The sequence below is a fragment of the Hyperoodon ampullatus genome (genome assembly GCF_949752795.1).
Source record: "Hyperoodon ampullatus genome assembly, chromosome: 10".
Classification (NCBI taxonomy): Eukaryota; Metazoa; Chordata; class Mammalia; order Artiodactyla; family Ziphiidae; genus Hyperoodon; species Hyperoodon ampullatus.
In genome coordinates, this window is record NC_136923.1 from 44,286,060 (window position 1) to 44,358,148 (window position 72,089).

At 43.9% G+C, this 72,089-nt stretch overlaps 1 protein-coding gene across 1 annotated transcript; it reads right to left on the minus strand.

Moving 5' to 3' along the window:
• Window positions 1–21,711: 21,711 nt before the first annotated feature.
• Window positions 21,712–31,739, minus strand: CX3CR1 (C-X3-C motif chemokine receptor 1; the record flags this gene model as incomplete). Its single annotated transcript, XM_079712167.1, has 2 exons — window positions 31,719–31,739; window positions 21,712–22,797 (listed from the first exon to the last, which is right to left on the minus strand). Exon 2 carries the CDS (start codon window positions 22,786–22,788, stop codon window positions 21,712–21,714), a length of 1,077 nt encoding a protein of 358 aa, XP_079568293.1. The 5' UTR covers window positions 22,789–22,797; window positions 31,719–31,739.
• Window positions 31,740–72,089: the final 40,350 nt, after the last annotated feature.

The following is a 72,089-nucleotide window of genomic DNA, read 5'->3' on the forward strand; positions in this document are numbered from 1 at the left end:
CCCTTCCAGATCTTTCTGTCCTGTCATCCTCTGTCATGATGTCCTTTTTGGTCCCCCTCCAAGTAACAGTCATCTGGAGACCATCAGGGAGCCAAGCTGAGCTGGACAATGACAGCATCCCAAGCAGGCAAAGGCCTTCTAGGGAATGTGCGTGTGCAGCTTGGACATAGGCCTTTGAGGCAGAGGTGGTGGGAAAGTCCTACTCTCAGGGTGAGATTACATCTCATGTCCTTCATTACCCAATTCTTTAGGTTGCAAGTGATGAAGATGCAAATCAAATTGAAGTAAATATAAAAGGGAATTTACTGGCTTATGTAATGAAAAGGCCAAAAGTTTGGGTGTGATGGGATCCAGGTTCCTAAGCTATGTCATCAGGAGTGTCTGTGTTTCATCATCTTTTGGTTCTATTTTTCTTTGTGTTGGCCTTATTGTCTAGCAGATTTTTCCCTAATGGTGGCAAGACAGTGATGAATATGTCCACATTTCCATCCCTCCAAGTGAGGCTCCCCAGCAGAGAGAGAGAGAGAGAGAGAACACCTGCCTCCCAGCAGTTCCACCATATCCTGAAATTGACTCTCACTGGGTCATCTTGGAACAGGTGCTCACTCAGGACCCATCTCTGGGGCCAGAGGTATGGAATATGATGTGTTCCCCACTGGGGTCAGTCTAAGCTCTGGACAGCCTAGAGTATATCAAAGTCCTTCCTGACTTTCTGACATAAAAGAATTCACAGAGGAAGTAATTAATAGATTTACCTAACTGAAAACTAAGAGTTTGGATGTCAACACTCATGATAAATGAAAGAAAAATGAAAACAGAAAATGGGACAAAAGTATTTGCCAAATTCATGGTTAATAATCTTAGTACGGTCTTAAAATATAAAGAGTACACACATTGATAGGAAAACATTGGCTCTATGACTTAGAAAAATGGACAATTGGCAGCACCACTTAGGCATCCCAAAGGCACCTCTCTCAATCTCTCTTCTCTATCTCTATAGAGATCAAACAAATGTGGCAGATGGTTAAAATTGGTGAATCCAGATAAAGGTTATATGATGTTTATTGTAGTACTCATTTAACTCCTTAGCTTTGAAATTTTTAAAAACAAGAAGTTGGGGGAAAAAATGAAAGAAACTTTCTTAATTTTAATTCTTAATCTAGTTAAATATTTCAGCAGTCAGTTTTTAGGCTGCTTAAAATGGTTCATTTGATTTTTTCAAAATCTGAAGATGGAAAAATTTGAAGTGAATTTCCCCAGAGTTCCTCTGACATTTCTTTTCCTATTTCCGTAGTCAGAACAATAATTCTTGTCTGACAGGGGGACAGCTGGGTACTTTCAGCCTGGATAAGGCCCAGGCAACACTAACCAGTGGGCTGAAAGGGAAGGCTACCATAACTTTAAAACATCCAGTTACATGTTAATAACACGAGAGAGGAGGTACCCTCTCTTTACTTTAAAGAATGGACGTTCCCAAATTAGAAACAGCTTCCTGGAAAGAGCATGACTGAGTAGTAACCTGGTACAGCATTCATTTCTCAGCCTGGCCACTTTATGCTCGTGAGACATATCCAATAATGATCACCACCACCACCACCATGAATATTCATGGAGCCCTGGCTATGCTGAAGGTCCAGGTCTAAGAACTTCACAGCTATGAATTCATATTAATTCCTTTAATTCAATTAATTCATGTAATTCAGTTAATTATGAGGTGAACTATTCTTGTCACTCTCACTTTATAGAGGAAGAAACTGAGTCCAAAAGTGTTGAGAGCTTCCCCAAATCTCACAGCTGGTGGGTGAAAGAGTTGGGATTTGCACCAGGCTGTGACCCTCTGGAGCTGCCCCTTGTCACTACTACACAGTATGTTCTTTCAGTCATGAACTTAGGGAAAAGAGTTACAATAAAAGGCAACTGGCTGGTGGTTTGGTTTTGAGGAGGGACTGGTCCACGTGCATGTGGACCTTTAATGCCCGCAGGCAGAGCGAACAGTAGGTTAACCACGGGGTTACCATTATGATTGGGTCGTTCCAGGGGAGGTGTCTGCAAGGGAACCAACCTCAATCCACAGAATGGAAGCTCCTGTATAAGGAATGAGATAAAATTCCATCCCAGGGGCTTCCCTGGTGGCACAGTGGTTGAGAGTCCACCTGCCGATGCAGGGGACATGGGTTCGTGCCCCGGTCTGGGAAGATCCCACATGCCGCGGAGTGGCTATGCCCGTGAGTCATGGTTGCTGAACCTGAGCGTCCGGAACCTGTGCTCCACAATGGGAGGGGCCACAGCAGTGAGAGGCCCGCATACAGCAAAAAAAACAAAAAACAACAACAACAACAAAAAAAATTCCATCCCAGTCAGTTCTGGGTGGCAGGTGGGTCAGCCACCAAGTTCCAGGGAGCCGGCTGTCTAGCTGAGGTTGTGTGTCTGAACTTCCTCTTCCTCGTGAAAACCTGGGGGCCTGCTTGTCTCTCTACTGCACACTCTCACCCTCCTCCAATGGTAGCGGAAGAGGCACCAGGATTTCATATCAGCTCAGCCAGAAAGCTTCCTTGGGAGCAGGAACCAGTCACAGATATGCTCAGGGAAGGAGGGACGTGAGCTCAGGGAAAGATCATGTACTTGACTTTGTCAGCCTGAAGTTGTACCCCAAACCCTCTAACACCTTTTGCAGGTAACAGCCGGCACAGTGGTGTGACTCTGACTTGTAAGGACACTGTGAATGATTTCTCAGACTTTGGGGGCTGCCTTGTGGTGAGTGCAGATCAGGCCAGCGGCGTGGAGGGCTGCGGACAGCTTTGCTGTGGTCACCTAGCTCAGTGCCTCTGTGCAGCAGACAAACACACAAGGGTAGTTCCTTTCTTTGAGTCAGTTTGTACTATGATGCTGGCATTTCCCTAGTTGGGAGGATGCCAGTTTTTGGGGTATGCATGTTCCCCAGACTGCTCCACCTCAGCTGGTTCCTTGAATCAGAAACACAAGGGAGGAAGTCAGCTTGTCCTCACGGCACATCTCTTGTCCCATCAAGCATAGAGGTACGCCTGCTGGAATAGCCCCTCTTAGCCTCTCCTCTGAGGGCCTTGGACTCTTTTCAGGATAAGTTGTGGCTTCTTTTGTCTAGTTTTAGAAGGTCACTCTTTGGATTTTGCTCATAGCTGTGAAAATAAAAACAGGATTTATAATGCTGGGGATTAAGGAAGGGTTTTGCAACTCATACCCCGAAGGAGAAGTATTGGCTTCCTCAGCTTCCCCCTAACAGTGGAGATTAATGTCACTCCACCACACTGGTGACTAACAGGCAGTGGGAACTAAAATAGATCTCCATCATGCTGGGAGGGGGGTGAGGGTACCGAGGGCGTCCAGCTCCCCGTCCTTCTTGGCTGACGGGCTGGCAGGTGAAGGCCGGGTGTTGACTGGCAAAGTCTCCCTGTGGGAAGTAAGCCAGGCACAAGTCCTGTGTGTGGGCACGTGGCCACAGTTCTGGGGGCAGCCTCCTGCATGGACCACACTGCGCCAAAGGTCCAGCCTGGGGAGGAAGGGACATGGGGGCAGATGGTCCAAGGCTTCCCTCCTCACATTAGGACCCTCCAAACCCTTCCTGTCATTCCTCTCCCCCTGTCCTTCTGCAGCCTTTCTGGCTGGGGATTGTGGCTGGAGGGCAGAAGTGGAAAGAGAAAAGGGAAAGGAAGAAGACGGAAAAAAAGAATAAAATCAGGAGGGCCATTGAAGATGGAGAGAGGGGAGAAGGAAAGTGGTCCCAGAGGTTGGGAAGTTGGGGACATTTGTGGAGGCTCAACCCAGCTCTATTTGAAACACTTCCACCAGAATTAAGCAAATTCTTAAATTCTTATGACAGCGGTGGTGGCATGAGAAGGTGCCCTCAAACCTCCGACTGTGCGGGGCTTCCCTGGTGGCGCAGTGGTTGAGAGTCCGCCTGCCGATGCAGGGGACATGGGTTCGTGCCCCCGTCCGGGAAGATGCCACGTGCCATGGAGCGGCTGGGCCCGTGAGCCATGGTCGCTGAGCCTGCGCGTCCAGAGCCTGTGCTCCGCAACGAGAGAGGCCCCAACAGTGAGAGGCCCGCATACTGCAAAAACAAAAAACCTCCGACTGTGCGGGAGTAGTTGACCACTGTGCTCTGAGGCGGTTCCCCCTCTGGTGATGAGTGTGGCAGGAATTCATCACCTGGGCGGGTCCACCCCTGGCAGAGGTGGGGCTCCTCTGGCAGTGACTTTGGCTCTATGACACCCCAGTGGCCTTGCCAAAACTGTCCTTCCCTCTCTCCAGCCCAGGGGACACACCTGCATTGTGGTCTGAAGGCTCTCCCAGCCCCCCATGCCTCGCCCACCTCCCTCACAGGTGTTTTCCCTAACACATCGCTCTCGTGTCTGATTCCCTTCCTGTCTTGGCATCTGCTTCTGTGACCCCCTGAACTAGCAGAAACCTTAACACTAAATACTAGTGTTATGTTTATATTACACCTGAGAAAACCAAGGCACAGAGAGATACAGTGAATTACTTCCAGTTTTGCAGCCAGTATGGGACAGAGCTGAGACTTGAACCCACCTGCTAAACTGCTCTGTTACCATTTCACTCATGGGGCAGCTGAATGTGAGACAAGTTCAGAGATGAACTCACGGTCACTTGGCTAGTGTGGCCTAGAGACCCTAGGGAACATACGAGACCTAGTGAACACCAACCCTCAGTTGTCTGGGGCCCCCGGCACCCCTGGGTGACGATGACATCTTCCTATGGCTTTCTGGAGTCACAGGGACAGCTGACAGGTGTCAGGGACAAGACTGTGCTCTCTCATGGCATCCCCCATGTTTGCCAGACATCATCCATCCCCTGCCAGGCATTCACGTCTCCTGGGGAGCTGTCAGGGGTACACTCGGAGACTCCAAACAGTGCAGCCTTGCAGGCTTCTGGATCTCGGGAAATGGTCTTGCTCCTCAGAGGGTTTGGCGGATTCCCAGGAAGCGCTGGGGCCCGATGCCTCCTGCTTTTCCTTCTCTGTGCCTTTCACACCGCAGGGCCCAGGAACCTCTACACAGGGGCAGCTCCCAGATACCTAATGCCTTCCTGCTTTACCATCCTGTAATTAGGGGAAAAAAGGTAGCAAATTATGGTTTTGATTTAAGAAATAAATTTAATTCATGCAAGTGATCCATCCTCAAAAAATGAGTCATAAATATAGATGTGCATTCTTCTTTAGATGTGTTTAAATATAGCTCACAAATATCACTACACCACTAACTATAGCTCCTTCTACAACTTCAAGGTGCCTCCTACTCAGCCAAATGTCAAGATTTTGTCAGAGGAAACTTAGTCACTATTTTTCTTTTTTTCCCCAGCTTTACTGAGATGTAATTTACATATAACATTATGTAAGTTTACAGTATAGAACATGATGATTTGATACCCGTATATATTGCAAAATGATTACAACAATAAGGTAAGTTGACACATCCATCACCTCACATAATTACCTTTTTGTGCGTGTGGTGAAAACATTTAAGGTCTATTCTCTCAGCAGCTTTCAAGTATACAGTACAGTACTGTTCACTATAGTCACTGTGCTGTACATTAGATCCTTAGAACTTATTCATCTTATAACCAGAAGCTTGTGCACTTTGACCAACATCTCCCCATTTTCCCCACCCAGCAGGCCCTGGCAACCACCATTCCACTCTCTGTTTCTATGAGGTCAGCTTTTTTAGATTCCACATATGAGTGAGATTATATAGTATTTGTCTTTCTCTGTCTGACTTATTTCACTTAGCATAATGCCCTCAAGATTCATCCATATTATTGCAAATGTCAGATTTTCTTCTTTTTTATGGTTGAATAATGTTCCATTGAATGCATATACCACATCTTCTTTATGCATTAGTCCACCGACGGTTACTAGGTTGTTTCCCTGTCTTGGCTAATACAGATACAGCTGCAGTGAACATGGAGGTACAGATATTTCTTCAAGATACTGATTTCTTTTCTTTTACATATATACCCAGAAGTGGAGTTGCTGATCATAGGGTAGTTCTATGTTTAATTTTTTGAGGAACCTCCATACTATTTTCTGTACTGATTGTTCCAAAGACCAACACTCTCAGGACAGAAGATGCGTCCCCAGTGAGCCTGGACTCGGAGGGTAGATCTTCATGGACAAGAGAGTAGCAAGATGGCCTTGGCATCCTTTTGGCCTCATTGGAGGCTCTGTGAAGTTGGAGATGCCAGGCCCTGTGGCTAGACACCTGTAATACTTGGAAAGAGGGGGAGTCTGTGAGGCAGGTGTTCTCTTAGCCTGGGAGTGACCAGGGTGAGTGGAATAGAACTTCCCGAAGGACCAAGCTTGATGACCTGGGCCCTTATGTCTCCTAAGTTGGCTCTGACCTCATATTTAGGGTCTGCGCAGTGTTTTCAGTTCTCCTCTTTTGCCAGTAAAGGCACAGGAGATTTCAGACACAATTTCAATTCTTCATTGCTGCCATTGTATCATCCCTGAACCAAGCATTTTCAAAAAACCCTTCCTTTGGGACTTCCCTGGTGGTCCAGTGGTTAAGACTCCGCACTCCCAATGCAGGGGACCTGGGTTCAATCCCTGGTCAGGGAACTAGATCCCGCATGTTGCAACTAAAAGATCCCATATCTGGCAACGAAGATCCCATGTGCCGCAACTAAGACCCGCGGCAAACAAACAAACAAACAAATAAATAAAATATTAAAAAGAAAAAACAACTTCCTTCTCTAAGGATCTGGTAGCATCTTACTGGTTCATGCCTCTTTGGGTAAGATACCTGGATGCCTTTAGGAAGTGGCCAAATCAAATGTGATAAATACTCCAAAGAATTGGCATTGGCATCAGCTGCCTATGATTTTCCCCAGCCTGTGAGTATCTGTCTGTGCTTTGAGTAATGATGGATTAACGCAGAGTCATTTCTGCTCCCTCTGAGCAATTTACATTAATGACCATGATAAATATGTTGTAGCTGAGTCATTTTCTTGATTTTAAGGTTTAAATGGCATCTGGCTTTGTACACTACTATATATAAAATAGATAAACAACAAGGACCTACTGTGTAGTACAGGGAACTGTATTCAATATCTTTTAATAACCTATAATGGAAAAGAATCTGAAAAAGAATATATATATAACTGAATCACTTTGCTGTACACCTGAAACATTGTTAGTCAACTATACTTCAGTTACATAAGTAAATAAATAGCATTTGGCTAGCAGCCTCTGGGTAACCCCTTCCAATATTTCATTAAAGTGCTAATGAGCACACAGGAAAATATGAAAATGCTCAGTAACGCCACCGACTAAGACCAAAAGCACCTCTGACTGAATCGGGGAGGAATCGGAATTTACTACAAGGTAGGGTCATTTTTAAAGAGAAACCACTGTGAGTTTTGTTTTATGAAACAAAAATAGAAAATGACAGCAGGAAAAAATACTTGTAGTATATGACAGACAAAAGATTACTATATTTCCTCTGGAATGAACTCTTAAAAGTCAATTTAAGGGCTTCCCTGGTGGCGCAGTGGTTAAGAGTCTGCCTGCCAATGCAGGGGACACGGGTTCGAGCTCTGGTCCGGGAAGATCCCACATGCCGCGGAGCAACTAAGCCCGTGCGCCACAACCACTGAGCCTGCGCTCTAGAGCCCGCGTGCCACAGCTACTGAGCCCGTGTGCCACAACTACTGAAGCCCACGTGCCTAGAGCCCATGCTCCCAACAAGAGAAGCCACCACAATGAAGCCTGCGCACCACAACGAAGAGTAGCCCCCGCTCGCCACAACTAGAGAAAAGCCAGTATGCAGCAACGAAGACCCAATGCAGCCAAAAATAAATAAATAAATAAATAATTTAATTTAAAAAAATCAATTTATAAATATCAAACATACCAACATGTGCAAAAGACACCAGGAGGCAATTCACACAAAAATACAAATTAATTACTCAGTAAATGTTGGAGTTCCTATTCTGTGTCAGACACATTTGAGGTACTGTTGGTCTGGTCATTACAAACCAACATGGAAGAGAAATAAGAAACAAATAAATATGTAGTATAGTGGCAAGTAGAGTTAAAGGGTAAGAAAACAAAGAGAGCCAGGAATAGGGGTAGGGAGTGAGATGGTGGTGAAATCTTTGTTTAGGTTGGGATGATTTGTGAAGGTTTATCTGCAGAGGTGACACTGAAGCAGAGGTTGAGTGAAGCTAGGGGGTGAGCCATGCACAGATCTGATAAAAGAGCTCCCCACTTCCCAAGAGAAAAGGACCCCAGGCAGAGAAAGGAGCAAGTGTAAACGGCCTGTGGTAGGGAAGAGCTCAGCCTGTTCCAGGAAGAGCTAAGAGGACTGTGTGGCTAAATGGAGTGTGGGAGGCCAGTCTTGGGATACGAGACTGGGAAAGGAGGCAAGGGTGGGATCATGTAGGGCCTTGTAGATCCTAGTACAGAGTTTGAGTTCATTATTTTTTCTTTTTGGCTGCGTCAGGTCTTTAGTTGCGGCACGCGGGATCTTTTGTTGCGGTGTGCCGGCTCTTCGCTGGGGTGCTTGGGCTTCTCTCTAGTGGCGTGCGGGTTTTCTCTTTCTAGTTGAGGAGCACAGGCTCAGTAGTTGTGGCGTGCGGGCTTATCTTCCCTGCAGCAATGTGGGATCTTAGTTCCCCGACCAGGGATCAAACCTGCATCCCCTGCATTGCAGGACGGATTCTTTACCACTGGACCAACAGGGAAGTCCCGAGTTTGGGTTCATTCTAAGGGAGGTGGGGATCCACTGGGTAGTCTCAAATGGAGAAGTGACATAATCTGATTGGATATTAGGAGGACTCCCAGGGGACAGTGCAGGGAATGGACCATGGAGTAGAAGCAGAGAGGGTGTGGAGTTGTCTGGGAGAAGGAAGGTGATATGTTGGATGGAGGACAGTGCAGAAAGTGGTGAGAAGCAATCTGGTGGAGAATTGGTTTTGAAAAAAGTGCTGGCTGGGGCTTGCTGGTGTGTTGGAAAGAGGACTTTTTGACCAGAGCAACTGGAGGAATGAAGTTGTCATTTACCGAGACAGTGAGGAGTGCAGGGCTTTGTGATAATGCTGGAAGATACTTATTGTCCAGGGAAAGTTGTTAGGGAATTGAATGTTCATGCCTGGCCTCTGGAGAAGTCTGGGCGGGAGAAAAATGTTTGGGCATTGTCAGTGTGGAGAGATGATGTTTAAAGCTTTGCAGTGAGCTGAGACCTCCAGGGGAGTGAGGGTAGACAGAGAGGAGAAGAGATACGGGGACCCAGCCCTGGGGGCCTCGATGTTTTTGTTTTTGTTTGAATTATTTATTTATTTATTTATTTATTTATCTATCTATCTATCTATCTATCTATTTATTTGGCTTCACTGGGTCTTAGTTGCGGAACGCAGAATCTTCATTGCTGCATACGGGATCTTTAGTTGCAATATGCAGGGTTTTTAGTTGCAGCATGCTGGATCTTTTAGTTGAGGCATGTGGGAACTTTAGTTGTGGCATGTGGACACTTAGTTGTGGCATGTGAACTCTTAGTTGTGGCATGTGGGATCTAGTTCCCTGTCCCGGGATCGAACCCGGGGCCATGCATTGAGAACGTGTAGCCTTAGCCACTGGACCACCAAGGAAGTCCTGACCTTGATGTTTTGAAGTCAAGGAGGCAGAAAGAACCAGTGAAGGAGACTGTGAAAGATCAGGCAGTGAGGTGGTCAGAGAACCGGGAGAGTGGTATCTCCAGCACCAAACAGAGGAGGAAGCGATACACTTTGTCAAATTCTCTGGTGGGTGGATAAGGTGGGCCTGACTGTCGACTATAGGATTGAGCCACATGGAGAGCATTGGTGACTTTGACAAGAGCATGTCTGAGGGGGTGGTAAGAAGACAGTTCAAGAGAGAATGGGGGCCAAGGAACAGGAGACAACTCTTCTAAGTATCTCTAAATGGAGAAGAGATATGAGACAAGAGCTGGAGGAGATACGGAATCAAGATGAGGGTTCTAAAAGTGAGAGGTATCTGGCCTCCTTGTATGTTTAACTGAGAATTATCCAGCAGAGAGGAGAAATTGATTGTGTGGGAGAGAAGAGGCAAATGCAGGAAGACAATCCTTGGGGAAGCAGGAGGGATGGGATCTCTTGCACAAGTGAAGAGTTTGGCTTTTTATTGATTGATTGATTGATCGGTTGGTTGATTTGGTTGTGCCAGGTCTTAGTTGTGGCTTGAGGGCTCCTTAGTTGCTGCTTGCTGGCTCCTTAGTTGCAGCATGCAAACTCTTAGTAGTGTTACTCATGTGGGATCTAGTTCCCTGGCCAGGGATCGAAACCGGGCCCCCTGCTTTGGGAGTGTGGAGTCTTAACCACTGTGCTACCAGGGAAGTCCCAAGAGTTTGGCTTTAGATAAGAGCAGGGACAATTCTTCCATCCTACCTGGAGGGAAGGAAGAGTGCACGGACACATCTGCAGGTAGGTGGGAAGATGTGGTGGTGGGAACCCGTGGAAATTCTTTTCTGGTTCCTTCTATTTCTCAGTGGAATAATGTGCTTTGAAATGGGCACTTATCCAGCACCAATGGATGTGTAAATTAGCCTTTTGTTATTAGGCTTCCCAGCTTGGCAGCTGGGCATCCTCTTGTCCCCAAACAGGGCTATCTGGATATGCCAAGGAGTTCTTAGAGTTGTACTAATTGAGTTCCTTGACTGCTTGGAGCACCACCTCTGCTAGCAAAAGCTCAAGATACAGGGTGTCTGTAAGTCATTGTGGGTTTGGATTTCTAATCAATTCAGTGCCATATAGGGTATAAACAATTTGTGAGATGCAACCCAGAGAGAATTCACTAGAGATTTAAATAAAGTTGCTTATGTTTGTTTTTTTTTTTTCATTTCTTTCATTTTGCAAGTACTGAGCTCTACATTATACTGAGATGGCTGTATCAAAAATGATGGTGGGTGCATTGCAAGTCGACCTTCCTGCAACCGTGTTAAACCTTGAATTAATTCTTTCTTTGTTGCCTTTTGCAGATTGTTTATATTTCATATAGAAGTGAATATTTTAAGCATTCAAACTGCAGAATGACTTCGTGGGTGCCCTGTTCATCTCTACTTCTTCCCCCTCTAAGACACCTCTCCCTTCCCAGAGCCAGTGTCAGCACCTTCTCTTCCTAGATTTTGTTGGGGGATTTTCCCTAAATTTTAAATTGTGGCAAAATAACCATAACACAAAATTTACTATCTTAACTTTTAAGTGTACAATTCAGAAGTATTAAGTACATTCATATTGTACAACCATCACCACTATCCATCTCCAGAACTCTTTTCATCTTGCAATGCTGAAACTCTCTACCTATTAAACAATAACTCCCTATGACCCCTTCCCCCAAATTTTGCATGGCTCAGATAGCCTCTCCTGCGTCTGCTTAACTCAAGTGCTAAGTCATCTCTGTTTCCTTAAAATAACTTATTTTGTGATGTTATTGGTCACTTTTGTTTATTTTTTTTAATTGAAGTATAGTTGATTTACAACGTTGTGTTAATTTCTGCTGTACAGCAAAGTGATTCAGTTATACATATATATACATTCTTTTTTTATTTATTTTTATTTTATTTTATTTTATTTTTTTGCGGTACGCGGGCCTCTCACTGTTGTGACCTCTCCCGTTGCGGAGCACAGGCTCCGGATGCGCGGACTCAGCGGCCATGGCTCACGGGCCCAACCACTCTGCGGCATGTGGGATCCTCCCGGACCGGGGCACGAACCTGTGTCCCCTGCATCAGCAGGCGGACTCTCAACCACTGCGCCACCAGGGAAGCCCCATTCTTTTTTTTAAAATATTCTTTTCCATTATGGTTTTTCATAGATATTGAATATAGTTGTCTGTGCTATACAGTAGGACCTTGCTGTTTATACGTTCTATATATAATAGCTTACATCTGCTAACCCCAGCCTCCTACTCCCTCCCTCTCCCAGTCTCCTCCCCCTTGGCAACCACTAGTCTGTTTTCTATGTCCGTGAGTCTGTTTCTGTCTCATAGGTAGGTTCATTTGTGTCATATTTTAGATTCTACATATAAGTGATATCATATGGTATTTGTCTTTCTCTGTCTGACTTACTTCACTTAATATGATCATCTCTAATTGTACCCATGTTTCTGCAAGCATGATTGCATCATTTTTATAGCTGAATAGTATTCCATTGTATATATATAACACATCTTCTTTATCCATTCATCTGTCAATGGACCTAGGTTGTTTCCATGACTTGGCTATTGTGAATAGTGCTGCTATGAACATACGGGTGCATGTATCTTTTGGATTAGAGTTTTGTCTGGATATATGCCCAGGAGTGGGATTGTTGGATCATATGGTAATTCCATTTTTAGTTTTCTGAGGAACCTCCACGCTGTTTTCTATAGTGGCTGTACCAACTGACATTCCTACCAACCATGTAAGAGGGTTCCCTTTTCTCCACACCCTCTCCAGCATTCGTTATTTGTAGCGTTGTTTTTTTTTTTTTTTTTTTGGCTGCGTTGGATCTTCATTGCTGTGCACAGGCCTTTTTTTTTTTCTAGTTGTGGTGAGCGGGGGCTACTCTTCGTTGTGATGCGTCGGTTTCTCATTGTGGTGGCTTCTCGTTGTGGAGCACGGGCTCTAGGCACGCGGGCTTCAGTAGTTGTGGCGCACGGGCTTAGTTGCTCCGCGGCATGTGGGATCTTCCCGGACCAAGGCTCGAACCCATGTCCCCTGAATTGGCAGGCAGATTCTTAACCACTTTGCCACCAGGGAAGTCCCATTTGTAGAGTTTTTAATGATGGCCATTCTGACCAGTGTGAGGTGGTACTTCATTGTAGTTTTGATTTGCTTTTCTCTGATAATTAGCGATGTTGAACATCTTTTCATTGCCTGTTAGCCATTTGTATTTCTTCTTTGGTGAACTGTCTATTTAGGTCTTCTGACTATTTTTGTTCTTCTTTCTTTCTTTTATTTTGGCCGCGCAGCATGTGGGATCTTAGTTCCCTGACCAAGGATCAAACCCGCGTCCCTTGCATTGGAAGCGCGGAGTCTTAACCACAGGACCACCAGGGAAGTCCCCCTTCTGACTATTTTTCTATTGGGTTGTTTGTTTTTTTGTTGTTGAATTGTGTGAGCTGTTTGTATATTTAGGAAATTAAGCCCTCGTTGATTGCATCGTTTGCAGATATTTTCTCCCATTCTGTAGGTTGTCTTTCTTTTTTTTATGGTTTCCTTTGCTGTGCAAAAGCTTATAAGTTTTATTAGGTCCCATTTGTTTATTTTTGTTTTTATTTTTATTGCCTTGGGAGACTGACTGGTCACTTTTAAAATCCACTTATTCCCCTTTTCTTTTGTCTCTGCCAAAGAGCAGCCTTACCACTTCCTCTCAAGAATGGACCTCTTTTTTCCTTCTCCGCCTTGCCTTCTCTGCCTCTTGAAATCAGTAGCTGGTATTTTCTAAAATAACTAAAGCCCATAATATCCTGGCCAAAAAGTCTGGGACGGTGATGGAGTGGGTGCTAAAGTCAGGGATTGGGGTTCTTGGAGTAGAAGCAACTCAGTGTCATTTTTCGAAAAAGCGATTTTGTGGTAGCTAGCAAGAGACACACAGATGCTCAAATCTATTCCTTCAGTAATTCCTATTATACAATCAAAGATATGACCAAGTTTTATGTTCAGCACAATGTTGTACATAATAGTAAAAAACTGGGAATTATATCCTGTGAGATAATAGGAAATATATATATATATTGATCTCTGACCCCCATTCCTGGCACAGAGTTCCTAAAACCCTTATAGTTTCCTAAATGATAAGAACACTAGGAGCATCTTTTATTCTAATGCAGACACTGAGTGGCTGCTGGATGCTTCTGGGTGAGGCTGGTCATCAAAGACCAAGCCTTGATTAGGTGGTTAGAATTTTCAGCTCTACCACCCATCCTCCACAGAGGGGAGGGGGACTGGAAATGGAGTTAATAACTGATGATGCGAAGTGAAGAAGCCTCCACAAAATCCCAGGAGTATGGGGTTCAGGGAGCTTCCGGGTTGGCAAGCACATCCATATATCGGGAGGGTGATGCACCCCAACTCCGCAGGAACAGAAGCTTCTGTACTAGGGACCCTCTCAGACCCTTGCCCTATGTATCTCTTCATCTGACCGTTCCTCTATATCCTTTATTATATCCTTTAATAAACTGGTAAACATAAGTGTTTTCTGAGTTCTGTGAGCTGCTCTAGCAAATTAATCCAACCCAAGGTGTGGTCATGGGAACCTCTGATTTGTAGTCAACTCAGACAGTACTTGTGGGTAAACTGGGGACCTACTACTTGTGATTGGCATCTGAAGGGGGGTGGGGCAGTCTTGTGGGACTGAGCCCTTAACCTGTGGGATCTGACACTATCTCCAGGTAGATAATGTCAGAATTGAGTTAAATTGTAGGACACCCAGCTGGTGTCACAGAGAATTGCTTGATGTGGAGAAAACTTCCCACACAGTTGGTGATCAGAAGTGTCAGAAATGAAGTGTTCTGTGTGAGTAGTAGAGGAGACACACAGGAGAGAAACATAGTGGGGAAGAACTGGATTTTTCCCTACATAGAAGGAGGAAAAAATCTGTGTTTTTCCTTTATACGTTCATGTCCATCAGTAGAGGTTTGGCTAGATAAAGTCTATATGGACTTCTGTGCAATCATTAAAATCATGCTTGCGTTTAATGTATGGGAAGATGTTTATGCTACAATGTTAAGTGAAAAAAAATATCTAAAACTGTATGTATGTTATGATCTCAAATCTTTTTATTTAAAAAATTATATCTGCAGAGAAAGATATGGTAGAAAACCACCTAAGTGTTAAACAATGTTTTATCTATAGGAGGTGGAATATTGTGTAATTTAAAGTTTTTATACACTTCTTTGTTTTTTGGATTTTCTATGACTGTGCTTCTCTTTGATAATCAGAAAAAGATATAAAGAATATAGAACAAGCACATTGAAAACTGAACAATCTTTTCTAGTAGTCAAAGAAGTGTGAATTAAAAATTTATTTTTGTTTCTACCTAAATAAATGAGGAAATATGGGGTAAAAGAGTAATTTTCCTGCTGAGTGTGTCTTATGGTTTCTAGAGCTGTCTAGGGTGTGTCTCTGGAGGAACTTTGGCTGTTGCCTAACAACATGCCTTATAGAGCAGAGCAGACATGGCACCATGTATCCTCAAGAAAACATCTTGGCCATCCTATGGATGGAGGGCATCTTGAAGAAAGACAGGGTATTTCCACGTTTGCAAAAACCTACTTCTCTTACTTGCTCTTGGATAATACTACTCTGGGGTAGCCCAGAATGTGGTCGCCAACTCAGCAAGTTAAGCAAACAATATTATAGGTCACGTTGAAACTGAAGTGGTCCCCCTGGGCCAGGAGAATGGGGTGCAGGCAGAAAAGAAAATTTGCTTCTGAGTTGGGACAGACTGCGCCAATTTTGAGGGCACTAATGAGACATTGTCTAGGAGCCAGGTGATACCCAAAGTGGACCTCTCAGAGTTGGGCTGCCAAGTTCCCAGGTATGGTTGTCGACCTTTTGAGGCCAGAGGAGAATTCTCCCCCCTGGGCTCTCAGGGACAGCGTCTCAGAGAGAGAGAGAGATTATGGAAAGCCCACCAGATACTATCCACATGCCCGATGCAGTGGATTATAAGGGGTGATGGCTCTTCCCAGTAACCAAAAGCATGTATTCTCCATCTTTCTTGGTGGCAAGTTTCCTGGAAATCCAGCTTCTCCCTCAGATGGTCATTTAATGATCATAGAATAAACCCAAAGTGAGTAGGATTATTTGGAAGGGACTGGGCATTTCCCTAAGCACTGGGACAGCCCCAGGATGTGGCCACCCTCTGCAGTGGCCCTTTTCCCAAAGGCTCAGTCTACCCATCCAGATCCTGATGGGAGCGGCTGATAACATTTGCTTCTGGGAATCCTGGTATCCTTTGCCAGTGAGTCTCTGTCTGTTGACCATCTTTCATTAGAGATACTGATGTCACAGAACAGCTGTCACCAAAGGCTGCACCACCCAGGCTGCACCTGTCACCACAAGCAGATCAATTCTGTTAAACTCTGCATTCAGGAGGGCAAACCTTCCCTCTCTGCCTAAATCATCTGCCTGCAGATCCTCTTTCAACGGGTTTTCCATTGACCACCTGTATTCTCTGCTCTTAGAGGGAGGATTGGACTGTATTTTTTCCCAGCTTTATTGAGACATAATTGACACATGAAATTTTGTAAGTTTAATGTGTACAATGTAGTGATGTTACTTTATTTTAAAATTTTTTTATTCAATTTATTTAAACTAAACAAAAAAGTTCACCCATTTCTCCCACCCTCTACCCCTCCCCGCTTGCAACCACCAATCTATTCTCTGTATCTGTGAGCTTGGTTTTTTGTTTATTTGTTTTTTTTTAGATTCCACATATAAGAGAGATCATATGGTATTTGTCTTTCTCTGTCTGATATATTTCACTTAGCATAATGCCCTCGAGGTCCATCTATGTTGTCACAAATGGGAGGACTTCATTTTTTATGACTGCATAATATTCCATTGTATGTATTTACCACAATTTCTTTATCCATTTATTCATCGATGAACACTTAGGTTGTTTCCATATCTGGTCTATTGTAAATGCTGAAATGAACATGGGGATAATATATCCTTTCAAATTATTTTTTTCATTTTCTTCAGATAAATACTCAGAAGTGGAATTGCTGTATCATATTGTAGTTCTATTTTTAATTTTTTGAGGAACTTTCATACTGTTTTTCATAGGGGTTGACCAATTTACATTCCCACCAACAGTGCACAGGGGTTCCCTTTTTCCACATTCTTGCCAACAACTATTATTTCTCATCTTTTGGATAATAGCCATTCTAACAGGTGAGAGGTGATATCCCATTGTGGTTTCGGTTTGCATTTCCCTACTGATGAATGACGTTAAACATCTTTTCACATACCTATTGGCCATCTGTATGTCTTCTTTAGAAAAATGTCTACTCAGATCTTCTGCCCATTTTAAAATCAGATTTTTTTTTTTTTGCTATTGAGTTGTATGGGTTCTTTCTGTATTTTGGTTATTAGGCCCTTACCATGTATATGATTGGCAGTTATTTTCACCCATTCAATAGGTTGCCTTTCATTTTGTTGATGGTTTCCTTTGCTTTGCAGAAACTTTTTAGTGCAGTGTAGCCCCACTTGTTTCTTTTTTACTTTTGTTGCTTTTGGTGTCAGATTAAAAAAATCGTTGCCAAGACCAATGTCAAGATCTTGACATAGTTGTACTGCCTATGTTTTCTTCTATGGAGTTTTATGGTTTCAGGTCTTACATTCAAGTCTTTAATCCATTTTGAGTTAATTTTTGCATATGGTGTAAGATACTGGTCCAGTTTCATTATTTTGCATGTAGCTGTCTAGTTTCCCCAGCACCATTTATTGAAGAGACTGTCCTTTCCCCATTGTATATTCCTGGCTCCTTTGTTATAAATTAATTGACCATACATATATATATGTGGATTTATTTCTGGGCTTTCTATTCTGACCCACTGATTTATGTGTCTCTTTTTATGCCAATACCATATTGTTTTAATTACTATAGTTTTTGTAATATAGTTGGAGATCAGGGAGCATAATGCCTACAGCTTTGTTCCTCTTTCTCAAGATTGCTTTAGCTATTTGGGGTCTTTTGTGGCTGTATACAGATTTTAGGATTGTTTGTTCTATTTCATGAAAAGGAATTCTGATAGGGATTGCTTTGAATCTGTATATTGCTTTGGGTAGTGTGGACATTTTAACAATATTAATTCTTCCAATCCATGAGTTTGAAATATCTTATTTTATAAGATAATTGAATAATAATTGAATAATTGATAACAATTGAATAATTGTTAACAATTGATAACAATTGATAATTGATAATTGATAATATTTGATAACAATTGAATAATAACAATTGAATAATTGAAATATCAATTATTTGTGTCTTTTTCAATTTCTTTCATTAATGTCTTGTAGTTTTCAATATACAGGTCTTTTACCTCCTTGGTAAATTTATTCCTAGGTATTATATTCTTTTTGATGCAATTATTAATGGAATTATTTTCTAAATTTCTCTTCCAGATAGTTTATTATTAGTGGAAAGAATCACAACAGATTTCTGTGTATTGATTTTGTATCCTGCAACTTCACTGAATTTGTTTATTAGTTCTAACAGTTTTTTGATGAAGTCTTTAGGGTTTCTATATATAATTTTATATGTGTATATATTGTAGAATGATTATCACAATAAGGTTAGTTAACACGTCCATCACTTCACATAGTTACAATTTTTTTATGTGTGGTGAGAAATTTTAAAATATACTCTCTTAGCATCTTTCAAATATACAATACAGTATTGTTAACTCTAGTCACCATAAGATTGGTCTATAGTTTTATCAAGAGGAGGAAGAAGTCAGTAAACTGAGAGTTATCTACCTCCTTGATTAACTCGCTGTATGATCTTGGGCCAGTCTCTGGCCTTCTCTGGACCTCCTTTCCCCTACCTGCAAAGTGTGGGTTTGGACTCAACTATTTCTGACCACCCACAATTTTGTGATTCTGGGACTAAAAAAAGCAAGATGGCAAGGGCAACATAGTATGAGTTTCCTCACTGGGAAAGATTCAATCTAATCATAATAAGAAAAAAAAAGAATCAAAATAGTTGCCTCCATTTATTTGACCTTGCTTTCCAAGCCTGTGCTGTGAGCTTTGTGAAGGTCTTACTAAATCCTCATAATAACCCTAGGAGGTGGGCACCATGTTTATTCTTTTTTTCCAGGTGAAGAAACTGAGCCTCAGAGATGTCAAATACCTTCCCAAGGTCACAGAGTCAGTAGGTTGGGACTCAGTCATAGATGTCTGTCTGCATTTGGAGTTTCTTTCTGCTTTGGGGAAGCCCAGAGCCCAGAAGCTGTGGTGGATCTGATCCAGCTGTGCTCTTAGGGCCAACTGTCCTTTTCAAATGTGCCTTCCTTTACTTAGATACCAACATCATTGCTATTTAGGTTTTTTCGATGACCCTCCTTATTTTCTCCCTATTCTGTCTTATTCAGCAAAATGAATGAATGAACGTTTCTTATGATACAAATCTAATTTTCTTCTAGAAATGAAACTGTTTATCTCTCTTCTTTGTTTCTCAAGCCAAAAGAATATTTTCCTCTTTTCTTGGGAGTCCACTTATAAGTTAAAATTTTAATGAAAAGTTTCATAATTCAACAATTGGAACAAGGATCAGGTAATAACGGAGTAAATTGTGAACACCCCGAGAACACCCTCTTCCATTGGTTGTCTGAGCCAAAGCTTCAGAAGCTTCCCACCACATACTCTACTCCCAGTGCCTTTCAATTTCTCAGACATTTCCCTTAAAATCTTAAGATCTTAAGACTCAGGTCAGATGTCCTAAGATAAGGGTCCTAAGATCCTTAAAGACTCAGGTCAGATGTCACTGCTCTTGTGTTACCAATTAATGCAGAGCATGCTTTTTTTGTAAATTTCTGAGCTCTGCATTTAAATGTTAAGCACCTCTTAAACATTGAAGGCAAAGTTCTTATTGCACTGATCTTTGGAACAGCTCTGGATCTGAGCTCACATGTTGCCTGTAATATATGCTCAATAAGGGTTTTGCAGTATATTAGTTTCATATGTATGTGTCAAAAGCTAAAAAGTTCCCATGCCCTTTGGCCCAGTTATCCCCATGGCAAGAAATTTATCCAAAGGAAGTAATTGAAGAGGAGAAAGGAAATTATAGAGAAAAATGCTGTAAAATATGTATTTGCTAAATATTGGAAACAAGTGAAATGTTTATTAATAGGGTAATGGTGAGTAAGTTACAGTACATGATCTTGATGGAACATATTTCATTCTGTCATTGGTTAAACAAATATACTGACTGCCAAGGAGTGAGAAATAGAAGAATGAGTCAGACGCCTTCAGTGAGTACACAACCTGGCAGAGTCTTCTGAAATGATCATTACAAAACTATATAGAAACAGAGGGTTATTTGTGGCCCAATGTTAAGAGGGAAAAAAAAGCAGATTATAAAACTCTCTGTACATTGTGGTTGCAACTCGAAACACGTGAGGGTGTGAATGAGGTCTGGTGGGCAGATGGATATATTGTGTGGTTAGATTATAGATGATATTTTCTTTAGCATCATCACAATTGTTTTTCAAACTTTAAAGTTTCAGTCCATCCCAAATGTTTACTGAGAAAGGGAAAACTGCTCCTGGGTCCCTGGCTGTCCAGGTTGGCAGTGGCATGAATGATGGGGTTCTCTCCAGATGGGGTTGCCACCAGTTGATTGGAAGGAAATGTTCCAGGAAGTCCGGGAGGGTTGGGTCAGGAAAGGCTATCAACCTGTATATCTATGAGTGTCCATTGAGCGCCACTGTAGGAGCCAGCCTCCTCTGTGTCTGAGCTACATCACACATCAGAGCCCGCAAGGCCCTTCCAAGCTCTGTCAACAGCACCACTTAAGCACAGTGCCAGGTGGAGGAAAAGCTGAAGTCTGGGAACCAGACAAGAGGGTTGGAACCTGCAAGAGTTAGAGGCTGGTTCCTCATGCTGAAAAGGATGCTTCCTACATGAAAAGTTCTATTATCTCCATTCTACAGATGAGGAAACGGAAGTTCAGTTGGCCCCAGATTACCCAGCGGATAAGTGATAGAGTTGGGATTGGAAACCATGCCTTCTCAGTTTCGGCCAGTGTTTTTTCTGTTTATCCCTCTGGGCTCTGGAGCAGGTGGCGATGCATGCAGCCGGATTGAAGAGACCTGACTGACAAGGTGGCTGGAGTCCTTTGTGAAGGGGAGGTACTGGCGAATCTGTTGGTGGAACCACATGATGGAGGGTGTCAGAGGCCAGGCATTTGAGCTTGGACTTGATGCAGTAGGCGCTGGGAAACCTTTGTAGGTTTGGGGACATGACAGAGGCTGGTGGTGTGTGCTGGCTGGTATGGTCGGGGTGAGGCTGGGCTAGACGCAGGTAAAGTTGGTGGGCAACTCTTGTTATATCTGATCAAAGCAGCACCCACCCCTCCAGCTTCTTGGAAATATGTCTTCATGCATCTCCAACCACAAGATTGGAATGGAAGCTGCCATCTTATCTATGTCTTCCCTGTGGATACTGCCACCTGGTCCAAGGATGAGAATCTGTTACAAACTTGGCCAATCAGAGCCCTTCCCTGGGTATTTTGACCTTGGGACCAGAGGGATATAGGTCTCATTCCCTCTCTGATGACAAAGCTGTGTTATGTGAGTCTGGGATCTCTGTTACCACTCAGAGATTTGAGAGTCAGAGAGAGGAAGTTCTAGCTAGATTCAATCTCTCGTTTTCACTTACTCTGAGGATTCTCCACCCCCTTGCCCATGTTATAATGTGAATGATACTGCCTAAATTAATCTGAGTTGAATTTTTGTAATTTGTAACCAAGAAACTCTTGACACTGGCAGTAAGAAACATGCCTATCCTTTATCATTCAGATTTTGAACACAATTCTCAAAAATACTTTCAGGATTGCTTTTGGGCATCAGGCCCTTTGTGTCTTGCATGTAAGAAATTTAAAAATCTGTCCTCATTATTCAGTGTCAGTCTCAGAAACTCCAGGCCTGCTGGAGGGACAAGGCTTTCAGAGGAGGATGGATGTATTTCCATCACTGGTGTAATGAGTGAAACTGCTGCTCAGAACACTTTCTCGCCTGCTCCTTTGTGATTCAGACGGGGACAGGGAGAAACTGACGTGGACGGGATGGCCACACAGGACAGCCAGGCATTTACTGTACAGGTGGTAAAGGTATCTTCTGAACTTCTCTCCAGCAAATGCATAGATAAGGGGATTAAGGCAACAGTGGGTAAACGCAACTGTCTCGGTCACACTGAGGGCCAACCTCAGATCCCTCTTCATGTCACAGTTGGGAAAGAAGTCATAGAGATTGAGTGTCTCTAAGAAAATCATGACGTTGTAGGGTGTCCAGAAGAGGAAAAACATGATGACCACAAGAAAGATCAGCCTAATGGCTTTAGCTTTCTTTTGGTTTTTGCAGGAAAAAAGTGTCTGCATGATTCTGAAGTAACAGTAACTCATAATAAGCAGGGGGAACAGGAAGCCAAGAAAATTTATTTCTACATTGCGGAGCACAGGCCAGATTTCCTGTAGGACCTCGGGGTAGTCACCAAGGCATTCGTTTTCTTTCTGTTTGGTGAACATGAACTGGGGTGCGGCCACCAAGATGGCGGCTGCCCAGACGCCAAGGCTGATGGTGACGCCATGCTGCACGGTCCGGTTGTTCATGGAGTTGGCGGCCAGGACAATGGCCAGGTATCTGTCGATGCTGATGATGGTGATAAAGAATATGCCTCCAAAAAACCCGATGAAGAAGAAGGCGGTGGTGAGTTTGCACACGGCGTTATGAAGGCCTTGCTCGTTTATAAGATAGTGAGTCCAGAAGGGCAAGGTGGCTACAAAGAGCAGATCAGAAAAGGCCAGGTTCAGGAGGTAAACGTCAGTGATGCTCTTGGGCTTCTGGCTGTTGTTGAGGGCAAACACCACCAACAAATTTCCCACCAGGCCAAAGGCAAAGACAAGGGAGTAGAGTATGGCCAGGAAGACAGTTCCCAAGGCCACGATGTCCCCCATATCACAGGCTTCTGCAAGCTCATCATACTCAAAGTCTTCTAAACTTGATTCAGGGGAGATGGTGGGCATGATGAGCACCTGGATGAGAAAGGAAGACGACTAATGGCATTAGTTCTCAGAGAAACAAAGTTGGAATTCTGCCCCTTACATAGGCAGACTGGAAGAAGCAAACATTTGGTTGGGTGTCTAACCAATACGTTTCCCAATGTCATGCGTGCTATCTTGTTTAATCTCTGTGATGGAGGCTATAACAGACCCCTTTGACAGAGAGGAAACCAGTCCCTGAGAGGCTCAGTGAACTCACTATGAAACTATGCAGTAAATGGCTCAGTTAGCGTTTGAATCTAAGCCTTTTGAAGCTTGAGACAGATCTTTTTTTCTTTGATTTTCAAAAGTCTATCTGAAAGATAGCTAGCTTGACCAGGGTGTGGATGGGGGAGAGAGGACGAGCGAGTGGGGAGGAGAGGGGTGTGGTGGTGGGGACGCCGTAATTCATACTTCCAGTCCAAACTTCCATTCTCCACCCCCTTTCTTTCTCCCACCTCTCTGCCCTCTGGACCCTCATTTCTCCTGCATGAAGACTGGACAGGTCCTAGACACTGCAGAGCCCTGGGCAGACCTGCACCCAGAGCCTCATCTTTGTTTTTGAGAGCCATATCTTTCCCTCTCCCTCTTGGAACCAACTAAGTCTTTCTGTTCCTTAAGGGATAAGACATAGAGTCAGACACCCTAGGGTGATTACCTTGCCTTGATTTGCCCAGGACTCTTCTGGTTTTAGCACTGAAAGTCTCACATGTCAGAAACCCCTCAGTTCTAAGCCAACTGGGATGGTCAGTCATCCTACAGCTCCAAGAGGGAGTGTCACCATCATCCAGGCCTTTGCAGTCATGAAAGGGCTAATGGATCCCAGATGGAGGCCTGTGCTCAGTTAGCTTGCTGCCCTGGGTCTTGGGGGCTAATTAATCTGATAATTACTAGCCCTGCACTTCACTGTGACCTAGCCTCCTCCACTGTTCTTTTCCTGTTTTTTTATGGACAAGAATGGAAAGATAAGACATTTCTGCTCAGGTTGGGAAGTGACACTTGTCCATCCCCTCTTCTGCCAGCCAGGATTCACTCCAGAGGCTGCAAGGGGAGCCCTTTTGCCCTGGTCCTCTGGGACCCCCTCCTCTTCCTTGTGATACCACAAGACAGGCCCTCAGAAACCTCAGCGCACACCTCCTGGTCGTCACTGCCTCCACTCAGCACAACTAAAACCAAAGCTCATGCTTCTTTAACCAGGGGAGCTTTCACACCCCGCTACATCCTTTTCATGCTGGTTTCACCAAGACGGTGTCTCTGCCGAGGCGAGGGCCCCGCCACCCAGGGCTTTGCTTCTCCCTTCCCAGCCTCTGCTTCGTGTCCTGGCCCAGCTCTGCTTCTCACCCAGACTCTTCCGGGCGAAGTGGCCCGAGGCTTTCTGACCTGGGCCGTCACAGGCTGGGATGGAGTTCTCAGCCCCAGGGAACTGTATGCTTTCTTAGCTTTCAGCTGCAATGCCCTTTTCTCAGAGAGGAGCCTCTGGCTATGACCTTAATCAATAAAAGTTAAGTTGAACCATACAAAATGGCTGATATGCAACCATTTTTGAGTGACATAAGTGTCAGTTTCAAATGGCTCAGCTGAGATGCCGGGCGGCCCGGAGTGGCCGCTTGGTGCAGGTAACTTGTTGCTGGAGCCCATCTTCCCAGACAGTCAGCTGTGTAGGAGCACAAACAGTCAAGCCCTTGTAGTCCTAAGTTGGGGATGCTTGGGGTAGCCCCCCTCTTCCCGCCCCCCACCCCGGGTCAGGAGATGGCAGAGTTGACCTCGAGAGGAGTCCAAGGACAATAAAAATCGTTTTGCATCTCTTTGGGGCCTGTGTTCAGTCCTGAAAGCCCAGGAACTTGGTGCTTTTGGATTGGCTTGATTTTTGCCAAATCTGCATGTGGTGGGTTCGACTTCCACTCTTGGCGGCATGCCTCACACACAGGGACCTCCTACAAATCTTCGGGCAGGTGTCCCTGGGTCATTGGGAAAAGTGGGGAGGTGGGCTAGAAGGGGGTGGGCACACACTTGGCAGCCCTGAGCCAGGTGCCCAGCAAGGAGAGGGGAGGGACTGGGGACCTCCTTGCCACGTGCCACCTGTTTATTTCTGACATCCTGGCCTTTTCCAAGCTCTTGCTGCACCTTCCCCATCCTCTCATCATGAATATCCCTGGAGCCCTTCAGCAGGGCAGTGAATTAAATATAGAACTTTCCTTTCAGAATTGCGGAGAGGATTAAATAGGTAATAACATGAAGTGTCTAGAACTTGATAGCTTTATCCAGGCACCTTTTCAGGAAAGGTGGGCCTGAGCTGGGTGGACCTTTTATTTCTGGGTCCTCTGAGATGTCCCAGGATTGGGCCAGGAGCCTGAAGATAGGGCCTCTTGGTAGCAGACAAGAGCAGGGCTAATGCCTAGGGGTCAAAGGGCTGCCAGAGATCAACTGGCTTTCATTCAGGCTGCACACTGGCCTCCCAGCCCCTGAGGACACCAGAAACCAAGTGCAAGAATCCAGTGAAGGCACGGTGGCTAAGAATCCGCCTGCCAATGCAGGGGACCCGGGTTTGGGCCCTGGTCCAGGAAGATCCCACATGCTGCAGAGCAACGAAGCACGTGTGCCACAACTACTGAGCCCACGTGCCACAACTACTGAAGCCCGCACACCTAAAGTCCATGCTCCACAACAAGAGAATCCACCACAGTGAGAAGCCTGTGCACTGCAACAAAGAGTAGCCCCCGCTCGTCGCAACTAGAGAAAGCCTGCGGGCGTCAACAAAGACCCAACACAGCCAAAAATAAAAACTTAAAAAAAAAAAAAAGAATCCAGTGAAATAAGCCTTCACAGCATCTACTAAGCAAGGTTCATATAGACGGGATTGCAAGGGGAAGGATAGGTGCAGGAGTGAAGCACTAGCACAGGTCCCACCACACTAACTGAGACTGCACTGCACACGTCCCCACAGCTGTCCGTGGGTCTCCTCACCCTCTGTTCTGTTAAGTCAACGTTTTACTAAATGGTGCCGAGCTGGCAGAGTCTGGGCTGAACCTAGAAGCTGAGCTTTGAATACACGTGGGTTTCATACCCAAGTTGAAATGAATTTTGTAGAACCTGCTTTAAAAAACACCAAGCTGGCTCTACTGCCGATCCTGTTCTACTTCCTCCGGTCACTTCCTTTTCTCAGGCCTGCTCACTTATTTTTTGACTTCTTTTTTTGGTCATCGTTACCCACTGTTTCCAATCAGCTTCCCTTTTCTACACTTCCCCTCTCATTAGCTGGCCCCCATCCACTTTCTTCTCCCCAGTGTCTTTTTTGTGTTGCTTCCTCCTCTCTTTTGGCTTCACGTCCTGCTTAGTTTTCTAGATTCAATGAGTCTTTTTTGTTTTTTTGTTTGTTTACCTTCCTTGCTCTCTTTTTATGGCTTTTTAGGCCCTTGAGTACACGTGGGTTTGAGGTTCAGTCTAATGCCAATTGTGAGGCTTAATTTTTTTCCTTTGGACCAAACAAAACTCAGGAATTGCTTGATCCCTGATCCCAACTTTCCCCGTGGGGGTACCACTATCTCTTGAGGTTCTAGAACCTGAGGTTATCCTCGGAAAGCCCCAGTTTAGGAGAGAAGGCTGCCGTTCCTGGATACCTGCTAAGTGTCATGCTCCAGACACAAGACCCCATTTAATTCTCACCACAACACCTCATGGGAAATGACTCTGCCCCCTTGCAAAATAACCACCAGCGGCTCCAAAAGATCTGGGTAATTTGTCCAAGGGAGCAACAGAACCAGGATTTCAAGCCAGATGCATCTCTTCACAAAGCCGTGTTCCCTGCCCTGCACCATGCTTTCCCTCTTGGAAGGGAATTCTGCATGTTACTGCAGGCCCTGTCTCTAGAATGAGAACTGAAAAATAGTAGAGGTGACCCCTCTTTAAAGGATAAGATTCAAGAAGTGACCCTGAACACTTTTCCTGGGTTTTGCCTTCTAGACTCAGGACCCAGAAGGCTGACCCTCAGTGAAACGGTGGGTGGGAAATGGAGGGGATGGGGATATTATTTGCCTCTCCAGCCATGACTAGGTGGTCCTCACTGCCAGACCCCCAGAACCTAGCTCTCAACAATGGTGGTGAAGAAATGGGAATCCTTTTCTCTGGAGAAGGAAAGGCTAAAGGCTAAAGGGTCAGCTTATTTCCTGTCTTCAAATACACAGTGATGCTCTTCAGAGCCATGTACTTCAGAGGGGTCCACACACCCTGAAATAAGCTGGCAGACCCTGGGCAGCTCACTTCCAGCTCGGCCTCAGTTTCTTGATGTATGTAATGAAAGCCCTGGACCGGACCAGCTCTAAGGGCCTGGCCAGCTCTGGATGCTCAGTTTTCCAACAAGGACCGAACAGAAGGAAACAAACAGTCTTAAAGAGCAGCATGAGTCCTGGGTCAGGGGAAGCGTGGCCTTGTGTCCGCAGAGTGGCTGCTCAGCAGCCTGCAAAGCTTCTGGGCTCGCAGGCGGCTAGCATTCAGATGAGGTTCTGTTTGGAGACAGAGAGCTGAATTAGTTAATTTTGAGTGCTGACAAATCTGGAATTCACCTTGGGCCACGTAGGAAGGTTCTCAGTCTGGGCCCAAGCCCACACCCCTGGCTACTTGGCACCCTGAGTTTAAGGACCTGATGGTTTTCCAATTTACAATGACAGCTATTTTTTATGAGACCCCTCCTTAGGATGCAGAGAGAGCAAGGCCAAGAAGGCAGAAGAGGAGCAGATGGATGGGCCTTGAATTCCATGCTGAGGAGCAGTGGGCACATTTTACAACTTGCACCCCATCCTCCACACAAGTAGATTGAGTGACTTTCTATTCCTGCAGCAGAATCCACCTAAAACACCTTGGCGTGACTCACCCTCCAGCATTTTATATGGGCCAAAACACACCCCAAGCCAAGACCAGTAACAGGAGAAAGCCACACGTGGAGTGAGGCCCCTCTGCTTGTGTGTGAGCCACCCCTTCACAGGACCTGCCCCTGTTCTTGGTTTGCCACACCTCCCTCTGCTTTCCTCCTAAAGTCCTTTATGGTATTTATTTATCTCTGTCAAAATGAACTGTGAAATTTAGAAAGGAAATGCCTATGACTTTCCTTTTTTAATAACTGAAGAAGAGATGGACTTGCTTATTAATTAATTTTTGATTAAGCCAATATCTGTTAATTATCTTTACCATACACTGGTGTATGGACAAGTGAAAATTAAAAATAAGAGGCTTGGGACTTCTCTGGTGGCGCGGTGGTTAGGAATCCGCCTGCCAATGCAGGGGACACAGGTTCAAGCCCTGGTCCAGGAAGATCCCACATGCTGCAGAGCAACCAAGCCTGTGTGCCACAACTACTGAGCCCTGTGTCACAACTACTGAGTCCATGTGCCACAACTACTGAAGCCCGTGCACCTAGAGCCCATGCTCCGCAACAAAGAGAAGCCACCGCGAAGAGAAGCCCGCGCACCGCAACGAAGCGTAGCCCCCGCTCAGCACAACTAGAGAAAGCCCGCGCACAGCAACGAAGACCCAATGCAGCCAAATAAATAAATAAATAAATAAATTAATTAATTAACTAAAAAAAATAATAAGAGGCTTAATTCTCCCTGTTGGAAATAAGGGACAAGTGTCCACTTGCCTCCTTTTTCTTAGAGTATTTATTTTAGAAAACATGTAATTGTACCTTCTTTCCTCTTTGAAATGTGGATATATATCCTTTAGAAAATGTGATCATTTCCTCTGTCAGCCTCAGAGCCGGGAGCCATCTCTTTGAAATGTAGATATTGAGGTGCCCAGGCTCCCAGTCCCAGGGGGAGGGCAGGAGCCTGACTTGGGCAGGAACCTGGCTCCAAGTTACACAACTACCTCTGATAATAAAGGGATGAGAAGTTTGTTTCTCCTCTGGATGAAGCCAACCAACTAATACAGATGATGAACCCAATGACCATGGTAAACTTGGGATGAACTGTGTGTGACTGTCAGGTTCCCTTACTTAAGCACCAGTTATTGTGTATCTTGAGAACATGTGTGTAAGGGGTTGTGTCTGGTCATATACCAGGGTGAGATTTTTTTGTGTCTTTACTACCTCATAGCGGATTGCCTGTGATGCACATCACATTTAATGCTTATTCAGTAATGAAAGAGTTTTCTTTCTCTACCATATTCATGGAGAGATTTTTCTGGGTTGGAGATTTTGTTTTTCATTCTATTTCCCCAACAGTAGGCACTGTGCTCAATTCTGTGGAGGTAAAAATGCCTAAGATATAGTCTCTGTGAATTTTTATTATTATTTAGTAACAGAGTATAAGAAAAGTGATGGGAAACCCAAGAATTGGACCATTTAAGCTGAGTCTTAAAGGCTGGGAGGGTCTTCCAGGTTGACAAAGATGGTGGTGGGCATGGGGTGGGGTGTGGTTTGAAGCCCAAGGCACTGAGAGTATGAGCATAAGGAGGTTTCCTGGGTCCACGGCCAGGCAGAGAGGGTGTGAGGGACTATACAGAAACAGAAGGAAGTGAGGATGGTGGGGTTAGGAGGGGCCAACCTGTTCCCGGAGGCTTCAGGAAAGTTCACTTTAGTCTGAGTGGAGGGCTCAGGAAAGGATGCAGAGAGAAGGCAGAAGAGGGGTAAACAGAGGAGCCTCAAATTCTACACTGAGGATCTATAAGGAGAAATTATAAAAGACTTTAATAGGCAAAAAAACCTTTATTGGGTGTCCTGTCTAGCACACCCTTTGGGGCCATCTCCCCCTTTCACTGTCTGAGCTAATTTACAAATGACTGATGATGATGCGATAATTCTTGTTCATGGAAACAGAAGTTGTGTCTGGTGGTGATGCATTTGATAACTGCCATGTGGATAGGGGCCAATTTTGCATTTATCTATAAATTCATCTCAGCATTTCTGGTAGTATCTCATCCATGCTATTGCTGTGGCTATGGTCTGTTCATTGTTATTGCTGAATAGGATTGCACTGTGTGAGTGCCCCACGATTATTATCTGTTCTATGCTGATGCACTCCTGGGTGGCTTTCAGTTTTTGAACAATTCTGTCATGAACATTTCTGTGTGTGCATCTACATTTCCTACAGTAGAAATGCATTTTAAAAATGCAAACCAAAAAGCAGACATACTGTATGAATCCACATATGTGAGGGTCAGAAACAGGCAAAGAAAATCCACAGTGTTTAAGAATGAATATGTAGGAGGTAAAACTACACGGACAAAGAAGGAAGCAATGACCATAAAAGTCAGGAATGGGGTGATTTTGGGGAGAGCAGCGGTGGTGATCAAGAAGGGACCTGAGGGAGGCTGCCGAGGGCTGGCCTGGTTCTCTGCTGCTGCCTGGATGTTGGTTTGGTAGCAGATCAATTTATAAGCTGTTGACCTGCACACTGTCCTTTGAGTGTGTTATGTTTCCCAATGAACATAGGTTTACGGAAAAAGATGAAGAGGGCCTGGGAATATATTTAAAGAGATGTGGTATAGGTTTTCTTCCCTGCCAAGAGTCACAATTCACTCACATGTGTGACCATTCATACTTTCTTTCTGAATAATGTTTTCCAATGACACAAACCTTCTGAGCCCAAATGCCCTCACAATGATGATAACAGCATACATCAGTGTTGAACATCAAAGTGTGTCAGCAATTTGTTATTAAAATAATTTTCGTTATAAATGCAATAGTTGCTCATTATAAAAAATGCAGATGGTGGGACTTCCCTGGCAGTCCAGTGGTTAAGACTCCGAGCTTCCACTGCCGGAGGTGTGGGTTTGATCCCTGGTCAGGGACCTCAGATCCCACATGCCTCACGGCACAGCCAAAAAAAAAAAAAAAAAAAAAATGCAGATGGCACAAAAAAGCATGGAAGAAACAGGAAAGAAAAAACTCAAAACTATCTACAATCCAACTTCCCAGAACCAACCACAGCTAGCTTTTAGCTTCTTCCATCCAATCTTTATGCATATTTTAATTTTCACATTGAGTATATTTAAAATGCAAATGCTATTTTAAAAACTTTTTATTATACAATTTACAAACATATATAAAAGCAGAGACAAGCCCCATGCACTAATCACCCAGCTTCAACAATTAGCAACTCATGATCAGTATTTCATCTATTCCCCACTCATGCCCTACTGGATTATTTAAAAATAAATTCAGGGACTTCCCTGATGGTCCAGTGGTTAAGACTACACGCTCCCAATGCAGAGAGGGAGCCTGGGTTCAATCCCTGGTCAGGGAACTAGATCCCGCATGCCACAACTAAGAGTCCACGTGCAGCAACTAAAGATCCCTTGTGCCGCAACTAAGACCCGGCACAACCAAATAAATAAATAAATATTTTTAAATAAATAAATAAATAAATCCAGATGTCATAACATTTCACCCATAAACAGTTAAATGTGAGTCTCTAAAAGAATAAGAAAGAAAAAAAATAAAATTATTTAAAAAAAATAATAGGGAGTTCCCTGGTGGTCCAGTGGTTAGGACATTGTAATTGATTTACAAGGTGTTAATTTCTGCCGTAGAGCAAAGTGATTCATGTATATGTGTGTGTATGCATATATATTCTTTTCCGTGCTATACAATAGGATCTTGTTGTTTATCCATTCCATATATAATAGTTGGCAGATGCAATTTTAAATGATGCTTTTTTTGAGCATTTCTCCATGTCCCTGAAATGTAATTACTAACACTTCTAATCATATTCCACTATGTTAAGCATATCATAAATGATCTAATCACTCACCGCCCCCCATCCCCCCCAGGCCCCTTGGATATTTAGGCTGCAACATCCTCTGGAAAATGGTCTCCCTTGTTGGCATGTAAAGCAAATCAGCATCATTAACTGACTTTGACCTCTGACCACAGTGCCCCACCCAGCTCACCCACAGGTGCTGAACGAGTCCTCTGCTCCTACCTGGGCTGGACCTGGGAAGGGAACCTCTGGATATGACAATCAGCCGCCCTGTCCCACGCAGACTCTGCCAGAGTGTATTTCCCTTTCCTTCCCTCTGAGAGCATCTTTAATTGCAAAGTTAGCCAATAGTATCTGGTTTCCTGTGAGGTAGACTATCTTTAGATGCTGCCGCAGGCAAGTTCAGAAACTCCAGGCTGGAGGCCAGCTGGAGGGCCTGAAGTTACAGACCTGGAAGACCCAAGCCTGGGGCAGACCAAGAGGGGCTTGGAGGGAGTGATAACTTAGGGGCTGTGTTATCTCCCTCACATGGGTGGAGGGCAGGGAACAGTATAGCTCTCTTTAATGATGTGCCTTCAGGCAAGCCCAGAAACTGAGCCTCAGTTTTCCTGCCAATAAACAGGAGCCGATAATACTCACTGGACAGCATTGGGGTGCAGATTGAATGAGCTACAGCTTTTCTCCTCAAAGTGTGGTTCCAGCTAGGAGCTTATCAGAAATGCAGCACCTCAGGCCCCCACCTTAGGCCTCTTGAATTAGACTCTGCATTTTTTGATGCCTTATAGATTTTATTTGTTATAAAGAAAATTCATCTCTATATGTATCTTTATTTTTATTTTTTTCATGTGACTTGCTTTATTGTGATACCTGCTTTATTGTGGTGGTCTGGGACTGAACTCACAATATCTCTAAGGTATGCCTATATTGTTTTATTTAAAAAAATTTCTTTCTATTGAAGTATAGTTGATTTACAGTGTTTCAGGTGTACAGCAAAGTGATTCAGTTATACATACATATACAAATATATATATATTCTTTTTCAGATTCTTTTTCATTTTAGGTTATTACAAGAATGGAATATAGAGACTCTGCATTTTAATGAAATTCTTAGGAAATTGGTAAACACATTGAGTCTGAGAGACGTTGGCACAGAAAACACCTACTGAGTGCCTGTTACCTGATGGATACTTAATAATTATGTTTCCCCTCACCTCCCTCCTTCAAGGCATCTAGTGATTCCCTATACCCTGCAGTCAAGCCCAAGTTCTGTATCTGATGGGCAGTGGCACAGGCTGCTCCAGCGGGATGTGGCACCTGGGTGGGCCCTGATGTACAGGTCGTGCTCCTGCTCCCTGCCCCGGCCAGCTGGTTCTCTGACTGTAACTCGTATCTCAGCCACCTCGGCTGCACTGCCTACCCACCACTTCCTTACCTGCCTGAGTCATATTCAAGGCCAAGCCTCTTCCTAGTCCATCCCTATCCCAGGGCCTGGCCAGGGTCTGGCACCAGTGGACCCTCAACACACGTGTTTATCACATGGTCAGTGACCACATGCCCACAAGGCCTTCCCTGGCTGCCCACTGCCCTTCTCACAGCTTGTGCCCAGTGTGCCCCTGGTCTCCTATGCTCTCCTGAGGGTGGGGCTGCACTGCAAGCTTCTACCTTGCCTTCTCCCCATCACCAACATGGACTCACCGGCCAGGACCAGCTGTGGCTGGGACTGCAGTGCTATGGGTTGGCTGACCTACTGGCGTTTGAGGAACTCCACTGCCCCATTTCCTTTCTCGGTCTCCCCCTGGCCTCAGTGTCAGGCCACCTTTCCCTGCCTTTGGCCAGGCTAAAATTTGTGCTAAAAATAATCCAAAGACTGCTGCTAGACACCCTCAGGTGGGAACTCATTATAGAGGAGCCTGCCCCACTGAGGACTCACAGATAGACTTACTCAAATACCTCAAGCTGCAGGAAACTTCAGATACTTGTTAGTGTTTGCGGACACTTTTTCTTCTTCTTTCTTTTTTTTTTTTGGCCGTGCCATGTGGCATGCAGGATCTTAGTTCCCTGACCAGGGATCAAACCTGGGCCCCCAGCAGTGGAAGCACAGAGTCCTAACCACTGAAGTGCCAGGGAATTCCCTGTGGACACTTTTTCAGAATGAGTGGAAACATAAGCCACCTGGACAGAAAAAACATCTGAAGTAGTTAAATCCCTCTTTAAGGAAATTATTGCCCAAGTTGGATTGCCTGCACCCTTCAAAGTGACGGTTACACTGTCTCCAGTATAACCCAACAGATATCTAAAGCATTGCATATTGTTGGAAACTACATTCAGCCTGAAGACCACAATAAACAGGAAAAACTGAGAAAATGAATCACATATTCAAAGAGAGCATTGCTAAAATATGTCAGGAGACCAACTTGGCATAAGGTCTTGCCAGTTGCCCTGCTATGGATTATAGTGGCTCCCAGAAGTGAGCCCTTCAGGAGTATTGTGTGGTAGGCCATTCCAGGTGTCTGCCTGGGCAGGAAGATCTGTAGATGTCTTAAAGGACCTAGCAGTCAACAACTATGTTAAGAATTGGGCACTATATGAACTTCTGTTCATGAATTTGCTTCCAGTAGGTCCACCTACCCAACTGAGATGGTACTGCACCCCTTCCAGCCCAGGGATTGAGTCCTCCTCAAAACCTGGAGAGAACAAGGACTGGGACATCAACTTGCCGCTAAGTGGACAGGACCATACAAGGTGCTGCAGAACACCCACTCCTCATTTTGATAAATTAGCCAGGATAAGACCATGGATTTACCACACCCGAGTAGAACTCACTCCTCTAGAAACTGGACAGGATGAAGAAAAATAGACTTGGCCTTGTGAGACATTAGAAGATCTTAAGTTGCTGTTTCGAGTCAAGCCTCTTACCAGATAAGTAATGATGACTCTTGCTCTTCTCTTTTGTTTCACTACACTGGTGACAGCCACTTGTTAGAAAGGGAATGCTTTAATAAAACTATCTCCAGGGGGCTTCCCTGGTGGCGCAGTGGTTGAGAGTCCACCTGCCGATCCAGGGGACATGGGTTCGTGCCCCGGTCCGGGAAGATCCCACATGCCGTGGAGCGGCTAGGCCCATGAGGCATGGCCGCTGAGCCTGCGCGTTCAGAGCCTGTGCTCCGCAGCGGGAGAGGCCACAACAGTGAGAGGCCCACGTACTGCAAAAAAAAAAAAAAAAACCACACAAAAAACCACAAAAACTATCTCCAAGTGTGGCCAAAGAGGGGAAATAACCCTCTTTAAAGATATAAAGAACCTGCTGTATAAAAAAAAAATGATATAAAGATAGCATAGCACAGAGCTTCGTGGGTATCCTTATTCCAAGTTTATGTGTACATTCAAGTGCTTGTCTAAGTATTGTGAAGGACCATAAAAAGGGGATCCAGTGCAAACTGTTCATGCCCAGCCTGGGCCTCGGGAATACTTCTTGTCCCAAATTGATCAATTCCATTACACAATCACCCCCTCATGGCCTCTGTTAAGCAGGAAGTAGCCAGAGTGGTCATCACCCCTTTTCCCAGAAGATTGTGGAATGGACATTGACAGGGGAGAATTGTAATAGAGAAGAACAAACCTAACACCATATTGGATCTATTCCTTTAGCTCTCACATTTGTGCTTTGTTTGCTATGCTTAGTTATTCTGGCTCTGCACCTTTGAAAGAATGATGCCTATAGCCTGAAATACACATAGCAGCCCTTTCTCAAGGCTCTGCCTCCCAGGCTTGACCTTTAAAGAGGTAACACTTTTCCATTCATATAGAGATAAAAAGGTGCAGAACAGAGAATAACAGTTGTCTTGTTGGAGGAATATCATGACCAGACCTACGTGGACTGCTACAAGAACAAAGGATTATCACATTCCTTCCGGGTTCTGGCCAGCACCAAGAAATCTGCAATGGCCAGCCACACCTGGTCCCCTTTTAGTATAAAATAACTCTGAGTTCTCACTCAGGTAAAATGGTTCTTTGGGACACTAGTCTGCCATCTTCTTGGTCTGCTGGCTTTCCAAATAAAGTCTCTATTCCTTGTCCCCACACCTCACATATCAATTTATTGGGCTTTCATGTAGAGAGCAGTACAAGCTTGGACTCGGGAACAGGGTGAAGGATGCTTTAACTAACCTTGTTGTGGTAAATATTTTGCAATGTATACGTGTATCAAATCATCACATAGTACAGAATAACTTACACATTAACACTTAAACTTACATATTATATGTCAATTATATTCAGTAAAGCTGGAAATAAATACTGGGAAAAAATTTTTAAACAAACAGAGAAAATGTGCCTGTCATTCTTCTCCAGGAGTCTCATTTGGGTTGAATTATTTATAAATCTCAGTAGAATTAGGCAGAAGTCGTACAGGCTCATTTGCAAATTGAAGCAAAAGTGTCCCTTTATTCCAAAACAAGTCTTCGTTTGCAGGCTAACTCTTAAGTAGTGTTTGGTAACCACCCCTATTCTGTATTGCACTTTTGTATGTATGCCACGCATCACCACCCTGACTCACTTGTTTGCTCACTCACTTATGGGTATTTATTAAGCACCTCCTGCATGCCATACCCTGTGCATAGGGCTGGTTGCTTGTGACATAAAGATGAACAGGGCAGGGTCTCTACCCGATCCCTCCACAGTTTCGATCTCAGTTCGGCTTCCACACTTCAAGGTTGCAAAAAGAGACAGCTCAGGGAACATTGAGCAATCAGCAATTATCAGAAGGACAGGGGAGTGGTCTGTCTTGCCTCTGTCCACCAAGCACTGGCTTCTGCCTCCTTGTGTCTCCGCCTCTCCCCAGCATTCCCCAAGGCCCAGAGCTTCAGGCTGGGCAGGCAGTCAGCACGGGCCTAGAGGACAGCCTTTGGCTATGGGAGTCCCCTTGATTTTACTCAAAGCACATGGCTTTGTTGACAAAAAAATCTGCAGCAGTTGCATTCTTGGGAGGGAGTGGTATGTGCAGGTGAAACTGGCAAGGCTTTGTGTTACAGTTCTGTGAAGAACCTGCAGACCCACAATGATTTTGAGTCACATTGTCATGGTTCAAATCCTGACCCTGCCACTCAAGCCTCGGTCAAGTTATTTCTCTGAGCCTGAGTTTCCTTATTGTAAAAAATCAGGCTAATAATCCATGTGGCAAGGATGGTGTGAGGATTAGCAATGACACATGTAAAGCACATCATACGGAGCTTGGAATATTGTGGGCTCTCAGGAAATGAAGAATTACTACTCAAGGCAAGAAGGTCCCAAACAGGGTAATAAAAATCTGCATTCTGGGGATACATGGAGGAAGCGACACTCTCTTTCTAAGAGGTCTTGGTGAAGCGTTCACCTGGGAGGACAGGCCAGAAGGACCAAGCTGTACAGAGTCGAGAGGATGGGTTATGGGCCTCACACACTGGGGGGTCGCTCAGTGCGCCCCCTTCTCCTGGGGTCTCCAGGGCTTTGATGACAGGCAACTGCCTGTCCCCTTAGAACCCTCTTAACTCTCTGTGGTCCTGTTCCATCCCAGATGCTCCCTCGGTAAGGATTCTTGAGTGACGGTGGGAAGGAAGGGACTTAAAGGATCTGGGCCTGTGCTGGATGAGTCTTTGGAGGGGTACAGAAGGCAGGGTTAGTTCTGGATCAGCTGCTGTCAAGAAGCAGGGGAATTCAGTGACTGGGAGTCTAGTAACTTTTGCCTGGGTGGTGGGAGTATTGAAATGGGCTAGAGCTGTCCCTGGTAACGGGGCAGCAATCACCAGTGTTGGTCCAGGTGTGTATGTGGGAGGGTGGGGCTAGTCTTTTTGTTGTTGTGGAGTGGCCCTGTCTGAGTATCTGTGATGTTCAGGTGGGAGCTTAACAGTCAGGCAGCCAACAGGGGGGTTTCCCTCTTTTCCTGTATTAGGGAATCTGATATGGTCGAGCCCACAGAATGGGGACGATAAGAAGGATGACCATGACTGCATGTGCAGCTCAGGCCACGGTTTACAAAGCTCTCCCATAGGCACCATCTCCCTTGAAGGGTAGGAAACTGAGGCCCAAGGAGGTTAGAGTAACTCCAGGCCACTCAGCTGGTAGGATGAGTGGAGTAGGCAGGAAGTCCACCCCAAGTCAAAAATGTACATACATGCAGTGTCTGGCTGTTTCTCTGCAGGTTCCCGAACCCAAAGCAGATGCCTCTGGGCAGACTCAGGGTCAACGACCATCACTCCTTCCTAAAGGGCTTTCGTCCTGGCTCTGAGAGAAAAGCAGGTGAGGGGGAAACAGGGAATAGAGGGGTTGTTGATGGTGGGGTTGGTGAACCATTCCCTCAATGGAAGCTTTGAGGCTCCGCTTTGTGGTTGTCACATGAACTGCTGGCCCAGGCCTGGCTGAGGCAGGTGTGGGCAGCAAGGTCTCCTCCAGGGCCCCAAGTCAGGCAGGCCCTGTGCCAGGCACACCATAGTCAGGGGCTCAATTGACCCTCAATCCGTTGGCCTGCAAGCTGGATGTTCTCAGCCCGTCATAGAGATGATAAAACAGAGCTGAAGTCAGAGTTTACCCAGGAAAAGAGTGCTGAAGCTGGGCATTTAGGCCTCGCCTCGTCCAGTGATGGAGCTACGGGTATCACGCAGACTCCCCTTCCCAATTCTCAATTTGTAAAGGCTGTTTAAACTCAGACCCCCAGCTAGGCTGTGGGACTAAGAAGGAATTTTTGGACTTGATAAAGGGCTTCCCAGTTTTATAAAGTGTTTTCACATTCTTTATTTCTTGTAGGCCTCGCAGAGCCCTATAAAGCAGGTTCATGAGGCATGATTATCTCCACTTTATAACCAAGAAAACAGGTGCAGAGATAACAACAGGTAAAACATAATAATCATCATCCTAGTTATTAATGTTTACCATGTGCCAAGCTCTGTGCTAAGTGTTTTGCAATTGTTACCTTGTTTAATACTCGAACAACACTGATACTGTTCCCATTTTACAGAAAGGATGTGAAGGCACAGAAATGGGCACAGTTCAGGACCTAGAGCTGCAGTCTGACTTTGGAATCCGAGCTCTTCCTTACCACACCGTACTGACACTTGTGACTCACTATGGACCACAGGTCTGGTAAAAGATGGACAAGAACTGGATTCTGCCTTCTCTGATGCCCTGGGCAGTGTTCTTTCTACCACATCACACTGGCTCTGTTGTCCTCTTTCGCATCTGAAGGTAATAATACAGGTGAAAACTTAAAAAAAAAAAAAGAGAGAAAGACCAGTTACACTCAGTTCTTTGAGGAGAAAAAAAAGCATTGGCAAGATGAATGGGAGTATGATGAATTGGGAGATTGGGATTGACATATATACACTAATGTGTATAAAATGGATCACTAATAAGAACCTGCTGTATAAAAAAAGAAATTAAATTAAATTTAAAAAAAGAGATGAATGAGGGTAGACTCAGGGCACTGGGGAGGGGTGTTTGATGGGTACACTGCCAGAGGGGAGGTCTGGGCTGTGCTCCAGGCCAAGCTCACGACTTAGCCTGGTTGTATCTCCCTGGGGTAGGGAGCACCCTGTTTGTAATTCCACACTAGTTGCTGTAAGTGCTGTCTGTCTCCCTGAGTATTCTAAAACTTCTCTGTGCCAGTGGGCTGGTCTATCTGGGGAGCCATGGTTTCAAAATTGAAGTGTCTAGAGCTTCACTGTCCAATGCAGTGGTCACAGGCCACATGTGGCTGTGGAGCACTGGTGATGTGGCTAGTCTCAATTGCACTGTCATGTAAGTATAAAATATTTACCAGATTTTTTTAAGACTCAGCATTAAAAAAAAGAATGTACCATATCTCATTCATAATGTTTGTATTAATTACATGTTGAAATGATAATATTTTAGAGGTACTGGGTTTAATAAAATATTTTGTTAACATTAATTTTACCTGTTCCTCTTTACTTTTAAAATCACTACTAGAAAATTATGTGTGTGGCTCATGCTGTTGGACACTACTGGAAGACATTGATCTAAAGCTTGGTGAATGTGCTTATGACATCTGTCGGAAGCCAGACACTCCTCAGAGCTGTCCAACAGGGAAGGCCCGTTTGTCCCACCCTCTGTGAGGTGTTGGAGGCTGCCAGGGGTGGATGGGGGTGGGAGAGAGGTGACCTTAAGGCTTTGTCTCTCTGCCAAATGGGCAAAGGGTAAAGTTCCTGTAGCCCAGTGGCAGGGGAACAGAGGAGCGGCCTGTTTTCTGTGTGAACCACCCGTCTTAGTTGGCAGGATCCCTTGGTTTACACTCATGTTACAGTATACTCCAGCAGCGATGAACTCATTTCAGTTCCTAAGATTCTAAGCTTTTTCTGGCCTTGGCCCCTCCCTCCCCTCCCCTCCCTCCCCTCCCTCCCCTCCCTCCCCTCCCCTCCCTCCCCTCCCTCTCCTCCCCTCCCTCCCCTCCCTCTCCTCCCCTCCCTCCCCTCCCCCCTCCCCTCCCTCCCCTCCCTCTCCTCCCCTCCCTCCCCTCCCTCTCCTCCCCTCCCTCCCCTCCCCTCCCTACTTGGCTGTCTCTTTAGATGGCAAGTGGGTTCTACACAGAGACCCCCTGACCCGCTCAGCTGCATTAGGTTTCCCCACTGCGTCAATTCTCTCAGTCCTTTATTTCCTCTTCACAGGACCGGTCCCACTTCACCACCACCCTCTTGGACATGGAGTGTGTTTGATGTCTGTCTGCTCATTAAACAGAAGCATAATGAGGGCAGGGACTGTGTCCGTCCACTCCTATGTCCTGGTGCCAACATGTTCCCCTTATAACAGGGAAGAGCAAATCTGACTCCATATCAGATGTTTCTTTTACTTTAACCTTTGTATTCTATTGCTTTTGCTTCCAGTTAAGAATGTTGCCTATAGCCTGAGATACATAGGATAGCCAGTTCTCAAGGCTCTGACCTTTAAAGATATAACACTTTGCCATCCCTATAGAGATAAAAAGTTTCAGAACAGAGAATGACATTTGTCTTGTTGGAGGTTTACAGGAACATTTTGACCTGACCTACATGGACAGCTGCACATTTACCTTGTCGTCATTTCCTGTGGCAGCTCCTGAGGGAGCCGTGGTCACCTTCAGGCTATGGAGCACAACCCCAGCTTGGGAGGGGGCAGCCACTGCCCAAGGTCACCACGTGGTGAGTGCCTGAGGGAAGCCGGGCCTGGGGGGGGTGCGGTTCGCACACCTGGGGCCTTCCTCCTCACTGAGGGCGCCCCCCCTTCCTGTGTCGCTCTCAGAGGGGCCATGGTCACCCAGTCAAGCCCAGCTTGACCCTGTTCTTTGGGAGATCCCACGCTTCTTGGGATGTGGTATCCAAGCCCTAAAACTCTCAAAGTGTTTGTGCTCATCTTGAGGACCCCCTGCAGGGCCAAGGGGAGACAACCCAGGGGGCCAGGCGGCTGGTGGGTGCAGGCACTGGGTGCAGGGGTGGGGGGCACCGGACCTCAAGCTTGGGGCTCTTTCCCACCAGATGGAAGAGTGGGAGCAGGAAGCAGTTCTGCTCAGAAGGCTCCAGAAGCCGGGCAAGGCTGGGTGGACTCAGCAGTCGCCCAGCAGGTGTCACCCTCCCTCCTCTCCAGGCCGAGACCTGGGGGCCTGCACCCTGTTCTGAGGCACTGCTCACCTCACCTCTCAGGGGGAGGGAGCCAGTGAGGAGAGCACTCAGGTGCAGAGACAGACGGACTGGCAGAAAATAAGTTTGACAGGCAGGAGCAAGAGTGAGCGAAAGCCAGGCTTCAGGAGAGAAAATGCTTGCCTTGAAAGGACTTCTGCTAGAGAAAGGCTGAAAGGGATGTTCTGAGGGAACATTTCAGAAGAACAGCTGAATCCATTCACCGAGCACCCTTCCTGCCCCCGCACGATCAGGAGCCCTTTGCAGGCAGACCTGAAGTCACGCACCTCTTTTAACGCAATGGATGCACACCTCAAGCCCTGCTTTGCTAGGCTTCTGCCTCGCACCAAAACTCACAGAGACGACGGTGACATTGACTCATCGAGTTTGCCAGAGACAAGGAAAATGGTAAAGCACAAGAGCAGGCAAGGAATCTGCTGAAGACGGGGAAGCAGAGATCCGATGAGGGAGGAGGGACACAGAAGTTAAAAGCCCCAGTGGGGAGGAAAAAGCTGAGGCCATGAGGTCCACTAGGCCGCTCTCCAGGGCCCTAGGGAACATCCAGGGCAAGGGGCAAGGCAGCTGGACAAGGGGGCCAAGACTCAATCCTGTGCTGAGTGGATTTTTCGCCGGAGGGCCCCATGGAAAAGCTGCCTGAATAGCTTTGAGAGTCCTTGAATTCAGCTGTGCACCTAGGACCCCCATCCCAAGGGTGGTCATTGGACACACCACACTGTGGGTGACCAGAATCCAGAAGGATACCTGCTCAGGTGACACCTGGGCTGGAGAAACAGTCAGGCAGACCTTCAGAAAGGCAGGCAGCTGGCACACAGAGGATTCATGAAACTGGTCATTCTTCTCTGTCTTTATTTACAGCTGCTTTTCCCCTGACTCTCCGTTTGTTGGGTAACCGATTCTGAACAATTCATATGGGGCACACAGTCTGACACTGGGGCTCATGGATGATGTCATTAGGAGCCTCACTGTGACCAAAGGGCACACACTGCATCTTCCCTGCACAGTGAGTCAGAGCCATAGGTAAGTTGACCATCCATGGCATGGTCAGCTATTTTCGAAACACTTTCGAGTCATTCTTTCAACCCTCCCTCTAACTGTGTGTGAGAAGCAGGGCTGGCTGGCTGGAGGGCTAAGCCCGTGCATGTATGCCTGTTTCCCACTCAGCATGATGAAACGGAGGGACCACATCCTCCCTAGGACCTCTCCAGGCTATACACCTATTGTGCTTGCCTGCTGTTTGCCTGACCACCCAGTTCTAGCAGGTTTATCAAATTCTCTTGTAGATACACTACATGGAACCCTGAGCTGGGGCTGGGGCCGGGGAGTGCAGAACTTTGAATCCCAGAGATTCAGTCTGGAGGCTTTCCAGAGACACATCTTTGTCAAATTCTGGGAGGGATGAAAGACAGTGGGCCGAGGAAAAGAAAGAAGAGGTAGAGAAAAAAAAATGAGAAAGAAAGAGAATTTCCAGGTAATATAGGCAATGAGAAAGTCTAGGGGCACCCTCCTGGTACAGAACACCTAAGATGCTGGATAATTATTTAACAACACCTTTTAAAATAAATGACTGGGGGACTTCCCTGGTGGTCCAGTGATTAAGACTCTGCGCTCCCACTGCAGCGGGTGCAGATTCAATCCCTGGTCGGGGAACTAAGATCCCACATGCCACACGGTGCGGCAAAATAAAATAGAGTAGAATAGAATAGGATACAATACACTACAATACAATACAGTAAAATAAAATAAAATATATAATACTGATGCGGCAGAAAAGCAAGGGAAAATCTCAGAGCCTGGGATGCAAATCCAGAAAGGTTAGGGCAGCTGGAGCCTTCGTCGCCCTGGGCACCCTGTGGTGCCTCGGGCCAGGAGCCTGGTCTTCATGGGTTGTGCCTCTGCAGCAAGGAGGATGGAGACAAAGTCTGGGCTGCGAAGGGTGGGAGCCTTGTCTGAGACCCACACAAAGCAGGATTCCACAAAGGGCAGCCCCCTCAATGCCTGTCTTAGCTCTGTCCCCAGAAAGCAGAGGCTGAGGCAAAGCCTGTGTAGCAACGCCGTATTGGGATATATGAGTCAAGGGAAAAAGTGAAGGAAAAAGGAAAGTGAGGCTGGGAGAGGATAAGCAGTATAAAGTGGTTTGTTCCTGAGCTGGCCACAGCTTCACAGAAATCCGGACAGGAATGTGAATCAGGCAGCGTGGCAGAGTACAGAAAGTACACTGGTCACCAGGTCATGTGGGACCTCTGCCAGAGACCCAGGGAACCTCTGCCTCTTAGAACAGTTACCTGCAGGGACAAAAGGCAAGCAGTTTAATCCTCAACTCTTTGTCTTCTCTTAAGTCTCTTTGGTCCACATTTCCCCTGTGGGGCGTTCACTTCCCTGCATTTCTGGGTTGTGTAACCTGGGCTCTTGGGGCAGCTGCTGGGAAAGACAGACGCCCCATGGATGCAGGCAGGTCAGACCTAGAAGCAGAGCTGTCAAGTCTCCCAGTGCGGTGGACATGACGGAGGCTGCCCTAAAGCCTTCACGTCATCCCTGGGGAGGCTAACACACCAGCAGCACTAGGAACTGAGGCTGGGAAGGCGGAAGCCTAGATTTACAATGGCAGAGACCGTATGGGCCACCACTGGGGTACTGCGGCTAGGAAGCAGCCAGTGTTCAGAAGGCCAGCAGGGCTGAGCAGTTCTGGGGAGGCACATAAGCTGGGTCCAGTATGGAAACAGCTGGGTCCATAGAGATGGAAACAGATGGTTGATTTATAAAGGACTATTTACAAAGGGACGGGCAAGTAGAGGCACCACAGGGACTAGTGTAGTAACCTAGTCCCCACAGCATAATGGCAAAATGAACTGCTACCACCTTTAGGCTTAAAAGGACAAAGGGAAGGAGAGGTTTCCGGAACTGGATGGAGTCCTGTACAGTAGATTACCTTGAGAGGACCAGGGATCTTGGAGGGAGGAACCTAGTCAAGCTGAGGCAGCTTCACAGGAAGGAATCCAGAGGATTAAATACCTGATGTGGTCCAAATAGATCCAAATAGGCAGAGCAGGGTGGAAAAGGGTTTACTCTAGAAGGGTAAACTGAAGCTGTCTGGAATCACCATAGGTAAAATTCCAAGTAATACGAGTTCACAATCAAAAATCAAAACACACATGGAACTGAGCCAGCATGGATCAGAATTAACCAAAAACATCAAACCTCAAGACCAGACCCATGAGGACTTTGGATACAGAAATTGTAAATAAAGACTATAAAATGAGTATATTAATATATTTAAAGAAATAAAGAAAGATAGTGGGATATGATGAAGAAATACAAGGCCATGGAAAGTAGTTTGTGTGATATAAAAACCAGTAGATGTTCTGGAAATAAAAAATACAAAATGACTGAAAATATAAAATGCAACAGATGAGTTAAGGTTAAACTCAGGAGAAGAAGAATTTGTGAACTTTAAGAAAGATCTGAAGATACTACCAGAATGCACTACAGAAGGACAAAAGGGGAGAAAATATGAAGGAAGGTTAGGAGGCGTTGAACACAGAATGAGGAAGTGTGAGCCTGTGTCTAACAAAAGTCTCAGAAGACTGTGGTGGGCAGACTTGAAGATGGTCCAATTATCCCCCCTCCTGCTATTCACACCCTTGTGTGATCCCTTTCTCTTGAGCTGGGCAAAACGTGCAACTGGATTCTAACCATGGAATATGGATGTGGCAAAGGTGATGGGATATCATTTCTGTGAATTTTGTCACAGTAGATTGTACTGTCTGTCTTGCCAGCAGACTCTCTCAATAAACTCTTTCCCCACAGGGTCTGATCAGGAACGGCAGCTGGTGCATCTTGGAAACTTGTCATAGTCTATGCTTGAAAGTTCAAGAACAGAAGAAGGTGAAAATCACCTCAGTTTCAAGGTGTGAAGAGCAGCTGTTTCTCCGTGGGGAGGGGAGAGGACAACACAAGACATGGGTAAGATGTCCAGTGCCATCTCTAATGTTTAGGAACCACGAAACAAACAAAAGATTGAAAAGGATGAAACAGTCTTACTTTGAGAGAGGGTCTGAAGAGCAGCAGGATGGGGTGCTAAGCCTGAGATTTCCAACGCCAGGTGCACACACAAACTTTCACTCTCTGGTATAAAAAACGAATCATAGCAATGAGTTGACAGCTTATTAACAGGTGGGATTCCACTCCATCCACAGGCCATTGTTAATATCATTATGGCAGAGTGCCGCTGTTGAGGTGTTAGCGAACCAAACTTGGGTCCCCTAGCTCCTGTGCAGTAAAGCCAATCTACTGACACTGGTTTGCGGTGAAGGAAAGTGCAGTGTTTATCGTAAGATGCCAGACAAGGAGTCTGGGGCAGCTAGTGCTCAAAAAACCTGAACTCCATGATGGGTTTCAGGGAGACATTTTTAAAGGCCAGGTGAGGGAGAGGACGTTGAGGGGTATGTGATCAGCTCGTGCACAATTCTCTGATTGGCTGATGGTGAGGTAACAGGCTGGTGTCACAGGAGTTAACATTATCAATCCTCAGGCTCCAGTAGGTCTGGGGCCTACGTGTTCATGGTCATCAAGTAGTTAACTTCTTCCATTTGGTGGTGGTTTTAGCATCGTAAAACCACTCAGGAAATGTGCAGCAAATACTGTTATCTAGATACTTCAGAGGGGAACTAAAGCAGAGGACTTGCGGGGAGGGGTCTGTCCTGGAAGGCCCCACAGGGTCCTGTTCAGTTACAGAGAGAATATAGTTTACAAAAGCAAAATCTTCTCCCAACCCAGAAAACTTCTCCACAAAGGTAGCAGAGGAAGAAAGCAGTTTTATTATTGAATATACTATATTAAACCAGAATGTGATCGCATAACAGACAATCCGCAAAGAGATTGCAAAGATGGAAAGTAATCGCACCCCCCTACATAGCCAAGCAGATACAGCCCATTACACACACTTTCTCAAGGTGAACAATAACTAGTCCCCTAGTAAGAGGAGCAGTACCTTTTGTCACACGTAGTTGGTTCCAAATTTACCTAAGTAATCGGGGAGACCCCTTGTGTTGGCTTTAATCAGAGGAGAAACAAACTTCTCATTGCAAATTGGAACAGAGACTACCAAAGTTAGGTTCTTATCCTCCCACAGAAACTGGGAGATGGTTTGCATTTCAGAAAGTTGGCTCCCAGGTCCTCAGGAAATGATCCTCAGTTATGAGGTCATTATAAAGATTTATGTACATTAAAAAGGACAAAGAAATTCTGAAACCAAAGGGAAGGGGAGAAAAGTCTCCTCCCTTATTGGCAACAAGGAGATTTAACCCTCTATTTTTATTCTGTATTTGATCTTAACACCATCCAGTGTATTTTCTGTGGCCATTTTTCCCCTCATAGTTGACAACATATATGTACTTTGATTCGTTAATTCCACACTTAAGAATCCCCAGGAGATGTTGAAACATGTTTTTTAAATGTATGTTCAAGTGTACTTTTACAACATTATTTACAATAGAAAAAAAATTGAAATCAACCCAAATCCCAAATTCCAAAATAAGGAAGCAGTTGAAAAAAGTTAGAGGCTTCTGTATGATGAGGTATTATGCATTAAATGGCATTTATGAGGAAGTTTTCAATGACATGAAAAAACCCCTAGGACCTAGAAGTCTGTATACAGTGGTTGTCAACTATGAGGACCTGGGAGCCATCTTTCTGAAATGTTATATGAGCTTAAAGGAGGTGGGAAGTGTAAGAGAACTAAATCCTCAACTTCCTCAACAGCAAATCAACAGAAAATAGAAGTTATGAATTGAGAAATAGCAGGATAAGCCTACTATTTAGAAATTTTGATGATAAATACCAGAGGGGGAAAAACAACTAAAAGTATCTTTGGTGATCTTTTTTGTAGCGGGGGGCTAGTGTGTGGAGGGGACAAGGGACAGCTATATTTTGTTATGAACTTTGAATACTGTTTAAATTTTTTGCATATATTATAGGGCTAAAAGTAAAAATTAAGTATAATTTTAAAATCCCCTGCATACCACTGTTCCCCCCGACCCTAGAAAAAACATATGAACTTTTCCGTATTTCATAGGTCAGAAAGCTATTTTTATTTCTGTTCTGCTGTTTATCTGGAAATGAAACTATTTTGATGTTCTCAGTGAACCCTCTGACTCATACCTGGAGAGGTATTAGCATTTACGACCTCAGAGATTTCTACATCTCTCCTGCTCATGTGAAGGACTCTGTGGTCCTCCTCTCCCTTCTTTGAATTTCCCACCTCCTGGCAGTTATCAGGGGCTGAAGAGAAAGCCTATTCCTCACCAGATGGTGGGCAGTGTTTTGGTAAGAGTGTTGAGATATGACTTAGTTATAAAGGGGTTGGTTAGGGTAGGGTTGTGATCTGTAGCAGGTTCCCTGGTGTTCCCTGAAACCTAACATTTTCACAGAGCTTTGGTGCCTGGGTTTAAGCTGATCTTGCCATTTATTAGCTCTGTGACTTTGGACAAGTTACTTAGCTGATTTAAGCTTCTGCTTCCTCATTAACAAAGTGGGAATAATAGTAGAAACCCATCCTTCTTAGAGTTTTGGTGATAATTAAATGGGACACTATATGTGACCATGTATGTAGTGTACCAAGTTGGAGTGTTCAATACATTGGCTGTGATCAGTATTATCTATTAGAACAAAGTTGACCCTCTGCAAATCATGCCGTTAGCCTGAATGGTACTGAAAATAACTCAATTCAGTGTGTGTGTGTGTGTGTGTGTGTGTGTGTGTAATTTCCCTTGAGACTTTCTCTTTGACCCATGGGTTATTCAGAAGTGTGTTGTTTACTTTCCAAGTGTTTGGAAATTTTTCTGTTATTCATTTCTAGCTAAGTTCCATTATGGTCAGAGAATACACTCTGTATGATTTAAATTCTTTTAAATTTGTTGAGGTTTATTTTATGGCCCAGATGCTATGATAAAAGGGTCAATCCACCAAGAAGATATAGCATCTGTAAATGTGTATGCACCAGTCAACAGAGCTGAAAAATATATGAAGCAAAACCTGATAGAACTAAAGAAGAAAAAGACACATCAACAATGGTAATTGTGGACTTAACAACCCTCCCTCAACAGTAGGTAAAACAACTAGACAGAAAATCAGGATATAGAAGAACTCAACTCTTTTGTAATAACAGGAAGAAGATCCTAAAGAACAAGCAGTATGGTTAATAAGCAGTGGGTGCTTTTTCTGTACCCAACAGCCTAAGGCATAGCTATGAACTCATTTTACAGGTGAGAAACTTGTGTACTGGGTCACAAGTTCCCACAGGTGGAATGTGGCTGAGCTGGGATTCAATCCCAGGTTGAGAGCACCTGAAGCCGTGATTCTTCATTCCCATCTCTTTTCTTATCCATTGTCTCTTTCCAGTCACTCATTTCTGGTGAAACCTGTGTCCTTTCATGTCTGTCCCCTGGCAGCTGTTTCACAGCAAGGCCCTGTAAGGTGGAGGTTAGAGGGACCCACGCTGGAGCCATGCTGCCTGATTCACATTCCTGTCTGGATTAGCCAGGTGACCTCAGCAAGTTACTCAACCTCCACTCCCTCTTGTTCTTCACTTATGAAACAGGCATAATAACAGACTTGCTTCATAGAGCTGTTAGAAAATTAAGTAAACTGATATTTGTAAAGCTCCTAGAACAATGCCTGGCACAGTCAGTATTAATTGAACAATGCCTGGCACAGTCAGTATTAATTAAGTCCTTGCTGTTATTCCTTCCACAACACTACACAATCGGTCCCTTCTCCTGGAACCGTCTTTCTCCATTGTCAACCATATTCCAGATTTTTTTTTTACATTTATTTTGTGGCTTAGAGTGCCTCTGGCCCACTGTCACTTGTCACCAGGTATATGTGTATACAGTTTGAGAAACGGGAATGTGTACTGGGCTGAGCAGGAAGCCTGGACTCTCACAGGTGCTTAGTAAATGATTACAATTTTGAGCTATTAGGGAAGAGGACTCCCTTTAATTCTCATAAGAGTTCTATGAGGGAAATCCATATTTGTTATTCCCATTACAAGTGAGGAATGTGAGGAAGAAAGAGGTTGAATAATTTTGCCCAAGGGCGTATGGCTAATCATAGGTAGGGTTTTGAATTAGGCCATCTGGCTCCCTTGTATGTCCCCTCACCCCTGCCTTACACTACCTCCCCGGGAAATAGCCTGTGCAGGACGGACCAGAAAGTAGGCAGTGTCACCCACGTGGGGATTGTCAAGGAATGAGTGACTGGGGAGAGTGAGGAAACTATCACTGCAGTTCGAGTGAGAGATGCTGTGGATTCGGATATATTTTGAAGGTGGAAGCAACAAGACATGCTAATGGATTGGAAGTATGGGGTGAGGCAAAGAGAGGAGTTAGTGGATTATGTTTTTGGCTTGAGCAACTGGTGATGTAGATGTCATTCATCCAGAGGCAAATTCCACCAGGTTTGTGGAAGGTGAATCAAGAGTTTTATGTGGGATACATTTCACTTAGATGCATCAAATGGAACTGTTGAGTAGGCTACTGCATGTACAAATCAAGTTCAAGAAAGAAATACAGGCTAGACTAGAGAAATTAATGTGGGCATGACCAGCCTGTTGATGGTATTAAAGCCATGGGAATGAGTGACTGCACCTAGTTGGGTAGACAGAGAGGAGGAGAGGTCCACGGGCTGAGCCTCCTGACACAGACTGAACTTTAGTAAGGGGTGGCAGTGTGTGAAACAGCTGTTTTGATTGATTCTAGCTTTTCAGTGAAATCAGAAGCAAGACCATTGATTGACTGAGAATGGGGACAGAGTATCGGGGTGAAATGGTTGTTTGGGAGGCTGGGAGGCTGAGTTGATCAGGGACATTGAGTAGAATCGCCCGGCAATGAGGAAAGCCTGCTTGAGGCTTGTTTTCAGGAACTAAGTGCAACTAGGCAGGAGGTAATGTGTGTTTCAACCAGGAGCTGCTGAGTGGAGCAGACAGACGGTGGGCTTAGGAGAGCTGAGGTTCAGGTGGGTGAGTGTGAGAGAGAGAGATGGCGGGAGGTTCCCTGAATCAGCCTCCTTTCTGCTCCCCGAGACCTTGGTCCTATTTTCAATGCAGGTTGAGTTTTCACTGGTGCCTTCCTGGTCTCTTTGCCCCCTGTGCATCTCCCTGACCTGCTCACCCACTTCACCCCTCCTGGCCTCAGCCATCCTCCTCCACTTCCTCTCCTGCCCCCTCCTTCAGTTTCTCATCCTGAGGAAATGGAGCCCACAAGCCAGCTCAACCAGAGGAGCTGGAACCAGCACTTCAGAAGGGCTCAGTAATAGTGACTTTCTCTATTTAACAAAGATTCCTACCTGCATGCCAACACCAGGGCTGTTTTTCTTAGAATGCAGGCTCATTGAAGTCAGAGGAAGCAGCTTGTCCACCTATCAACAAATGTGGCCCAAGGCATACTCGTTGTTAGGTCCATTGTGAGATGTGAAGGTGGTCTCTGAGCCGTTGCCTCTGCCGTCTTCCTTAAGGAGCTTGTTGGCCGGCGGCAGAGATTGACCCAGGTGGAAAGGACTGCAGTGGACATGGAGATGTGCCCCTGGTCTCCCTTCAGACTGAAGGACTTATTCCCCCAGCTTCTGGGAGTGCTGCGGGCAGGTGGCCCCCGGCTGTCAGCCGTCTCAGGAATTGTTTTGGCTGAAGAAAGCCCCCTGGCCAAAGGTCTAGCCTGCCTCAAATGACTGATCTACACCAGGTTATAAAGGCCCAACTTTCTCAACCCAAATTCGAGGCATCTGAGAAGGGTCATTCCAGTTTCAGAGCTCCCTGGGAGGGTGAGCTGAGGCCTTCAGAGCTTCACCTCTCTGTCCCCCCAGTTCTTGCCTCCCTCTACTCCCTCTCACAGATGTTGACCCCAAGGGCACCCCTTAATCAACTCCCTGCACCCTCATCTCCCTCTCTGAGTCTGCTTCTGGGGAACCCAACTTGCAACATTTGGTGCCGGGAGTGACCTAAGAAAGCAGCCGCTAAGATGGAATTGGTTTTCTTAGTGTAGCAGTAACACCACACCAGGACTATAAAATAATCCCTTCCCTGAATTCCTCGTTTTCTACAAAATCATAATCGCATGTGTCACCTTCTGGGCCCAAAGCCCACGTCCTTCCTCTAGTGTAAATTGTACCCACATGTTCTCCTCTGCTCCCCCAGTCTCCAGACCACAGCCGTTTCATGGGTAGGCATGATGACACGGGGGTTTGTGCCTACTTCTGTCATGCTAGCATCTTGTGTTCTGGGCTGAGAGACAGGTCAGAACTCAGGGCTGCCAGAGCAACTGGAAGCTGTGGGAGCAGGAATGCCAGGAAGGAGGGAGCTAAAGGCAGAGCACTGAAATCTATGTGAAAACTCCCCTCCTGGTCTCAGCCCACCTCTCCTCTATGGGCTTCTTTCTTTCTTTTCTTTTTTTTTTAATCTTTGTATCATTTAATGTTATGAAAATTCATCAGGATCAATAAGAATAGAGGTACAATGTCATTTTGAATGCCCATGTATTCCATTGTATGGATATACTATAATTTAACTAATCTTCTACTGTTGGGCATTTGGAATGTTTTCATTTGTTGTTAAGGTTAATTTTTGTGTATGTGGGCTTATTTCTTAAAACTGAAGGAAGACTACTTATGATGTAATTCTGTTCCCAGTGGGAAGCAGGGCTCCAGTGTTGCCAGGACTATCCCATCTGTTGGGTTTGTTTGTGCTGCTGGCAGCATGACAGGCTCGGGGCCACAGGGGAAGGGAGGGCTGCCGCCAGGGAGGAGCCAGTTTATGGTCAGGGAGACTGATGCCTAAAGTCAGGATTGGCTAAAATACCCAGTCCTGTGAACTTCACTCCCACCACCTCAATGGTAGATGAGGTGACAGTTGATAAGGAGACACGAGAAATGGTCTTGGGTTTCCAAGAAGCAGACCTGAGACAAGGATTCGGGTGTAGGTAGTTTATTGGGAGGTGGTTCTGATTTTGGTGGTGAAAAGCTGGGAGAAGGACCTCGGTTCTTGTCTTCTTTGAAGAAAGAATTCAGTAAAGAGACCAAGATTGTGAAAAAGATATGTGTTTATTAGAAGCATGTGAAGGAACACACAGGTGAACTCGGAGTGAGTTTTGCGCAATGGGACAGCTTAGGTTGCTTAAATAGGGGCAGTCTTCCCGGTGTTTTTCCTGGCCAATCATCTCCATATCTGGTCCTGGTGTGGGCACGCATCTCTCAGCCAAGATAGATTCCAGCTGGCGTCTTCTCCCTCCTTTTGTCCTTCCCCTAGACTGAGGACCTTCGCTGAGCATGTCAGGCCAGGAAATCCATGAGAATGCACCCAATCAGGGCCCAATGCTCCTGCTGGTATCCCAACTGAAGCATCAGCAGAAGACCAGCTGCAGCTGCTTACCCTGGGGCCCATATATCCCCTACGTCAGTTCCAGGCAGCAGGGATGAAGAAGTCAGGATGTGAAACAAGGAAGGGAAAGAAACTGACCCGATGTTACTGAGTAGCTTCTGCTGTGAGGACCTGAGGCCTAATCCCACTGGGGACCCTCTGAGACAGGGCCAGGACTCGGGTGACACACTCAGCGTGCCAAATTAAGGAGGGACCCACTCTTGCACGACCCTGGTAGGTGCCGTCTAAAATTTTGCACCCTGGTGCCTCTCTTGTCTTGTCCTAGTCCCTGCCCTGCTCTGAGAGACTGTGCAGAACTAACATCACAATCGTCCCACCAACAACTGGGAGCTGAGGCATCTCGGCGCTGACCCCATTCTCCATTGATTAAGCGTTGCCCCTGGGTTGTTAAATCCTGGCGCTTCCAGCCCTGAGGCAGAGAGTCAGAGGGAGGAAGCTTCTGGTCCTCCAGGAACTGCCCACCATAGGTGAGATGAACTCAGGTTGGCTGAGAGCACACAGGCCTGGGCATCCATAGCACCTGCAGTGGACGGAGAGAATGTGTTTAGAAACAGAGTTCAGGGAGCCTGGAGTATTTCCCTCCTCTCCCCGGGGCCCACCCCCTTCTGCTTCTTTGACGTTTGAAGCCATTAAAGGAAAATTTCAAGAGAATCCCTTGGAGAACTAGGCTATGTCTCCTGGGATCCGAAGATGCCAGGACTGGTAGCCTCCTCATGCCTGTGAAGTCCTCAAGGTGAGGTGTCTCTGTGGCAGAGCAAGAGGTGGGCTACCTGGGAAGGTATCACCCAGGTCAGTGGTGGGAGTTTCTAAAAAAATCCACAGAAACGCTCCATGGGAAAGAGGCAGCCTCAGGCACTGCCACATGGAGGGCATCAGTGCGACGCTGTGACCAGAGCAGCCCTGATAGACCCTCTCTGCTCTCCACCTTTCCTCCCCATCTGAACCCAGCCCTGGAGGAAGAAGGACAGCAGAGTGAATGGGGAGGGAGGAAGGGAAGGAGGAGGAGGAGAAGCCACCCACTCCCCTCCCCCAGGACAGTTTCCTCAGCCTGAGGAGGCCCAGGTTGGAGGACCAGGAAGCGTTAAGTGGATAAGAGATCAATGCTTTGATATTTTATTGGGCTGAACTTTTAAAAATACGTTTAAAAAAAAGAGTATTAACAGCCCAGTGTGACTCAGAAAGGTGTGGGGTTTCCACGTAGGGAAGAATGAGTCAACAGTCAGCAGTACGGGTTTGCAGGGGCAGTGGTGGGAGAGAAAAACGTCATTTTCTAGTGTTGTCCTCCTGGGTTCATTCATTTGTTAAACCTATGTCCTCTATGCTAGCTTTGCCCAAATGTGCTAAAATGGTGCTATTTAAAAATTCTGTCTGTATTTCTAGAATTTGTTCAGAATTTGGAAGAGAGTTGTGGTTAACTGGCACACCCCCTGCCCCCACCAGCCAGTGAGGGCCCGGACCCTGTGTGCTGATGCTGTTTCCAAAGCAAGGGGACTGTTGGGAGCTGAGAAACCACCCCAGTCGTGCCTGTTGCAGCCTCTCCCCCCAGAGAGGCCCCAGAGGTTGAGATACTGATACAATCACAGTAGGCAAGACAGGAAGCTCTAAGAACTAGAATATTAATAGTAAGACCAGAATTGACATTCATCCAGGGCTCAGTGTTACTGCTGTCCCAGCTGCCTATGGCCAGCATTGTTATTAAATAGCTTGAACATCATCTCTGAGAAAAGCTGGACACCCCCCCACCGCCATGCTTGCTGATGGCTCGGTGTTGGATACCAAAGGGATTCTCCTTCTCACCCGAGGCGATAGAAGGAAGGGTCAGTCTCGCTCAGGGCTTGCAGATGTAATGTGCACACAGATCACCTGGGCTCTTGTCAAAATGCAGTCGGATCCGGAGTAGGGCCAGGATTATGCATTTCTAACTAGCTCCCAGGTGGTGTCAATGCTTTGGTGCATGACCACATTTCCAGCAGCAAAGATCCAGAACAGTGGTTCTCCACCTTAGCTGCACATTAGAATCACATGGGGGAATTTGCAGAAAACTCAGATTCAGATTTCATTGGTCTGGAGTGGGATTCTGACCCTGATGTTTGTTTGTTTGTTTGTTTGTTTGTTTAAAATATTTATTTATTTTGGCTGTATTGGGTCTTTGTTTCTGTGCGAGGGCTTTCTCTAGTTGTGGCAAGCGGGGGCCACTCTTCATCGCAGTGTGCAGGCCTCTCACTATTGCGGCCTCTCTTGTTGCGGAGCACAGGCTCCAAACGCGCAGGCTCAGTAGTTGTGGCTCATGGGCCTAGTTGCTCCGTGGCATGTGGGATCTTCCCAGACCAGGGCTCGAACCCGTGTCCCCTGCATTGGCAGGCAGATTCTCAACCACTGCACCACCAGGGAAGCCCCCTGATGTTTTTTTAAATTCCCCTATAATTCTATAAACTGCTAAGGTTGAGAAATACTGATTTAGAATAAGAATCATAACTGTTATTTGTTTATTTCATAACTGTTATTTATTTATGGGTGATAAATGTGGTTGAGGAGTTAATGCCTGCATGGACAAAGGATGATGATTCTTCTAATTCTCTCCAGGTGAGGGTGAAAATGCCTAGGAAGTGTCACCCCACCTGCACCCTGATACCTCACACCAGTGCAGGAAATGGCTGCTGATAACATCACCCTTCCACCCCGACCTCATCCAGAAAGGCTAGGACAGCCCCATTGAGTGGATTGTAGTTGCTCTGAATTGTCTGTGCAGAAAGGAGGGGAGGGAGGGTACGTGTGAGTGCATGTGCTCGAGAGACATCGATGCATCTGTGATGGAAATTCAGCATGAGCACATAGACCCAAATGTCCCTTGGTGCATGAAGCCTTCCTCCCTCAAGTCCCACCGTTTAAAAGTAGTTTTTTTCATTTCATGCGAGGCGATGATGGCAATGCCTTGAGACCAGTCACTCTGTAAAGTTCTTTATATATGTGTATATATATATATATTTAAAAAAATTTTTTGGCTGCGCCACATGGCTTACAGGATCTTAGTTCCCTGACCAGGGATTGAACCCGGGCCCCGGCATTGGAAGCCTGGAGTCCTAACCACTGGACCACCAGGGAATTCCCTCTGTAAAGTTCCTAAGTGCTTTTCGTATTAACTTCCCAGAACTGCCATGACAAATTACCAAAGACTGGGTGGCTTAAACAACAGAACTGTATTCTCTCACAGTTCTGGGGACCAAAGTCCAATATCAAGGTGTAGGCAGGGCCATGCTCTCTCATCATTCCAATCTCTGCCTCCGTCATCCCATGGATTTCCCCCTGTATCTATTCTCGTATTCTAAGGACACCAGTCATATTGGATTAAAGGCTTACCCTACTCAAGTGTGACCTCATCTTAACTAATAACATCTGCAATGATCCTATTTCTAAATAAGGTCACATTCTGGGATTCTGGGAGGAACATGAATTTGGGGGAGGATACTATCCAACCCAGTACACTCTTCTTACCTAAAGATGGAAAGATTCCTAAGGCCATCACAGGTACATATTAGAAATACCTTACCCAAATACCTTGCAAGTGGGAGTTCTCTGTTTTACACCAGAGCCCAGCCTGTTCCTTTTCCAGCAACTTCTCAGGCAGTGCAGCATAATGGAAAGAATGCAGAACATGGAGCCTGGTGGACCTGAGGTCAAATCTCCACTTAGCTGTGTGACTTTGGTTAAGTTGCTTATACCCTCTTGGGTTGCATGATTTGTAACATGGGACAATAGCGCAGATAACCAAACATCTGTGGGCACTTTCTTCTGCGTGATACACCATATAAGAACCTTTATAGATGTTATTTGATTAACAGAAATATCCTCATGAAGCTGTGAGGATAAATTAGTTAACATAGAGCCTGTACCTGATACACCGTAGGTGATGAACAAATACTAGTTCTTTTTACGTTACTCCCCACTTCAGGTGCTGGCAATTTCTGATATTCCCTAAGCAGAGCCACCCAGATAACCCGCCCTTGCATTTCTGATAGGCAGCCTGGAGCGGGAGACTTGGGAGTCAGCTCTGCCAGGAGCTCCACCATGACTTGGGCAAGCCACTTAAACTCTTTCCATCCAGTGGTTCACACTGCTGCCTACTCAAGAATGAGCAGCATCTGAGAGCAGTGTGCCAGTGTGGGAAGTGGAGCCCAGGGCCTGGCAGGTGAGAAGGTTCATGGGCTGTGGAGCATTCCTGTCCTGAGTGGTCCTGAGCTCACCTGCTCCATCCCGCCATCTGCCCCTCCGTGCACCTGCCTTAATCTTACTGGGCTGCGTTCTAAGCTCTCCGTGGATCTGCCAAGGGTTAATTGGCTTCTGGCCTTTAAAGAAAATGTGAAACTAACAGAAGAGCCCCTCCCTGGGTTTGGATAATGTGTGTGTGTATGTGTGTGTGTGTGTTTGTGTGTTTCCTTGCTCTCTTGCAGGACTTCCTGTTTCTGCAGATTCTTTCCCCACCCCATTAGCTCTGGAAGTGGCGGGGCACTCGTGTAAATCTGTCAGCTATCACATCACGTCCTTGATTTGCTGTCTTCTTCTTCTCCAGGGACCTCTCTGTTGAGGGCTGGTGTGTCCTCCTGGCACAGTTGACACTTCCGATGGGCTCAGCTGCCAAATTGCTGGGTGTGATTATTTTTTTAGGTGTCAAGTGGTGACAGGGGATCCCACTCCTAGTTTATTGGACAAGCCTTGGAACATCCCAGCTCCACAATAATAACAACCCATCATATTCTTTTTTTTTAACTATCATAGAAGTATTATTTATAATAGTAAAATATTGGCAACTTCCAACGTCCATCCAGAGGAGAAATAAATTGTCATATCTATAATGGAATTCACATAGCAGTGAAAAGGAATGAACTAGAGCTACATGAATCAATATGGATTAATTCCACAAATATAAGATTGATCAAAAGAAAGCAAGTTGCAAATGAATTTTTGCAGTATGATATCCAGAAGCAAGTTCAGTACACACAACAATTCTATTAATGGAACAGGGAGAAATATATATGGAAAGGAAAAAAGAAATGCAAATAAATGAAAAACCTCCAAAATCTGGACAGATTTCCTCCTGGGTAGAAAGAAGGAAGAGAAGGAAACTTGGAGGACACTGTAAGGGGGATTTAACTATGTTGGCAATGTTATATTTTTAAGCTGGGTGATGAGTTGTTATTCTTTGTTTTTTTATTGGAGTATAGTTGTTTTACAATGTTGTGTTAGTTTCTACTGTACAGCAAAGTGAAGGAGAGTTCCCTGTGCTATATAGCAGGTAGTCATTAGTTATCTATGTTATACATATTAGTGTATATATGTCAGTCTGAATCTCCCAATTCATCCCACCACCCCCTTCCCACCTTGGTGTCAATACATTTGTTCTCTACATCTGTGTCTCTATTTCTGCCTTGCAAACCGGTTCATCTGTACCATTTTTCTAGATTCCACATATATGTGTTAATATACAATATTTATTTTTCTATTTCTGACTTACTCTGTATGACAGTCTCTAGAGGTCCATCTACATCTCTACAAATGACCCAATTTGGTTTCTTTTTATGGCTGAGTAATACTCCATTGTATATATGTACCATGTCTTCTTTATCCATTCGACTGTCGATGGACATTTAGGCTGCTTCCATGACCTGGCCATTGAAAACAGTGCTGTGATGAACATTGGGGTGCATTGTGTCTTTTTAAATTATGGTTTTCTCTGGGTATATGCCCAGTAGTGGTATTGTTGGGTCATATGGTAATTCTATTTTTAGTTTTTTAAGGAACCTCCATACTGTTCTCCACAGAGGCTGTATCAAGTTACATTCCCACCAACAGTGCAAGAGGGTCCCATTTTCTCCACATCTTCTCCAGCATTTATTGTTTGTAGATTTTCTGATGATGCCCATTTTAACCAGTGTGAGTTGATACCTCACTGTAGTTTGATTTGCATTTGTCTGATAATTAGTGATGTTGAGCACCTTTTCATGTGCCTCTTGGCCATCTATATGTCATCTTTGGAGAAATGTCTTTTTAGGTCTTCTGCCCATTTTTCGATTGGGTTGTTTGTTTTTTTGATATTGAGCTGCATGAAATGTTTGTATATTTTGGAGATTAATCCTTTGTCCGCTGATTTATTTGCAAATATTTTCTCCCATTCTGAGGGCTGTCTTTTCATCTTTATGGTTTCCTTTGCTGTGCAAAAGCCTTTAAGTTTCATTAGGTCCCATTTGTTTATTTTTGTTTTTATTTTAATTACTCTAGGAGGTGGGTCAAAAAAGATCTTGCTGTGATTTATGTCAAAGAGTGTTCTTCCTATGTTTTCCTGTAAGAGTTTTATAGTGTCCGGTCTTACATTTAGGTCTATAATCCATTTTGAGTTTATTTTTGTGCATAACACAAAATGTGTTCTAATTTCATTCTTTTACATGTAGCTGTCCAGTTTTCCCAGCACCACTTATTGAAGAGACTGTCTTTTCTCCATTGTATATTCTTGCCTCCTTTCTCATAGATTAGTTGACCGTAGGTGTGTGGGTTTATCTCTGGGCTTTCTATCCTGTTCCATTGACCAATATTTCTGTTTCTATGCCAGTACCATATAGCGTTGATTACTGTAGCTTTGTAGTATAGTCTGAAGTCAGGGAGTCTGATTCTTCCAGCTCCGTTTTTTTTCCCTCAAGATTGCTTTGGCTATTCAGGGTCTTTTGTGTTTCCATACAAATTTCAATATATTTTTGTTCTAGTTCTGTGAAAAATGCTATTGGTAATTTGATACAGATTGCATTGAATCTGTAGATTGCTTTGGGTAGTATAGTCATTTTCACAATATTGATTCTTCCAATCCAAGAACATGGTATATCTCTCCAACTCTTTCTGTCATCCTTGACTTCTTTCATCAGTGTCTTATAGTTTTCTGAGTACAGGTCTTTTGCCTCCTTAGGTAGGTTTATTCCTAGGTATTTTATTCTTTTGTTGCAGTGGTGAATGGGATTGTTTCCTTAATTTCTCTTTCTGATCTTTCGTTGTTAGTGTATAGGAATGCAAGAGATTTCTGTGCATTAATTTTGTATCCTACAACTTTACCAATTTCATTGATTAGCTCTAGTAGTTTTCTGGTGGCATCTTTAGGATTTCCTATGTATAGTATCATGTCATCTGCAAACAGTGACAGTTCTACTTCTTCTTTTCCAATTTGGATTCCTTTTATTTCTTTTTCTTTTCTGATTGCCATGGCTAGGACTTCCAAAACTATGTTGAATAGTAGTGGTGAGAGTGGACATCCTTGTCTTGTTCCTGATCTTTGAGGAAATGCTTTCAGTTTTTCACCATTGAGGATGATGTTTGCTGTGGGTTTGTTATATATGACCTTTATTATGTTGAGGTGGGTTCCACCTATGCCCATTTTCTGGAGAGTTTTTATCATAAATCAGTGTTGTATTTTGTCAACAGCTTTTGCTGCATCTATTGAGATGATCATATGGTTTTTATTCTTCAATTTGTTAATATGGTGTATTACATTGATTGATTTGCATATACTGAAGAATCCTTGCATCCCTGGGATAAATCCCACTTGATCATGATGTATGATCCTTTTAATGTGCTGTTGGATTCTGTTTGCTAGTATTGTGTTGAGGATTTTTGTATCTATATTCATCAGTGATAATTGGCCTGTAGTTTTCTTTTTTTGTGATATCTCTTTCTGATTTTGGTATCAGGGTGATGGTGGCCTTGCAGAATGAGTTTGGGTATGTTCCTTCCTCTGCAATTTTTTGGAAGTTTGAGAAGGATGGGTGTTAGCTTTTATCTAAATGTTTGATAGAATTCACCTCTGAAGCCATCTGGCCCTGGACTTTTGTTTGTTGGAAGATTTTTAATTGCAGTTTCAGTTTCATTACTTAAGCTTGGTCTGTTTATATTTTCTATTTCTTCCTGCTTCAGTCTTGGAAGCTTGTACATTTCTAAGAATTTGTCCATTTCTTCCAGGTTGTCCATTTTATTGGCACAGAGTTGTTGCTTGTAATAGTCTCTTATGATCCTTTGTATTTCTGCAGTGTCAGTTGTAACTTTTCCTCTTTCATTTCTAATTTTATTGATGTGAGTCCTTTCCCTCTTTTTCTTGAGGAGTCTGGCTAAAGGTTTATCAATTTTGTTTATCTTCTCAAAGAACCAGCTTTTAGTTTTATTGATCTTTGCTATTGTTTTCTTTGTTTCTATTTCATTTATTTCTGCTCTGATCTTTATGATTTCTTTCCTTCTACTAACTTTGGGGGATTTTTTTGTTCTTCTTTCTCTAATTGATTTAGGTGTAAGGTTAGATTGTTTATTTGAGATATTTCTTGTTTTTTGAGGTAAGATTGTATTGCTATAAACTTCCGTCTTGGAACAGCTTTTGCTGCATCGCATAGGTTTTGGGTCATCATGTTTTCGTTGTCATTTGTCTCTAGGTATTTTTTGATTTCCTCTTTGATTTCTTCAGTGATCTCTTGGTTGGTTACTTAGTAGTGTACTGTTTAGCCTCTATGTGTTTGTGTTTTTTACATTTTTTTTCTCCTGTAATTGATTTGTAATCTCATAGCGTTGTGGTCAGAAAAGGTGCTTGATACAATTTCACTTTTCTTAAATTTACCAAGGCTTGATTTGTGAATGAAGATGTGCTCTATCCTGGAGAATGTTCTATGTGCACTTGAGAAGAAAGTGTAATCTGCTGTTTTTGGATGGAATGTCCTATAAATCAGCGGTCCTCATCCTTTTCAGCACCAGGGACCGGTTTTGTGGAAGACAATTTTTCCTTGAATGGGGGGTCGGGGGATGGGATGGTTCAGGCGGTAATATGAGCAATGGGGAGCAGCAGATGAAGCTTCACTCACTCACTTGCTGCTTACCTCTTGCTGTGCAGCTGGGTTCCTAACAGGCCACAGACCGTACCAGTGGTTGGGGACCCCTGTTATAAATATCAATTAAATCTATCTGGTCTATTGTATCATTTAAAGCTTGTGTTTCCTTATTAATTTTCTGTCCTGATGATCTGTCCATTGGTGTAAGTGGGGTGTTAAAACCCCAACCATTTTTGTGTTACTGTCGATTTCCCCTTTTATAGCTGTTTGCATTTGCCTTATGTATTGAGGTGCTCCTATGTTGGGTGCATACATATTTATAATTGTTATATCCTCTTCTTGGATTGATCCCTTGATATTATGTAGTGTCCTTCCTTGTCACTTATAAAAGTCTTTATTTATTTATTTATTTGTAAATTTTTTTAACATCTTTATTGGAGTATAATTGCTTTGCAATGGTGTGTTAGTTTCTGCTTTATAACAAAGTGAATCAGTTATACATATACATATGTTCCCATATCTCTTCCCTCTTGCATCTCCCTCCCTCCCACCCTCCCTATCCCACCCCTCTAGGTGGTCACAAAGCACCAAGCTGATCTCCCTGTGCTATGCGGCTGCTTCCCACTAGCTATCTATTTTACGTTTGGTAGTGTATATATGTCCATGCCACTCTCTCACTTCATCCCAGCTTACCCTTCCCCCTCCCCATATCCTCAAGTCCATTCTCTAGTAAGTCTGTGTCTTTATTCCTGTCTTGCCCCTAGGTTCTTCATGACCTTTGTTTTTTCTTAGATTCCATATATATGTGTTAGCATACAATATTTGTTTTTCTCTTTCTGACTTACTTCACTCTATATGATAGACTCTAGGTCCATCCACCTCACTACAAATAACTCAGTTTCATTCCTTTTTATGGCTGAGTAATATTCCATTGTATATATGTGCCACATCTTCTTTAACCATTCATCTGTTGATGGACACTTAGGTTGCTTCCATGTCCTGGCTATTGTAAATAGACCTGCAATGAACATTTTGGTACATGACTCTTTTTGAATTATGGTTTTCTCCGGGTATATGCCCAGTAGTGGGATTGCTGGGTCTTATGGTAGTTCTATTTTTATTTTTATTTTTATTTTTATTTTTTGCGGTACGCGGGCCTCTCACCATTGTGGCCTCTTCCGTTGCGGAGCACAGGCTCCGGACGCACAGGCTGAGTGGCCATGGCTCACGGGCCCAGCCGCTCCGCGGCATGTGGGATCTTCCCGGACCAGGGCACGAGCCCGTGTCCCCTGCATCGGCAGGCGGACTCTCAACCACTGCGCCACCAGGGAAGCCCGGTAGTTCTATTTTTAGTTTTTTAAGGAACCTCCATACTGTTCTCCATAGTGGTTGTATCAATTTACATTGCCACCAACAGTGCAATAGGGTTCCCTTTTCTGCACACTCTCTCCAGCATTTTTGTTTGTAGATTTTTTTTCACACACACACACTGTATTTTATTTTTACAAGAGATAAATAAACTGACACCAAGCATTGTAAAGGGATGACCACAACAAAAGTTACAATGATTGCAATTACCAAACACGAAACACACTCATACTATGTCATAATACTGACATTCAGTTCAGTAATCCTCCACTCTAACAGCTCCTTTACTTTTCAGTGAAAATTGATTTGTATATTTTTTTGCCTCAGAGTCCTTGTGGGATTTTTTATTTTTATTCAAACAGAAGGTCACAAAAATTATAATCATCCTCATCAGTTCACTCAGTCCCATGTAATTAATTTTTTTTATCTTGATCTTTTGTTAGCACTTTTATGAATTCATCAGTTTTCCATTAGAGTTCTGAAAATGCTTATTCATTCAGTTCAGCAGTATACTCAGTTACTAGAAACCTGTACTTGTCAGAGTCTTTTCCATGAATTCCTTGAAGATGAAACCCTTTTATAGGAACATTTTTGCAAAAGCATCAGAGTACACCCAGAACTGTCTGTAAATGACAAAAGACTTAAAAAATGACCACAGTTAAAGATTTTTTTTTTTTTTTCTTTTCTTTTTTTGGCGTTACTTGGGCCCTCCACTGCTGTGGCCTCTCCCGTTGCGGAGCACAGGCTCCGGACGCACAGGCTCACCGGCCATGGCTCACGGGCCCAGCCGCTCCACGGCATGTGGGATCTTCCCAGACCGGGGCACGAACCTGCGTCCCCTGCATCGGCAGGCGGACTCCCAACCACTGCGCCACCAGGGAAGCCCCACAGTTAAAGATTTGATGAAAGTTCATGACAATGCAATTTACAAGGAAATTTAGTTATTTCTGAGATATACAGTTTAAAGTAATAACTAGAATTATGACTTATAACATTATACCAGAACATATAAGATTTTTAGAAATTTCATGTAATGTCTGAAACATTTATATTAACATATTTCCATACAAATAACCCAACAAAAGTTTAGTATTAGTTATTTTTTGTTTGTTTCTTTGTTTTTTTATACTGAAGTTTCTTATTAGTCATCAGTTATATACACATCAGTGTATACATGTCAATCCCAATCGCCCAATTCAACACACCACCATCCCCACCCCACCGTGGTTTTCCCCCCTTGGTGTCCATATGTTTGTTCTCTACATCTGTGTCTCAACTTCTTCCCTGCAAACCGGTTCATCTGTACCATTTTTCTAGGTTCCACATACATGCATTAATATACGATATTTGTTTTTCTTTTTCTGACTTACTTCACTGTGTATGACAGTCTCTAGATCCATCCAGTTCTCTACAAATGACCCAATTTCGTTCCTTTTTATGGCTGAGTAATATTCCATTGTATATATGTACCACAACTTCTTTATCCATTTGTCTGTTGATGGGCATTTAGGTTGCTTCCATGACCTGACTATTGTAAATAGTGCTGCAGTGAACACTGGGTTGCACGTGTCTTTTTGAATTATGGCTTTCTCTGGGTATATGCCTAGTAGTGGGATTGATGGATCAATATGGTAATTCTATTTTTAGTTTATTAAGGAACCTCCATACTGTTCTCCATAGTGGCTGTATCAGTTTACATTCCCACCAACAGCGCAAGAGGGTTCCCTTTTCTCCTCACCCTCTCTAGCATTTGCTGTTTGTAGATTTTCTGATGATGCCCATTCTAACTGGTGTGAGGTGATAGCTCATTGCAGTTTTGATTTGAATTTCTCTAATAAATAGTGATGTTGAGCAGCTTCTCATGTGCTTCTTGGCCATCTGTATGTCTTCTTTGGAGAAATGTCTATTTAGGTCTTCTGCCCATTTTTGGATTGGGTTTGTTTCTTTAATATTGAGCTGCATGAGCTGTTTATATATTTTGGAGATGAGTCCTTTGTCCATTGATTCATTTGCAAATATTTCTCCCATTCTGAGGGTTGTCTTTTGATCTTGTTTATGGTTTCCTTTGCTGTGCAAAAGCTTTGAAGTTTCATTAGGTCCCATTTGTTTATTTTTGTTTTCATTTCCATTACTCTAGGAGGTGGATCAAAAAAGATCTTGTGGGCTTCCCTGGTGGCGCAGTGGTTGAGAGTCCGCCTGCCGATGCAGGGGACGCGGGTTCGTGCCCTGGTCCAGGAGGATCCCACATACTGCACAGCGGCTGGATCCGTGAGCCATGGCCACTGAGCCTGCGCGTCCGGAGCCTTGCTCTGCAATGGGAGAGGCCGCAACAGTGAGAGGCCTGTGTACCGCAAAAAAAAAAAAAAAAAAAAAAAAAGATCTTGCTGTGATTTATGTCAAAGAGTGTTCTTCCTATGTTTTCCTCTAAGACTTTTATAGTGTCCGGTCTTACATTTTGGTCTCGAATCCACTTTGAGTTTATTTTTGTGTATGGTGTTAAGGAGTGTTCTAATTTCATTCTTTTACATGTAGCTGTCCACTTTTCCCAGCACCACTTACTGAAGAGACTGTCTTTTCTCCATTGTATATCTTTGCCTCTTCTGTCATAGATTAGTTGACCATAGGTGCATGGGTTTATCTCTGGGCTTTCTATCGTGTTCCATTGATCTATGTTTCTGTTTTTGTGCCAGTACCATATTGTCTTGATTACTGTAGTTTTGTAGTATAGGCTCAAGTCAGGGAGTCTGATTCCTCCAGCTCCGTTTTTTCCCCTCAAGACTGCTTTGGCTATTCGGGGTCTTTTGTGTCTCCAAACAAATTTTAAGATGATTTGTTTTAGTTCTGTAAAAAATGCCATTGGTAATTTGATAGGGATTGCATTGAATCTGCAGATTGCTTTGGGTAATATAGTCATTTTCACAATATTGATTCTTCCAATCCAAGAACATGGTATATCTCTCCATCTGTTGGCATCATCTTTAATTTCTTTTATCAGTGTCTTATAGTTTTCTGCATATAGGTCTTTTGTCTCCCTAGGTAGGTTTATTCCTAGGTATTTTATTCTTTTTGTTGCAGTGGTAAATGGGAGTGTTTCCATAATTTCTCTTTCAGATTGTTCATCATTAGTGTGTAGGAATGCAAGAGATTTCTGTGCATTAATTTTGTATCCAGCAACTTTACCATATTCATTGATTAGCTCTAGTAGTTTTCTGGTGACATTGTTAGGATTCTGTATGTATAGTATCATGTCATCTGCAAACAGTGACAGTTTTACTTCTTCTTTTCCAATTTGTATTCCTTTTATTTCTTTTTCTTCTCTGATTGCCGTGTCTAGGACTTCCAAAACTATGTTGAATAATAGTGGTTAGAGTGGACATCCTTGTCTCATTCCTGATCTTAGAGGAAATGCTTTCAGTTTTTCACCATTGAGAATGATGTTTGCTGTGGGTTTCTCATATATGGCCTTTATGTGTTGAGGTAGGTTCCCTCTATGCCCACTTTCTGGAGAGTTTTTATCATAAATAGGTGTTGAATTTTGTCAAAAGCTTTTTCTGCATCTGTTGAGATGATCATATGGTTTTTATCCTTCAGTTTGTTAATATGGTGTATCACATTGATTGATTTTTGTATATTGAAGAATCCTTGCATCCCTGGGATAAATCCCACGTGATCATGGTGTATGATCATTTTAATATGTTGTTGAATTCTGTTTGCTAGTATTTTGTTGAGGATTTTTGCATCTATATTCATCAGTGATATTGGTCTATAATTTTCTTTTTTTGTAGTATCTTTTTCTGGTTTTGGTATTAGGGTGATGGTGGCTTCATAGAATGAGTTTGGGAATGTTCCTTCCTCTGCAATTTTTTGGGAGAGTTTGACAGGGATGGGTGTTCACTCTTCTCTAAATGTTTGATAGAATTCACCTGTGAAGCCATCTGGTTCTGGACTTTTGTTTGTTGGAAGATTTTTAATCACAGTTTCAATTTCATTACTTGTGATTGGTCTGTTCATATTTTCTGTTTCTTCCTGTTTCAGTCTTGGAAGGTTATACCTTTCTAAGAACTTGTCCATTTCTTCCAGTTGTCCATTTTATTGGCATAGAGTTGCTTGTAGTAGTCTCTTAGGATGCTTGGTATTTCTGTGGTGTCTGTTGTAACTTCTCCTTTTTCGTTTCTAATTTTATTGATTTCAGTCCTCTCCCTCTTTTTCTTGATGAATCTGGCTAATGGTTTATCAATTTTGTTTATCTTCTCAAAGAACCAGCTTTTAGTTTTATTGATCTTTGCTATTGTTTTCTTTGTTTCTATTTCATTTATTTCTGCTCTGATCTTTATGATTTCTTTCCTTCTGCTAACTTTGGGTTTTGTTTGTTCTTCTTTCTCTGTTTCCTTTAGGTGTAAGGTTAGATTGTTTAAAGGTGTAAGGTTAGATTGTTTATTTGCGATTTTTCTTGTTTCTTGAGGTAGGCTTGTATAGCTATAAACTTCCCTCTTAGAACTGCTTTTGCTGCATCCCATAGGTTGTGGATCATCGTGTTTTCATTGTCATTTGTCTCTAGGTATTTTTGATTTCCTCTTTGATTTCTTCAGGGATCTCTTGGTTATTTAGTAATGTATTGTTTAGCCTCCATATGTTTGTGTTTTTTACGTTTTTTCCCCTGTAATTCATTTCTAGTCTCATAGCGTTGTGGTCAGAAAAGATGCTTGATATGATTTCCATTTTCTTAAATTTACTGAGGCTTGATTTGTGACCCAAGATGTGATCTATCCTGGAGAATGTTCCATGCACACTTGAGAAGAAACTGTAATCTGCTGTTTTTGGATCGAATGTCCTATAAATATCAATTAAATCTATGTGGTCTATTGTGTCATTTAAAGCTTCTGTTTCCTTATTTATTTTCATTTTGGATAATCTGTCCATTGGTGTAAGTGAGGTGTTAAAGTCCCCCACTGTTATCGTGTTACTGTTGATTTCCTCTTTTATAGCTGTTAGCTGTTGCCTTATGTATTGTGGTGCCCTTATGTGGGTGCATATATATTTATAATTGTTATATCTTCTTCTTGGATTGATCCCTTGATCATTATGTAGTGTCCTTCCTTGTCTCTTGTAACATTCTTTATTTTAAAGTCTATTTTATCTGATATGAGTATAGCTACTTCAGCTTTCTTTTGATTTCCAGTTGCATGGAATATCTTTTTCCATCCCCTCACTCTCATTCTGTATATGTCCCTAGGTGTGAAGTGGGTCTCTTGTAGACAGCATATATACAGGTCTTGTTTTTGTATCCATTCAGCCAGTCTATGTCTTTTGGTTGGAGCATTTAATCCTTTCACGTTTAAGGTAATTATCGATATGTATGTTCCTATTACCATTTTCTTAATTGTTTTGGGTTTGTTTTTGTAGGTCCTTTTCTTCTCTTGTGTTTCCCTCTTAGAGAAGTTCCTTTAGCATTTGCTGTAAAGCTGGTTTGGTGGTGCTGAATCCACTTGGCTTTTGCTTGCTTGTCTATAAAGCTTTTGATTTCTCCATCAAATCTGAATGAGTTCCTTGCTGGTTAGAGTAATCTTGGCTGTAGGTTTTTCCATTTCATTACTTTAAATATATCCTGCCACTCCCTCCTGGCCTGCAGAGTTTCTGCTGAAAAATCTGCTGATAACCTTGTGGGGATTCCCTTATATATTATTTGTTGCTTTTCCCTTGCTGCTTTTAATATTTTTTCTGTGAATTTAATTTTTGATAATTTGATTAATATGTGTCTCAGCATGTTTCTCCTTGGGTTTATCCTGTATGGGTCTCTCTGTGTTTCCTGGACTTGGGTGGCTATTTCCCATGTTAGGGAAGTTTTCGACTATAATCTCTTCAAATATTTTCTTAGACACTTTCTCTTTGTCTTCTTCTGGGACCCATATAATTCGAATGTTGGTGCATTTAATGTTGTCCCAAAGGTCTCTGAGACTGTCTTCAATTCTTTTCATTCTTTTTTCTTTATTCTGCTCTGTGGCAGTTATTTCTACCATTCTATATTCCAGCTCACTTATCCATTCTTCTGCCTTAGTTATTCTGCTATTGATTCCTTCTAGAGTATTTTTAATTTCAGTTATTGTGTTGTTAATCACTGTTTGTTTGCTCTTGGTCCTTGTTAAACGTTTCTTATATTTTCTCCATTCTATTTCTGAGATTTTGGATCATCTTTACCATCATTACTCTGAATTGTTTTTCAGGTAGACTGCCTATTTCCTCTTCTTTTTTTTTTTGTCTTTTGGGTTTTTACCTTGACCCTTAATCTGCTGCATAGTTCTCTGTCTTCTCATTTTGTTTAGCTTACTGTGTTTGGGGTCTTCTTTCCACAGGCTGAAGGGTCATATTTCCTCTTACTTCTGGTGTCTGCCCACAGTGGATGAGGCTGGTCCAGTGGCTTGTGTAGTCTTCCTGGTAGGGGGGGACTGGTGCCTGCGTTCCCGTGGGTGGAGCTGGATCTTGTCCCTCTCATGAGCAGGGCCGTATCTGCTGGTGTGTTTTTGGGGGGTCTGTGAGATTAGTATGACTTTAGGCAGCCTGTCAGCTAATGGGTGGGGTTGTGTTCCTGTCTTGCTACTTGTTTGGCGTGAGCCGTCCAGCACTGGAGCTTGCTGACTGTTGGGTGGAGCCGGGTCTTAGTGGGTTTTTTTTGGTCTTTTTTTTTTTTTTAACATCTTTATTGGAGTATAATTGCTTTACAATGGTGTGTTAGTTTCTGCAGTATAACAATCAGCTGTATGTTTACCTATATCCCCATATCCCCTCCCTCTTGCATCTCCCTCCCACCAACCCTATCCCACCCCTCTAGGTGGTCACAAAGCACCGAGCTGATCTCCCTGTGCTATGTGGCTGCTTCCCACTAGCTATCTATTTTACATTTGGTAGTGCATATATGTCCATGCCACTTTCTCACTTCATCCCAGCTTACCCTTCTCACTCCCCATGTCCTCAAGTCCATTCTGTATGTCTGTGTCTTTTTTCCTGTCCTGCCCCTAGGTTCTACAGAACCTTTTTTTTTTTTTTTAGATTCCATATATATGTGTTAGCATATGGTATTTCTTTTTCTTCTTCTGACTTACTTCACTCTGTATGACAGTCTCTAGGTTCATCCACCTCACTACAAATAACTCAGTTTCCTTTCCTTTTATGGCTGAGTACTATTCCATTGTATATATGTGTCACATCTTCTTTATCCTTTCATCTGTCAGTGGACACTTAGATTGCTTCCATGTCCTGGCTGTTGTAAATAGAGCTGCAATGAACATTGTGGTACATGACCTTTTTTGAATTATGGTTTTCTCCGGGTATATGCCCAGTAGTGGGATTGCTGGGTCGTATGGTAGTTCTATTTTTAGTTTTTTAAGGAACCTCCATACTGTTCTCCATAGTGGCTGTATCAGTTTACATTCCCACCAACAGTGCAAGAGGGTTCCCTTTTCTCCACACACTCTCCAGAATTGTTTGTAGATTCTTTGATGATGGCCATTCTGACAGGTGTAAGGTGATACCTCATTATAGTTTTGATTTGCATTTCTCTAATGATTAGTGACGTTGAGCATCCTTTCATGTGTTTGTTGGCAATCTGTATATCTTCTTTGGAGAAATGTCTACTTAGGTCTTCTGTCCATTTTTGGATTGGGTTGTTTGTTTTGATATTGAGCTGTATGAGCTGCTTGTAAATTTTTCAGATTAATTCTTTGTCAGTTGCTTCATTTACAATTTTTTTCTCCCATTCTGAGGGTTGTCTTTTCATCTTGTGTATGGTTTCCTTTGCTGTGCAAAAGCTTTTAAGTTTCCTTAGGTCCCATTTGTTTATTTTTGTTTTTATTTCCATTTCTCTAGGAGGTGGGGGCAAAAAGGATCTTGCTGTGATTTATGTCATAGAGTGTTCTGCCTATGTTTTCCTCTAAGAGTTTTATAATGTCTGACCTTATATTTAAGTCTCTAATCCATTTTGAGTTTATTTTTTTGTATGGTGTAAGGGAGTGTTCTAATTTCATTCTTTTACATGTAGCTGTCCAGTTTTCCCAGCACCACTTATTGAAGAGGCTGTCTTTTCTCCATTGTATGTTCTTGCCTCCTTTATCAAAGATAAGGTGCCCATATGAGCATGAATTTATCCCTGGGCTTTCTATCCTGTTCTCTTGATCTATATTTCTGTTTTTGTGCCAGTACCATACTGTCTTGATTACTGTAGCTTTATAGTATAGTCTGAAGTCTGGGAGCCTGATTCCTCCAGCTCCATTTTTCTTTCTTAAGATTGCTTTGGCTATTCGGGGTCTTTTGTGTTTTCATACAAATTATGAAGTTTTTTCTTCTAGTTCTCTTAAAAATGCCATTGGTAGTTTGATAGGGATTGCATTGAATCTGTAGATTGCTTTGGGTAGTATAGTCATTTTCACAATGTTGATTCTTCCAATCTAAGATCATGGTATATCTTTCCATCTGTTTGTATGTATCATCTTTAATTTCTTTCGTCAGTGTCTTATAGTTTTCTGCATAAAGGTCTTTTGTCTCCTTATGGAGGTTTATTCCTAGGTATTTTATTCTTTTTGTTGCAATGGTAAATGGGAGTGTTTCCTTGATTTCTCTTTCAGATTTTTCATCCTTAGTGTATAGGAATGCAAGAGATTTCTGTGCATTAATTTTGTATCCTGCTGCTTTACCAAATTCATTGATTAGCTCTCGTAGTTTTCTGGTGGCATCTTTAGGATTTCCTATGTATAGTATCATGTCATCTGCCAACAGTGACAAATTTACTTCTTCTTTTCTGATTTGTATTCCTTTTATTTCTTTTTCTTCTCTGATTGCTGTGGCAAAAACTTCCAAAACTATGTTGAATAATATTGGTGAGAGTGGACAACCTTGTGTTCTTCCTGATCTTAGAGGAACAAGACAGTTTGTTTTTCACCATTGAGAATGATGTTGGCTGTGGGTTTGTCATATATGGCCTTTATTATATTGAGGTAACTTCCCTCTATGCCTACTTTCTGGAGGATTTTTAATCATAAATAGGTGTTGAATTTTGTCAAAAGCGTTTTCTGCATCTATTGAGATGATCATATGGTTTTTCTCCTTCAATTTGTTAATATGGTGTATTACATTGATTGATTTGCATATACTGAAGAATCCTTGCATTCCTCTGATAAACCCCACTTGATCATCATGTATGATCCTTTTAATGTGCTGTTGGATTCTGTTTGCTAGTATTTTGTTGAGGATTTTTACATCTATGTTCATCAGTGATATTGGCCTGTAGCTTTCTTTCTTTGTGACATCTTTGTCT